The sequence below is a fragment of the Phyllobates terribilis genome, unplaced genomic scaffold (assembly GCF_046119375.1).
Source record: "Phyllobates terribilis strain yellow unplaced genomic scaffold, ASM4611937v1 Scaffold_7__3_contigs__length_470593459, whole genome shotgun sequence".
Classification (NCBI taxonomy): Eukaryota; Metazoa; Chordata; class Amphibia; order Anura; family Dendrobatidae; genus Phyllobates; species Phyllobates terribilis.
Window position 1 is genome coordinate 151,996,109 of NW_027362767.1, and position 72,089 is coordinate 152,068,197.

General features: G+C 47.5%; 1 protein-coding gene across 1 annotated transcript; it reads right to left on the reverse strand.

Annotated features, from left to right (window-relative positions):
• Positions 1 to 5,734: 5,734 nt before the first annotated feature.
• On the reverse strand, positions 5,735 to 27,569 carry LOC141152990 (SLAM family member 9-like). Its single transcript, XM_073637648.1, has 4 exons — positions 27,467 to 27,569; positions 26,600 to 26,923; positions 12,288 to 12,545; positions 5,735 to 8,204 (listed from the first exon to the last, which is right to left on the reverse strand). Exons 1-4 carry the CDS (start codon positions 27,504 to 27,506, stop codon positions 8,014 to 8,016), a joined length of 813 nt encoding a protein of 270 aa, XP_073493749.1. The 5' UTR covers positions 27,507 to 27,569; the 3' UTR covers positions 5,735 to 8,013.
• Positions 27,570 to 72,089: the final 44,520 nt, after the last annotated feature.

Sequence of the window (72,089 nt, forward strand, 5' to 3'; positions counted from 1 at the left end):
CTTGTTCCTGGAGCCTTCTCCGCTCCTCTTCCTTCCTTCTCCCTCTTCCAGGCCTGGGCCTCTGTTACTAGGCCCGCCTCTGGAGCAGAGCTCATGCAGAGCCCCTGCTCCCTGTCACTTCTGCTCAGACTTCTCTGCACTGAACTAAGATGGTGCCCACCTTTTATACTCCCTTCTCAATGCACCCAGGACCTGCTTCCTCCCTGCTCCTGCACTACAGGGTTCCCCTTCCTCAGTGTTCCCTCCCCCCACTCCAGCCAGGGACAGGGACTGTCATGCCCATCTCAGGGGCATATTGGTCGCCCTGCCCCAAGCCAATGTGGTGTAATGCATGCAGGTGTCGGGGTCCTGATCCACACTCCATCCTTACCTGAGAGTGAGATATCACACCTCTGGGTGAGGTGCAATACCTCTGCAGCAACCGAGCCCTCGGGGTGCTACAGTTCCATTTATCTTCAGCCTAGGTGACGCATTGCGATACAGGTCCGTGATTTTGGCTATAAAAGGGTCCCCTAGACCCCTACCCCAAGCTTTTAAGAGAATAATATATGGCGTGCCAGGAGACTCTATGGAATGCTTTCTCAGCATCCAACGAGAGTATCTAATTACAAATTTTTAACTGCATCTAGCCCAGGAAATACTTTGTGCCTAGTAGCAGTGTCTGCTAGTCAGCGGATTATCCCGGCTGTTAAGCAAGCTACACCACCTGTGGTTTTGACACTTAATTTTTTCAAAGGAAATGCTTCGGGACCACTGGATACTCAGTGAAGAGCATCAAGAGGCACCCCAAGGCATAGGGGCTGGGACTGGCGGTAGGACGCCTTGCGGTGGACAGCCGAGCTCGATCCTTATAAAAGCTTTTTAACTGCAGCAGCTTTAGTGGACGCTACTGGAGCTGGAATTACGCGGCTTCTGGCATGAGACTTGCCCTTCAATAGATCCTTGTAAAAGGATTTAAAGTGTATTCATTCAAATTAGAGAGACAATTTAAATTAAAAAGCTTAGACCTGCCTCCACCACAGGGGGGCTCGCTCGACCCACCAGCGGACAGGCACCAGTATTGGGAGAGGGGGGCTGGCCGTCAGGGTCCACCGCGGCTCTGGCACAAACGGAGGTGGCACGGGCAGGAACGGACTGGTCGAGTCGGCTTCTCACTTTTTGGATTTTAGAAGGGCATGACATGCCTATATCTGTGTCTCCCCCTCCTTTTACTCCTCTACCTCTTTTCTTTTCGCATGACTATATGTACTTGTCACTTTTCCATGTGTTAGTTATGTCTTCTGAGCAGTTTGTCAGCTTTTGGACACCTTTGAAGGTGTTTTCTATGTGTTTCTATGTGTTTTTGTTTGCCTGCCATTGGTTTTAACGGTGTTCGAAGGTGTTCGACGAACAGTTCGACGAACAGTTCGGCGAACACAAGGGTGTTCGATGAACCGAACCGAACTCGAACACTACGGGGGTGGCTCAACACTATTTATTACCCTTTTTCCATTGATAGTGCAAGTGTAAGCTATTTTACTTCATTTACAATGGGCAAGGCGCGTGGATAGGGACGTGGAAGTGGACGTTCTGGTGATGGTTCGTGCGGAGGACGGGGCCGTGGCCAAGGTGAAAATGTGCCACAACCAACAGCCACATCTTCTCGCTCCCACTTCTTGACCGAATTACTAGGGAAGCACAGAACAACACCAGTATTGAGAACTGATCAGTGTGAACAGGTTATTAATTGGATAGCAGATAATACTTCCAGTTACCTGGGCACCACCACCTCCGGTCTGTCTTCCACACGGTCAACTCTTAGTAGCCGTGAGTCTCGACCGCATACTCCTCCTCACCCTGATGCTCCTTCCTCCCACCATGCCGAGTGTCGTCAGACAGCAAGTGATCCCACACTTGGACACTCTGAAGAGCTGTTCACTGGTCCATTTCCATATTTGGGCCCCTCGCCTGATACGCTTGAAGTGGTGGAAGAGGAGATCCCATGTTGCGTTGCCCAAATATTTGAACAGCCACGGCGACAGGAAGTCGACGTTGGCAATCTGTCACAAGAGGTGGACGATGACGAGACACAATTGCCAGGAAGTGAGGAGGAGGATCGTGGTGCGCAAGTGGAAGAGGAGGAGGTGGTGGATGGTCTAGTAACTGACCCAACGTGGAAGGAGGACATGCAGAGTGAGTCCAGCAGCACACAGGGGGAGGGATGCAGAGTACCCCAACAGGCAGGAAGAAGCAGTGTGGTGGCCGCAGACAGAAGGCAGGCAACCGTTCCCCGTAACACCAACACGAGGGACGTTGCCAGTACAAGCGGTAGGTCTTCCAGAGTCTGGAATTTTTTTAAAGACTGTGCTGATAACCCCAAAAAGGCCATATGTTCCACCTGCCATGCCAGCATCAGCAGGGGTGACAAAACTACCAGCCTGACCACCACCAGCATGATCAGGCACATGGCAGCAAAGCACCCGACTTTGTGGGGCGAAACCCAGGGTCCACGACCAGTGTCAGCGGGTGTCACCACTGCTTCTTCCACTGTTGTGCGTGCAATAGAACTCCCTGTTGTGTGTGCCAGGCAATCCCCTGTCCATACTGCATGTAAAGATGCCCCCTCCTCTCAGTCTTCACTTGTTATGGCAGTTTCTCAAGAAACAGCATCAACGTCCACGTCCATGTCCCACCGCAGCGTTCAATTGTCCATATCCCAGACCTTTGAACGAAAGCGGAAATTCGTAGCTAACGCCCCACAGACCACAGTCCTAAATTTGCACATTTTACGACTGCTTGCGTTGGAAATGCTGCCTTTTAGGCTGGTGGAGACGGAATCCTTCCCCAATCTTATGGCGGTGGCCGTCCCTCGGTACTCGGTCCCCAGCCGACACTATTTTGCCCAGTGTGCCATCCCCGCACTACACAAGCACGTGTCCCAAAGCATCTGCCGTGCCCTCAACAACGCAGTTACTGGGAGAGTCCACCTGACAACGGACACGTGGACAAGTGCTTGCGGCCAGGGATGGTACATCTCTCTGATGGCACACTGGGTAAACATAGTGGAAGCCGGGACCCAGTCGGACCTTGGGACGGAACACATCCTCCCCACACCGAGGATTGCGGGCCCTATGTCAGTCAGAGTTGCCCCCACAGTGTACAGCTCCTGCGCATCCTCCTCCTCCTCCTCCTCATGTTCAGCCTCCATCTCAGATATCACCACATCAGTTACAAGCTGGAAGCATTGCAGTACTGCCTCCGCCAAGCGGCAACAGGCTGTGCTGAAACTCATAAGCTTTGGTGATAAACCTCACACTGCTTGTGAGTTGTGGACAGCTGTGAAAGAGCAGGCAGATCTGTGGCTGAGACCGCTGAACCTACATCCCGGCATGGTCGTGTGTGACAATGGCCGTAACCTGGTGGCGGCTCTGAGGCGAGGTGAGATCACACACGTACCATGCCTGGCTCATGTGCTTAACCTCGTGGTTCAGTGGTTTCTTAAATCGTACCCCGAGTTGCCAGATCTGCTCGTGAAAGTACGCCGCCTGTCAGCTCATTTTCGCAAGTCAGCTACAGCTTCCGCCGCCCTTGCTGTGTTGCAGCAGCGTTTGCAGCTTCCGGCACACCGACTGGTGTGTGATGTCCCCACACGTTGGAACTCTACCCTCCACATGTTGCAAAGGATTTGTGAGCAGAAGAGAGCAGTTGTGGAGTACCAGCTGCAACAAGGCAGTCGATATTCAGGTCAGACTCCACACATAAGACCTCAGGAGTGGACCTGGATGTCTGACATATGTACCATCCTGACAAACTTTGAAGAGGCCACCAAGATGGTGAGTGGCAATGACGCCATCATTAGTGTCAGCATCCCACTTGTCTGTCTTTTGCAACGCTCTCTGCAGAGAATTAAAGAGGAGGCATTGCAGCCAGAGTATGATGAGATGGATCAAGAAGCCGTAGCGGGCGATTACACACAGCCCAGCCTCATCTCATCCCAACGTGCATTGGGGGACAATGAGGGAGAGGAGGAGGAGGAAGAACAGGAGCTGCTATCATGCGTTGTAGACGGTAGTACCTGTACAAGTGTCATACCGTCGGTTCAGCGTGGGTGGCCTGAGGACAGGGGGGAGGAGGAAGAGGAGGAGGAGGAGAGCATGGTCAGTTGTCATCTTGGTGAGGACACGGAAATCTTGCCCATTACCAGTCTGGCACGCATGGCAGACTTTATGTTACGCTGCCTTAACCGTGACCCTCGCGTTGTCAAAATGTTTGGTGACAGTCATTACTGGTTGGTGACACTTGTAGACCCCCGCTACAAGGAGAACTTTCACTCTCTTATTCCTGAGGTGGAGAGGTCTACAAAAATGGGGCAGTACAAGAAGGCCCTTGCTGCCGCTGAACACGCTAGTGGCAGAGGTCACAGTTCGTTGCCCAACCAAGGCGTACAGGAGATGCAACTCCAATCCAGCAGAGGCAGGGGAACGCTGTCAACGTTCTGGGACAGTTTTCTGACACCCGCCCAGCTTACAGGCCCTGAGGCGCGGAGTACTCTCACAAGGAGTGGAAAATTTCAAAGGATGGTGAGGGAGTACCTTGCCGACCGTACCAGCGTCCTCCGTGATTCCTCTGTGCCTTTTAATTATTGGGTATCCAAGCTGGACACTTGGAATGAACTCGCTCTGTACGCCTTGGAGGTCCTGGCCTGCCCTGCCGCTAGCGTGTTATCGGAGCGTGTTTTTAGTGCCGCTGGGGGAATTATAACTGATAAGCGCACTCGCCTGTCAACTGACAATGCTGACAAGCTGACCCTTATCAAAATGAACAAGGGCTGGATTGGGCCAGACTTCTCATCACCACCAAATGACAGCAGAGTAACATAAAGTCATATCCACTGTGTTATTTCGGGAGGTGTGTTCACATGCACCGCTTCACACCCACACATGGGTATACGCTTCCTAGTTTGGCTGTTTTATCTTCTTCTCCTTATCCTCAGCCTCCACCACCACTATACCACCAGGGTGCCAGCATTGCAAGTTCCTCCGTCCTAATTTTTGGCAGCTTTTGCTTGCAAGGCATAAGCAAATACTATGGGAGACCCACTCCCCAATAATGGGACTTATGTTTGTAATATGCTGTACTGCATGGCTCTTGTAAGGGGCATTGCAAGTTGCTCCGTCCTAATTTTTGGCAGCTTTTGCTTGCAAGGCATAAGCAAATACTATGGGAGACCCACTCCCCAATAATGGGACTTATGTTTGTAATATGCTGTACTGCATGGCTCTTGTAAGGGGCATTGCAAGTTGCTCCGTCCTAATTTTTGGCAGCTTTTGCTTGGAAAGCATAAGCAAATACTATGGGAGACCCATTCCCCAATAATGGGACTTATGTTTGTAATATGCTGTACTGCATGTGACGCGCCCCCTGGGCCGTGTGTACACGTGTGTGGGATACCCGGTGCCGGGTCTCTGGGGTCTGTAGTCTCCGTGGCGGTGACCCGGTCCCGTGGCTCAGGCTGGTCAAACCAGTGGCAGTCTTTCTTAAGTTTTGAGGTTAATTGTCCGACTGCGCCACCCGTGGATTGCGGTCAGGGAGTACCACCGCTGCGAGGCAGACCGCTGAGGCTGGTGTTGTGTGCGCAGCAGAGAATGGGATAACTCCCCACGGGAGGAGTATAGCCTCAGTGCAGTGAGTGTGGATGATGGGGGTGATGGTGCACGAGCGCAACAGGAACGACTCAGAGTCTTTGCAGTGCAGTTCAGGGTCTTTACTGATGATTATAAGGTAGACCCTCCCGGGAGTACTGGCTAGCATAAGAGGCCTGGTCAGTCTGTGAGCAAGCAGGAGTTCCCCTGGCCAGGTGGAGTTGTAGGCCTCCCCGTCTGTCTGCACTCTTCCTGGCTACCTTGCTGTAAGCGGGTAGAAGTAGCCCACGTCCCTGAGTGTACCGTGTAGTGCTCACCCGTATGGCTGGTGACTTGGAGCCTTCTGTTAGCCTCCGCTCCACGACGGCGCTGCTGGTCCCTTGCTTGTGACTGAGCCTCCGTGCTTCTATGGCCAGAGGACCTTAAATCCCCTGCCGGCTGGTTTCTGCTGCTGGATATATAAGTCCTCACAGCCTCGGACTCCTGTGTCCGGTTCCTATTGTCTTCTGCCAGGGTGAGCTCTGCTCAGCTTCCAGCCCCTGGTCTTTAGCTCCTAGCTCCTACAGAGCTCCTTGCTGTTACTTTCCCTTGCTCTCACTCTGACTCTGACTGTTCTCTGTTCTCTGACTCACTCAACCCCGCCCCAGATCCAGTTTATAATGGCAGAATTCTCCCCTCCCAGGACTGGGGCAGGAGGATGTTGCATGTTTAAGGGATCCTGACCAGGAAACCTCCCACTTGCTCTCCGACGTAATATCTCTATTACTGTGGTGACTGGACCCCTGGGGTGCCACACATGGCTCTTGTAAGGGGCATTGCCGTTCCTCATAATTTTTGGAAAGCCTTCCATTCACTGCTTAGGCCAACAGTGCACAGGAGACCCAGTTGCTATAAATGGAAAAAAAGGTTTAGTTAACGCCCTCTGACCTCCATGTCATTTCCAAGGGGCATTGGAGTGCCTCGAAATTTTTGGTAGGCATTGCACTCACTGTATGCCCTATAACTGTGTAGCCGAACCGCTCCTTTTGTTACAGAAACATATCCTACAAGACATATCTGGTTGACTGGCCTGATATTGATGTGAATGGTCCCTGTTCCTCCTGCTCTTTCTCCTTTGCCACCACCTCATCCATCATTTATAACCTGAAGCTTTGTTTTAACGGGAGTCATAGAACTTGGATAGTAGCAGGAAAACATCCAGCAATCCTCGGAGGAGGCAGGATATGCGCCAAAACGCTGACCACCTCAGGCCTAGCCGCTACTACATACACGCGCTTGAATTACAACAAAACAAAGGAGATGCTAACTTCTATCATCCTCATCATGCTCCTCACCTTGGCACTCTCAACTCCCCTGATGGAGAAGCCAGGGCCCACCGGAGGAGTCTGATAGTCCGGTGGGCTCGGCCAATGCTGCCCTAAAGCAGGCAAGGCTAAGAAAAGTGTGGGAAAGGTTACCGGGACAAATAGGGGTGGCTGGGGACCGAGTATCGACACCCGGCCACCCCCTGGAGGCTGGGGAGCAAGTGGGGACACCCGGCCACCAGGCGGCTGGGGACTGAGTATGGATACCAGGCCGCCGACACAGCCATGGCGTGGTGGCCAGATTCCGCCTCCACATGCCTAAAAGGCCCAATTTAAAGTGCAAGCAAGCAAGCAGTATGGTATTGCAGCCTGGGGGTGGGTGGGTGGCAAGGAATGGGAGAGGTACAATTGAACACTGCCCTGGGACAAGGACTTGAATGGGGATAGTTGCAAGTCTGCAACGACAGGTGCAAGGTGGGAGGCATCTTCGCATGTACCATGAACAGGGGTTTGGCATGCACACACTACAGCGGAATAGGCTCTCCTTCCCACTAAATGCACTGGGGAGGGCACAGGTAATGTTTTGGTATACGCGCTTAATCTTATGTATAAGGCACACCAGGATAAATAGGGGCGGCTGGGGACTGAGTATGGATACCTCGCTGCCGAAGCAGCCATGAGGTAGTGGCCAGCTTCGGCCTCCTCCAAACTAAAAGGCCCCATTTCAAGTGCAAGCTAGCAGTATGGAATTGCAGTCTGGGGGTGGGTGGGTGGCAGGCTGCACACATACACTTGCATTAAAACAAAACATAGCAGATGCTAACTTCTGTCATCATCATCATGGATAAAACTAATATAATACAGATCTGTGTTGATCCAAATGATTTATGATCAGTGGACCACCACTTATACATCCTTTGGCCACCAAGGTAGATGGTCAACTGAAGACCAAACGGTGAGACAAGGACAAGGTAGACACCTCTGAAGATTTGAAATTAGCCGGATCAGTTTTGAAATGGTCCATAGTTATATAAAGATTGTGGTGTAAAGATGATTATATACTCCAACCAGTTCATAGAAACAAAATGTCACTCTGAGAGGAAAATGCCTTCACCACTTCTTCCTTGTAGTCCCCTTTCGTGATGAAGACTTCTTCGGTTTCGATGAGAAGATTGTATGACTTCACTCTTTATGTGATGAATGAAGATACCGCAGGTGATGAGTAACACAATCCCGGAAAAAATCAAACATAATGGGATGCTTCTCATCGTGAAAGAGTCTGAAAAATATGAAATTAGTAAGAAATGTTTTATTAATTGACAACTAAAACAGAACATTACCATAGTCCAAACTCATATCTGCAGCTTCATTGTTCCTAAGGCCGTAAGGTGATCATTCACTTTAGATGGACGATGCTAATTTTACCTGCACCAACCAATCATCTAATATGAATGAGGATGTCCCAACTAGAGATGAGCATTGTTCGACTAGAACTGTTCGCCAATCTCAAATTCAAGCTGTTTTGGGCGGTGTTCGAGTTGTTCGACGAACCCGAACGATTTGCAAAAAATTCGGCTGTTCGAGGTTATGTTCAATAACTGTTCGTGCACCAAAAGCGTGTCCTGCATGCCTGGCGCTATTTTGAGCACCAATCATGCAGGGATTGCCTGCCACTCACTGTAATGCCGCAGCCATGGTGGTTGTGGCATTACAGTGATTGTCCAAATCGATGGGAACAGTGCCAACAGTGAAACATGAAAAGCCGACAATTCAGCAGCAGCATACACCGGTACCCGACAATTTAGAACAGAAAGAATAGAGCATCACACATAGATTAGATAGATAGAAACAAGTCAGCCACATATATACGAAGTACAGTGACAGTGTTGCTTACTGTACTTGTCATTTAGTGTAAAGGATTTATCAAAAAAAATAATAGTGTTTTCATGCACTGTCTCTTTAAAAAAGCCGGCCGGCAATTCAGCAGCGGTACCCGACAATTTAGAATAGAAGGAATAGAGAATCACACATAGATTAGATAGATAGAAACATGTCAGTCACATATATAAGAAGTACAGTGATAGTGTTGCTTACTGTACTTGTCATTTAGTGTTAAAATAAAGGATTTATTTTAAAAAAAATTGGCGTGGGGTTCCCCATAATTTTAGTCTCTAGCGGAGGTTAAGCAGACGGCTGGGGCAGATGTTTGAAGCCTGGGAAGGGGGTAATACCCACGAAGCTTCCCAGGCTACTAATATCAGCCCCCAGCTGAATACCTAGCCTTTACTAGCTATTAAAATGGGGGACCCCCCCCCAAAAAAAATGACGTGGGGTCCCCCCTATTTTAATAGCTAGCAAAGGCTAGGCAGACAGCTGGGGGCTGATATTAATAGCCCAGGAAGGGTGCCATGAATATTGGCCCCCTCCTAGGATAGAAACACCAGCCGTCAGCCGCCCCAGAACTGGCGCATCCATAGGATGCGCTAATTCTGGCACTTAGCCTCGCTCTTCCCACTGCCCTGTAGCGGTGGCAGTGGGGTAATAGGGTTGGGGTTGATGTCAGCTTATAATGCCAGCTGACATCAAGCCCAGGTTAGTAATGGAGAGGCGTCTATAAGACACCCCCATTACTAACCCCATAGTCAAAGTTAAAGAAAAACACAAACACCCAGAATAAAGTCCTTTAATTGAAATAAAGACACATTCCTTTATTGTTCTAAATTAAACCATACTTACCATCACGCCCATTCCAGCTGAAGCCAACGATCTCCTGCAATAAAAGTAAAATAATAAAGCAACATCATCCTTACCTATCCATGGTTCCCACGACAGCTTCAGCTCTGCTACATCGAGATGACAGGCTGGACCGCAGGAGAACGCTGCCATCCAGCCTGTCATCCCGCAGACACTGAGAAGCGCAGGCATGCTTGCGCTCCTCAGTGTCTCGCTGTGACGGCATAAAGATGAGACGAGGTCATGTCCAATGAGCTCGGCTCACCTCATGCACGTCACTGACAGCGTGGGAGAATTCTCACGCTGAAGCGCTGAGTGCAGGAGAATTTTCCCACGCTGTCAGTGACGTGCATGAGGCTGATATTTAAATTTGGCGCACAAATCGGTGATTGGTCGCGGGCAGCGTCCGCGACCAATCAGCACAGTAGTGTTTAACTTTGGCGGCAAGATCAGTGATTGGTCGCGGTCAAGACGGCGACCAATCACCAATTTGTGCGGCACATTTAAATAGCGGCCGCGACCAATTGGATGTCCTCCCTTCACGCCCTAGCCGCATGGATGTCAGCAGCGCTGCCTGTGCGGATACTTCCGCTGCGAGAACCCGGGACATGAGCGGGCGCTCGGAGCAGAAGTATCCCGACCCGCAGCGCCGCTCCCCGGTCCTCCCTTCACACCCTAGCCGTTGATGTCCCCACAGTATCCGCATGGTGTTACAAAGGTCCCCAGCTGTCTGCCTAGCCTTTGCTAGCTATTAAAATAGGGGGGACCCCACGTCATTTTTTTTGGGTCCCCCATTTTAATAGCTAGTAAAGGCTAGGTATTCAGCTGGGGGCTGATATTAGTAGCCTGGGAAGCTCCGTGGGTATTACCCCCTTCCCAGGCTTCAAACATCTGCCCCAGCCATCTGCTTAACCTCCGCTAGAGACTAAAATTATGGGGAACCCCACGCCAATTTTTTTTTTAATAAATCCTTTATTTTAACACTAAATGACAAGTACAGTGATCAACACTATCACTGTACTTCAGATATATGTGACTGACATGTTTCTATCTATCTAATCTATGTGTGATGCTCTATCTTTCTATTCTAAATTGTCGGGTACAGATGCTGAATTGCCGGCCGGCTTTTTTAAAGAGACAGTGCATGAAAACACTATTATTTTTTTAAATAAATCCTTTACACTAAATGACAAGTACAGTAACCAACACTGTCACTGTACTTCATATATATGTGACTGACATGTTTCTATCTATCTAATCTATGTGTGATGCTCTATCTTTCTATTCTAAATTGTCGGGTACAGATGCTGAATTGCCGGCCGGCTTTTTTAAAGAGACAGTGCATGAAAACACTATTATTTTTTTAAATAAATCCTTTACACTAAATGACAAGTACAGTAACCAACACTGTCACTGTACTTCATATATATGTGACTGACATGTTTCTATCTAATCTATGTGTGAAGCTCTATTCTGTCTGTTATAAATTGTCGGGTACCGCTGCTGAATTGCCGGCCGGCTTTTTTAAAGAGACGGTGCATGAAAACACTATTATTTTTTTTAATAAATCCTTTACACTAAATGACAAGTACAGTAAGCAACACTGTCACTGTGCTTCTTATATGTGTGACTGACATGTTTCTATCTATCTAATCTATGTGTGAAGCTCTATTCTGTCTGTTATAAATTGTCGGGCACCGCTGCTGAATTGCCGGCCGGCTTTTTTAAAGAGACGGTGCATGAAAATGCTATTATTTTTTTAATAAATCCTTTACACTAAATGACAAGTACAGTAAGCAACACTGTCACTGTGCTTCTTATATGTGTGACTGACATGTTTCTATCTATCTAATCTATGTGTGAGGCTCTATTCCTTCTTGTCTAAATTGTCGGGTACCGGTGTATGCCGCTGCTGAATTGCCGGCCGGCTTTTTTAAAGAAAGCGTCTTCTGAGCAGTTTGTCAGCTTTTGGACACCTTTGAAGGTGTTTTCTATGTGTTTCTATGTGTTTTTGTTTGCCTGCCATTGGTTTTAACGGTGTTCGACGGTGTTCGACGAACAGTTCGACGAACAGTTCCTCGAACATCCCGGTGTTCGACTAACCGAACCGAACCCGAACACTACGGGGGTGGCTCAACACTAGTCCCAACCTACTCGAAAGGCAGATTTTTGGGAACAAAGGATCGGATATGCTGGATTTCAGCATAAACTATCCTTTGTTCTCACGAGAGATACATTTCCAGAGGTGTCTTATTCCCCCTCTCCCCATAAGAACACATGAATACTGAGCCAAGTAACGTGTACTTGTGTATGTCAGGGGTCAGGAGGAGAAGCTGAGAGTTATCTCGAGTGTATGGATATCTTAAGGATTCACCAGGAACACAAGGACGTGCTTGCTATCTTGAAGGATACAAGCTTCTGGATATCCCTAGGACAAAAACAAATGACAAACTTGACTCAATCCAATTTTTAAAAAAAACGTAACATCAAAAGTCAAAATTTACAAAAATCAAATTTTTCGCCTGAAGATATTATAGTTGACAAGATTGGTAATTGACAAGAAGCTTGGTAAGATCTGCCAATGGTAATCACATATACTTTATACAAGTATTACTCCAAATAGCATTACCTGTCTTACAGTAGTCCCCGGGGATCACAGTCTTGGAGACGTTACTGACAGGGTTACGTGCCGTGCAGATATAGGTGAAGTTCACATCACCGGGAGGTACATACAGGACACCTCGGGTCACATTGATATGACCGCCATGTAAATGACTCCATGTTACAGTCACATCTCGTTTGTCCACAGTGCACAACAGGCTCAGTGAGCAAGAGTCATTCCTGGTGAGGCTGCGGTTGATCTTGATGTCTGTATCTGATAATCTCTCTGTGCAAGAAATATTGAAACTAAGGTTTAAGAATATGTTGAGTTGACCAATTACTAGAATAGAGAAGGAAATAGTTGTAAAAATGAAACCAGTGGGAGGAAACATCAGATACAGATAGACAGTGAAATAGCTTTTGTTATCAATAATAGACAAAAATGTAGTAACCATGCACAAAGGGTTAAATTTCATAGATTAATTTAATTAAAGGCAAGAATAAAGCTTTTTACATCGCACCAAAAAGATCGGTGCTGGCCGTGACTGTGACGTAGAATCTAGCGAGCACATTGTCTTCATTTTGACCTCAAACAGAACTCGCAGCTCGTGGTCCTCAGGGGTTGGACATGTGCGGAGAGCTCATGGGATGGCAAATATTATTAAAGGTATGGAAGTCAGAAGATTGCAAGCAGAGATGGAAAGAAGTCAAGGTAAATGGTCATATGAAGATGGATAAAGTCATAGATAAAGTCATAGACAAAGTAGAAAAGAGCTGGGTTACACCAAAAATCTGTCGTAACCCCCGCTACCCGCTGTGTCCTAGAGACGCTGTGAGTGACAGCTCAGCCACTGTATGGATAGCAGGGGCGTGTCGGGCTGTCAGTGCTGTGAGTGACAGCTCAGACGCTGTATGGATAGCAGGAATGTGTCGGGCTGTCTGTGCTGTGAGTGACAGCTCAGATGCTGTATGGATAGCAGGGACGTGTCGGGCTGTCAGTGCTGTGAGTGACAGCTCAGATGCTGTATGGATAGCAGGGACGTGTCGGGCTGTCAGTGCTGTGAGTGACAGCTCAGATGCTGTATGGATAGCAGGGACGTGTCGGGCTGTCAGTGCTGTGAGTGACAGCTCAGATGCTGTATGGATAGCAGGGACTTGTCAGGGTGTCAGTGCAGTGAATAACAGCTCAGCCACCGTATGGATAGCAGGGACGTGTCGGGCTGTCAGTGCTGTGAGTGACAGCTCAGGCACCGTATGGATAGAAGGGACGTGTCGGGCTGTCAGTGCTGGGAGTGACAGCTCAGACGCTATATGGATAGCAGGGACGTGTCGGGCTGTCAGTGCTGTGAGTGACAGCTCAGACGCTGTATGGATAGCAGGGACCTGTCAGGCTGTCAGTGCTGTGAGTGACAGCTCAGCCACCGTATGGATAGCAGGGACGTGTCGGGCTGTCAGTGCTGTGAGTGACGGCTCAGCCACTGTATGGATAGCAGGGACGTGTCGGGCTGTCAGTGCTGTGAGTGACGGCTCAGCCACCGTATGGATAGCAGGGATGTGTCGGGCTGTCAGTGCTGTGAGTGACAGCTCAGATGCTGTATGGATAGCATGGGCGTGTCGGGCTGTCAGTGCTGTGAGTGACAGCTCAGCCACCGTATGGATAGCAGGGACGTGTCGGGCTGTCAGTGCTGTGAGTGACAGCTCAGATGCTGTATGGATAGCATGGGCGTGTCGGGCTGTCAGTGCTGTGAGTGACAGCTCAGACGCTGTATGGATAGCAGGGACGTGTCAGGCTGTCAGTGCTGTGAGTGACAGCTCAGCCGCCGTATGGATAGCAGGGACGTGTCGGGCTGTCAGTGCTGTGAGTGACAGCTCAGCCACTGTATGGATAGCAGGGACGTGTCGGGCTGTCAGTGCTGTGAGTGACAGCTCAGATGCTGTATGGATAGCAGGGACGTGTCGGGCTGTCAGTGCTGTGAGTGACAGCTCAGGCGCTGTATGGATAGCAGGGACGTGTCGGGCTGTCAGTGCTGTGAGTGACAGCTCAGATGCTGTATGGATAGCATGGGCGTGTCGGGCTGTCAGTGCTGTCAGTGACAGCTCATATGCTGTATGGATAGCAGGGACGTGTCGGGCTGTCAGTGCTGTGAGTGACAACTCAGCCACCGTATGGATAGCAGGGATGTGTTGGGCTGTCAGTGCTGTGAGTGACAGCTCAGCCACCGTATGTATACCAGGGGCGTGACGGGCTGTCAGTGCTGTGAGTGACAGCTCAGACGCTGTATGGATAGCAGGGACGTGTCGGGCTGTCAGTGCTGTGAGTGACAGCTCAGGCACTGTATGGATAGCAGGGACGTGTCGGGCTGTCAGTGCTGTGAGTGACAGCTAAGCCACCAAATGAATAGCAGGGGTATGCCAGGCTGTCAGGGCTGTGAATGACAGCTCAACCACCGTATGGATAGCAGAGGCGTGTAGGGCTGTCATTGCTGTGAGTGACAGCTCAGCCACCGTATGGATATCAGGGATGTGTCGGGCTGTCAGTGCTGTGAGTGACAGCTCAGCCACCATATGGATGGCAGGGACGTGTCGGGCTGTCAGTACTGTGAGTGACAGCTCAGCCACCATATGGGTAGCAGGGACATGTCAGGCTGTCAGTGCTGCGAGTGACAGCTCAGACGCTGTATGGATAGCAGGGACGTGTCGGGCTGTCAGTGCTGTGAGTGACAGCTCAGACGCTGTATGGATAGCAGGGATGTGTCGGGCTGTCGGTGCTGTGAGTGACAGCTCAGCCACCGCATGGATAGCAGGGATGTGTCGGGCTGTCAGTGCTGTGAGGGACAGCTCAGCCACCGTATGGATAGCAGGGACGTGTCGGGCTGTCAGTGCTGTGAGTGACAGCTCAGCCACCATATGGGTAGCAGGGACATGTCAGGCTGTCAGTGCTGCGAGTGACAGCTCAGACGCTGTATGGATAGCAGGGACGTGTCGGGCTGTCAGTGCTGTGAGTGACAGCTCAGACGCTGTATGGATAGCAGGGATGTGTCGGGCTGTCGGTGCTGTGAGTGACAGCTCAGCCACCGCATGGATAGCAGGGATGTGTCGGGCTGTCAGTGCTGTGAGGGACAGCTCAGCCACCGTATGGATAGCAGGGACGTGTCGGGCTGTCAGTGCTGTGAGTGACAGCTCAGATGCTGTATGGATAGCATGGGCGTGTCGGGCTGTCAGTGCTGTGAGTGACAGCTCAGACGCTGTATGGATAGCAGGGACGTGTCGGGCTGTCAGTGCTGTGAGTGACAGCTCAGATGCTGTATGGATAGCATGGGCGTGTTGGGCTGTCAGTGCTGTGAGTGACAGCTCAGACGCTGTATGGATAGCAGGGACGTGTCGGGCTGTCAGTGCTGTGAGTGACAGCTCAGCCACCGTATGGATAGCAGGGGCGTGTTGGGCTGTCAGTGCTGTGAGTGACAGCTCAGACGCTGTATGGATAGCAGGGACGTGTCGGGCTGTCAGTGCTGTGAGTGACAGCTCAGCCACCGTATGGATAGCAGGGGCGTGTCGGGCTGTCAGTGCTGTAAGTGACAGCTCAGCCATTGTATGGATAGCAGGGACGTGTCGGCTGTCAGTGCTGTGAGTGACAGCTCAGATGCTGTATGGATAGCAGGGACGTGTCGGGCTGTCAGTGCTGTGAGTGGCAGCTCAGCCACTGTATGGATAGCAGGGACGTGTCGGGCTGTCAGTGCTGTGAGTGACAGCTCAGCCACCAAATGGATAGCAGGGGCATGCCAGGCTGTCAGTGCTGTGAGTGACAGCTCAGCCACCGTATGGATAGCAGAGGCGTGTCGGGCTGTCATTGCTGTGAGTGACAGCTCAGCCACCGTATGGATAGCAGGGATGTGTCGGGCTGTCAGTGCTGGGAGTGACAGCTCAGCCACCATATGGATAGCAGGGACGTGTCGGGCTGTCAGTGCTGTGAGTGACAGCTCAGATGCTGTATGGATAGCATGGGCGTGTTGGGCTGTCAGTGCTGTGAGTGACAGCTCAGACGCTGTATGGATAGCAGGGACGTGTCGGGCTGTCAGTGCTGTGAGTGACAGCTCAGATGCTGTATGGATAGCATGGGCGTGTTGGGCTGTCAGTGCTGTGAGTGACAGCTCAGATGCTGTATGGATAGCAGGGACGTGTTGGGCTGTCAGTGCTGTGAGTGACAACTCAGCCACCGTATGGATAGCAGGGATGTGTTGGGCTGTCAGTGCTGTGAGTGACAGCTCAGCCACCGTATGTATAGCAGGGGCGTGTCGGGCTGTCAGTGCTGTGAGTGACAGCTCAGACGCTGTATGGATAGCAGGGACGTGTCAGGCTGTCAGTGCTGTGAGTGACAGCTCAGCCACCGTATGGATAGCAGGGACGTGTCGGGCTGTCAGTGCTGTGAGTGACAGCTCAGATGCTGTATGGATAGCATGGGCGTGTCAGGCTGTCAGTGCTGTGAGTGACAGCTTAGATGCTGTATGGATAGCAGGGACGTGTCGGGCTGTCAGTGCTGTGAGTGACAGCTCAGAAGCTTTATGGATAGCATGGGCGTGTCGGGCTGTCAGTGCTGTGAGTGACAGCTCAGAAGTTGTATGGATAGCAGGGACTTGTTGGGCTGTCAGTGCTGTGAGTGACAGCTCAGCCACCGTATGGATAGCAGGGACGTGTCGGGCTGTCAGTGCTGTGAGTGACAGCTCAGATGCTGTATGGATAGCAGGGACGTGTCGGGCAGTTAGTGCTGTGACAGCTCAGATGCTGTATGGATAGCAGGGACTTGTCAGGGTGTCAGTGTAGTGAATAACAGCTCAGCCACCGTACGGATAGCAGGGACGTGTCGGCCTGTCAGTGCTGTGAGTGACAGCTCAGGCACCGTATGGATAGAAGGGACGTGTCGGGCTGTCAGTGCTGGGAGTGACAGCTCAGACGCTATATGGATAGCAGGGACTTGTCGGGCTGTCAGTGCTGTGAGTGACAGCTCAGATGCTGTATGGATAGCAGGGACCTGTCAGGCTGTCAGTGCTGTGAGTGACAGCTCAGCCACCGTATGGATAGCAGGGACGTGTCGGGCTGTCAGTGCTGTGAGTGACGGCTCAGCCACCGTATGGATAGCAGGGATGTGTCGGGCTGTCAGTGCTGTGAGTGACAGCTCAGATGCTGTATGGATAGCATGGGCGTGTCGGGCTGTCAGTGCTGTGAGTGACAGCTCAGCCACCGTATGGATAGCAGGGACGTGTCGGGCTGTCAGTGCTGTGAGTGACAGCTCAGATGCTGTATGGATAGCATAGGCGTGTCGGGCTGTCAGTGCTGTGAGTGACAGCTCAGACGCTGTATGGATAGCAGGGACGTGTCAGGCTGTCAGTGCTGTGAGTGACAGCTCAGCCACCGTATGGATAGCAGGGACGTGTCGGGCTGTCAGTGCTGTGAGTGACAGCTCAGCCACCGCATGGATAGCAGGGGCGTGTTGGGCTGTCAGTGCTGTGAGTGACAGCTCAGATGCTGTATGGATAGCAGGGACGTGTCGGGCTGTCAGTGCTGTGAGTGACAGCTCAGGCGCTGTATGGATAGCAGGGACGTGTTGGGCTGTCAGTGCTGTGAGTGACAGCTCAGATGCTGTATGGATAGCATGGGCATGTCGGGCTGTCAGTGCTGTGAGTGACAGCTCAGATGCTGTATGGATAACAGGGACGTGTCGGGCTGTCAGTGCTGTGAGTGACAACTCAGCCTCCGTATGGATAGCAGGGATGTGTTGGGCTGTCAGTGCTGTGAGTGACAGCTCAGACGCTGTATGGATAGCAGGGACGTGTCAGGCTGTCAGTGCTGTGAGTGACAGCTCAGCCACCGTATGGATAGCAGGGACGTGTCGGGCTGTCAGTGCTGTGAGTGACAGCTCAGCCACCGTATGGATAGCAGGGACGTGTCGGGCTGTCAGTGCTGTGAGTGACAGCTCAGATGCTGTATGGATAGCATGGGCATGTCGGGCTGTCAGTGCTGTGAGTGACAGCTTAGACGCTGTATGGATAGCAGGGACGTGTCAGGCTGTCAGTGCTGTGAGTGACAGCTCAGATGCTATATGGATAGCATGGGCGTATCGGGCTGTCCGTGCTTTGAGTGACAGCTCAGACGCTGTATGGATAGCAGGGACGTGTCGGGCTGTCAGTGCTGTGAGTGACAGCTCAGCCACCGTATGGATAGCAGGGGCATGTCGGGCTCTTAGTGCTGTGACAGCTCAGCCACTGTATGGATAGCAGGGACGTGTCGGCTGTCAGTGCTGTGAGTGACAGCTCAGATGCTGTATGGATAGCAGGGACGTGTCGGGCTGTCAGTGCGGTGAGTGACAGCTCAGGCGCTTTATGGATAGCAGGGATGTGTCGGGCTGTCAGTGCTGTGAGTGACAGCTCAGCCACCAAATGAATAGCAGGGGCATGCCAGGCTGTCAGTGCTGTGAATGACAGCTCAGCCACCGTATGGATAGCAGAGGCGTGTAGGGCTGTCATTGCTGTGAGTGACAGCTCAGCCACCGTATGGATAGCAGGGATGTGTCGGGCTGTCAGTGCTGTGAGTGACAACTCAGCCACCATATGGATGGCAGGGACGTGTCGGGCTGTCAGTGCTGTGAGTGACAGCTCAGCCACCATATGGGTAGCAGGGACGTGTCAGGCTGTCAGTGCTGCGAGTGACAGCTCAGACGCTGTATGAATAGCAGGGACGTGTCGGGCTGTCAGTGCTGTGAGTGACAGCTCAGCCACCGCATGGATAGCAGGGATGTGTCGGGCTGTCAGTGCTGTGAGTGACAGCTCAGACACTGTATGGATAGCAGGGACGTGTCGCGCTGTCAGTGCTGTGAGTGACAGTTCAGCCACCGTATGGATAGCAGGGACGTGTCGGGCTGTCAGTGCTGTGAGTGACAGCTGAGACGCTGTATGGACAGCAGGGATGTGTCCGGCTGTCAGTGCTGCGAGTGACAGCTCAGCCACCGCATGGATAGCAGGGACGTGTTGGGCTGTCAGTGCTGTGAATGATAGCTCAGACACTGTTTGGATAGCAGGGACGTGTCGGGCTGTCAGTGCTGTGAGTGACAGCTCAGCCACCGTATGGATAGCAGGGACGTGTCGGGCTGTCAGTGCTGTGAGTGACAGCTCAGATGCTGTATGGATAGCATGGGCATGTCGGGCTGTCAGTGCTGTGAGTGACAGCTTAGACGCTGTATGGATAGCAGGGACGTGTCAGGCTGTCAGTGCTGTGAGTGACAGCTCAGATGCTATATGGATAGCATGGGCGTGTCGGGCTGTCCGTGCTGTGAGTGACAGCTCAGACGCTGTATGGATAGCAGGGACGTGTCGGGCTGTCAGTGCTGTGAGTGACAGCTCAGCCACCGTATGGATAGCAGGGGCATGTCGGGCTCTCAGTGCTGTGACAGCTCAGCCACTGTATGGATAGCAGGGACGTGTCGGCTGTCAGTGCTGTGAGTGACAGCTCAGATGCTGTATGGATAGCAGGGACGTGTCGGGCTGTCAGTGCGGTGAGTGACAGCTCAGGCGCTTTATGGATAGCAGGGACGTGTCGGGCTGTCAGTGCTGTGAGTGACAGCTCAGCCACCAAATGAATAGCAGGGGCATGCCAGGCTGTCAGTGCTGTGAATGACAGCTCAGCCACCGTATGGATAGCAGAGGCGTGTAGAGCTGTCATTGCTCTGAGTGACAGCTCAGCCACCGTATGGATAGCAGGGATGTGTCGGGCTGTCAGTGCTGTGAGTGACAACTCAGCCACCATATGGATGGCAGGGACGTGTCGGGCTGTCAGTGCTGTGAGTGACAGCTCAGCCACCATATGGGTAGCAGGGACGTGTCAGGCTGTCAGTGCTGCGAGTGACAGCTCAGACGCTGTATGAATAGCAGGGACGTGTCGGGCTGTCAGTGCTGTGAGTGACAGCTCAGCCACCATATGGGTAGCAGGGACGTGTCAGGCTGTCAGTGCTGTGAGTGACAGCTCAAACACTGTATGGATAGCAGGGACGTGTCGCGCTGTCAGTGCTGTGAGTGACAGTTCAGCCACCGTATGGATAGCAGGGACGTGTCGGGCTGTCAGTGCTGTGAGTGACAGCTCAGATGCTGTATGGATAGCATGGGCGTGTCGGGCTGTCAGTGCTGTGAGTGACAGCTCAGATGCTGTATGGATAGCATGGGCGTGTCGGGCTGTCAGTGCTGTGAGTGACAGCTCAGCCACCGTATGGATAGCAGGGGCGTGTTGGGCTGTCAGTGCTGTGAGTGACAGCTCAGACGCTGTATGGATAGCAGGGATGTGTCGGGCTGTCAGTGCTGTGAGTGACAGCTCAGCCACCGTATGGATAGCAGGGGCGTGTCGGGCTGTCAGTGCTGTGACAGCTCAGCCACTGTATGGATAGCAGGAACGTGTCGGCTTTCAGTGCTGTGAGTGACAGCTCAGATGCTGTATGGATAGCAGGGACGTGTCGGGCTGTCAGTGCTGTGAGTGACAGCTCAGCCACTGTATGGATAGCAGGGACGTGTCGGGCTGTCAGTGCTGTGAGTGACAGCTCAGCCACTAAATGGATAGCAGGGGCATGCCAGGCTGTCAGTGCTGTGAGTGACAGCTCAGCCACCGTATGGATAGCAGAGGCGTGTCGGGCTGTCATTGCTGTGAGTGACAGCTCAGCCACCGTATGGATAGCAGGGATGTGTCGGGCTGTCAGTGCTGTGAGTGACAGCTCAGCCACCATATGGATAGCAGGGACGTGTCGGGCTGTCAGTGCTGTGATTGACAGCTCAGCCACCATATGGGTAGCAGGGACGTGTCAGGCTGTCAGTGCTGCGAGTGACAGCTCAGACGCTGTACGGATAGCAGGGACGTGTCTGGCTGTCAGTGCTGTGAGTGACAGCTCAGACGCTGTATGGATAGCAGGGATGTGTCGGGCTGTCAGTGCTGTGAGTGACAGCTCTGCCACCGCATGGATAGCAGGGATGTGTCGGGCTGTCAGTGCTGTGAGTGACAGCTCAGCCACCGCATGCATAGCAGGGACGTGTCGGGCTGTCAGTGCTGTGAGTGACAGCTCAGACACTGTATGGATAGCAGGGACGTGTCAGGGTGTCCGTGCTGTGAGTGACAGCTCAGCCACCGCATGGATAGCAGGGACGTGTCGGGCAGTCAGTGCTGTGAGTGACAGCTCAGACGCTGTATGGATAGCAGGGACGTGTCGGGCTGTCAGTGCTGTGAGTGACAGCTCAGACGCTGTATGGATAGCAGGGACGTGTCGGGCTGTCAGTGCTGTGAGTGACAGCTGAGACGCTGTATGGACAGCAGGGATGTGTCCGGCTGTCAGTGCTGCGAGTGACAGCTCAGCCACCGCATGGATAGCAGGGACGTGTTGGGCTGTCAGTGCTGTGAATGATAGCTCAGACACTGTTTGGATAGCAGGGACATGTCGGGCTGTCTGTGCTGTGAGTGACAGCTCTCATGCTGTATGGATAGCAGGGACGTGTCGGGCTGTCAGTGCTGTGAGTGACAGCTCAGACACTGTATGGATAGCAGGGACGTGTCGGGCAGTCAGTGCTGTGAGTGACAGCTCAGACGCTGTATGGATAGCAGGGACGTGTCGGGCTGTCAGTGCTGTGAGTGACAGCTCAGACGCTGTATGGATAGCAGGGACGTGTCGGGCTGTCAGTGCTGTGAGTGACAGCTCTCATGCTGTATGGATAGCAGGGACGTGTCGGGCTGTCAGTGCTGTGAGTGACAGCTCAGACACTGTATGGATAGCAGGGACGTGTCGGGCAGTCAGTGCTGTGAGTGACAGCTCAGACGCTGTATGGATAGCAGGGACGTGTCGGGCTGTCAGTGCTGTGAGTGACAGCTCAGACGCTGTATGGATAGCAGGGACGTGTCAGGCTGTCAGTGCTGTGAGTGACAGCTCTCATGCTGTATGGATAGCAGGGACGTGTCGGGCTGTCAGTGCTGTGAGTGACAGCTCAGACACTGTATGGATAGCAGGGACGTGTCGGGCAGTCAGTGCTGTGAGTGACAGCTCAGACGCTGTATGGATAGCAGGGACGTGTCGGGCTGTCAGTGCTGTGAGTGACAGCTCAGACGCTGTATGGATAGCAGGGACGTGTCGGGCTGTCAGTGCTGTGAGTGACAGCTCTCATGCTGTATGGATAGCAGGACCATGTCAGGCTGTCAGTGCTGTGTTTGTGTTTCCTGCAGGTGTTTTCCTTTCCAGATAATTGCCAGACTATTTTCCTGGATGGAAAAACCTACAAAAGAATGGTGCCGCCACTACGAGTAAATATAAATATAAGTTTATTGAGGTAAATACATACAGTTAATAAATGACAAGTGTATTAAAACAGGGGGGAACACTAGAGGGCGACAAAGCACAGCAGAGGGGGGACATGGCAGATGATAATAGATATATAGAAAAGTACCTAACCTAACAACAGAAGGTGATAAATAAATGAAGAAGGAAAGAAAGAGGGGGATAGGTGGTCGATCAATCAATGTGATAAGGCTAAAATAAATAATTAGCACCAGATAAATCATATGCAGCCAATATATAAATGATGCAAGTGTTCAGCAAAGTAAAACCACATAGGGACGAGGTCAGTGAACAAATATTAAAGACCACCTTACCCAGAAATTCCACCTGTTGGAATGGTGTCAGCCCCAACATGCATTTTGACGCAAGCCTTCTTCAGGGGGTGGTGTCAAACTGACGGGGGGTGCCATTTACACTCCCCTGAGCCAATGAGAAGGGACCTGTCATAGTAATCCCCACCACTGATAGCGGAGCAGGCAGAGGACAATGTCATACGGGGGCGCATCAAGCTCCGCGTCATCGGTGGGTCATTATACACTTATAACTGGCAGCTAGTAGCACACTGCTGGGGGTTTAAATAGGGTACGGTCCCACCTAAGACTCACAGAGAGCTAATTACCACTGATGATCACTTCTCTTTATTGACCCACAGTCTTCCCGGTTGGGCGATAACTATCCTAATGCTTAAATGGACCAAGTTTACGTCGCTCTGCACTGTCTGCAGTGGAAAAGCGATGTCACCTAGTGATAGAGGCCGAAGCAGTAGAGGCGAGTTCAGACACAGATGTAACAGCAGACTGTTTGAATATAGTGCACGGATCTTGTTGAGCAGCAGATAAAAGCAGCTTCCACAGCGGCATTATCTGGGCACTGATACAGCACTGCAGCTTAGATTTTAGTAGAGCAAGAGGCAAAATGATGAAGTAACATATACAGGTGCATCTCACAAAATTAGAATATCATCAAAAAGTTAATCTATTTCAGTTCTTCAATACAAAAAGTGAACCTCATATATTATATAGAGTCATTACATACAGAGGGATCTATTATATAGAGTCATTACACACAGAGGGATCTATTATATAGAGTCATTACACACAGAGGGATCTATTATATAGAGTCATTACACACAGAGGGATCTATTATATAGAGTCATTACACACAGAGGGATCTATTATATAGAGTCATTACACACAGAGGGATCTATTATATAGAGTCATTACACACAGAGGGATCTATTATATAGAGTCATTACACACAGAGGGATCTATTATATAGAGTCATTACACACAGAGGGATCTATTATATAGAGTCATTACACACAGAGGGATCTATTATATAGAGTCATTACACACAGAGGGATCTATTATATAGAGTCATTACACACAGAGGGATCTATTTCACGTGTTTATTTCTGTTAATGTTGATGATTATGGCTTACAGCCAATGAAAACACAAAAGTCATTATCTCAGTAAATTAGAATACTTTATAACAACAGCTTGAAAAATGTTTTTAAAATCCGAAATGTTGTCCTACTGAAATGTCTGTTCAGTAAATGCCTCAATACTTGGTCGGCTCCTTTTGCATCAATTACTGCATCAATGCGGCAATGTGGCATGGAGGGATCAGCCTGTGGCTCTGCTGAGGTGTTATGGAAGCCCAGGTGGCTTTGATGGCAGCCTTCAGCTCGTCTGCATTGTTGGGTCTGGTGTCTCTCATCTTCCTCTTGACAATACCCCATAGATTCTCTATAATAGATCCTCTATGGGGTTAAGGTCAGGTGAGTTTGCTGCCAATCAAGCACAGTGATACTGTTGTGTGTAAACCAGGTATTGGTACTTTTGGCAGTGTGGACAGGGGCCAAGTCCTGCTGGAGAAGGACATTTCCATCTCCAAAAAGCTTGTCGGCAGAGGGAAGCATGAAGACTCAAAGTCACGTTAAATTCTTAGGAACTTGCCAAACATTGCAAATTTGAAAAATTTCCATTTCACGTGCGAATTTACTAATTTTACACATTGCAGAAGATTGCATCAGCTCAGGAAGGTTCAGATGACTTCAGGCATGCTTCCCCATAATACCTTGCAGCTATCACATCATTATAGCGCATTATATTATAGCACAACCAATCGTGGGGGACAATTATAGCCAGTATAAAAGCCATGGCAGGCAAAGCAGCGGCCATTTTGCGGTGAATCAGGAAAGTGAGAGAACTACACAGTGCAAAATTTAGGCATAGAAATAATGATAAAAGCCATAAAACACTGAAGAAATGGTACAGATAATGCGTGACAGCACAGCAGTGAAGAAAATGAGTGTGTGAGGATAGAAGAATAGTCACACGCATCTTTTCAGAGCAATTGGAGACTTGAGATTACTTTAGGTAAATAGAAAATTGATTTGCTGCAAGTCAATTGTAGCACCCTGAGGATTCGGCTGCTACAGGGGTATTGCACCTCAACCCAGAGGTGTGATATTCCACTCCCGGGTAAGGATGGAGTGTGGAACTGAGCTCAGTTAGCTGCATGCACTACACACATCCCATTTCCGGGGAACAGACCGATGGTACTCCCACTAGAGAAATGTGCAGGTACGACAGTGTCTGTTCCTGGCTGGAGTGGGAGGGGGGTGGAACATCCCAGTAGTGTAGGGGCAGATAGGGGGAGCAGCCTGGGTAAAGCTAGGAGCTCATTGGGTGCTGGTCACCTGAGCTCACACATAGAGGGAGTATATAAGGTGGGAACCATCTTAGATCAGGGTCAGTCTGTGAGACGTCAGTCGGTTGTCAGTCAGCCAGTCAGACAGTCTGTCTGAGAGCCTGAGAAGCAGAGCAGAGGAGAAGGAAGAGAGACCCAGAGGCGCAGAGGGGACCCCAAGATCCCAAAATAAGGACAAAAGGGTGAAGGGTCGGCAAAAGGGTACCGGATCCCAAGCTGGCAGAGGCTACAGCACACCTTAGCCAGGAACCGGAGGTCGTGGGCAGGATCTGCCACGACCACCCACTAAATCCACCCGGAAGGCAAACCAAGAATAGGGTCAGGGAACCCAGAGACAAGGGTTTACCAACAGGAGGCCCGAGGGAGCCGGACTTAGGTGGATCCCTGGTGGGGAAGGCCGGAGAGGAGGACAAGTCAGAAAGGGAGCTCAGGACCACACTCCGGAGTTGCCTGGGAGTTGACCGAGTCCAGGACCTGGTGGACGCAGCACGGCTCGGGTGGTCACTGCTGTACACAGTGACCCGAGCAACACCAGTAAGTAAAACCCTGGAACTGCATTTTATGCCTCTGAGTCTCTTTGCTGCACCTTCACAACCACCATCCTCCACGGCTGACCCCCTGAGGCTATACCCCTCCCGTTGGGGGTTATACTACCACAGCTGCACACACACCACCAGCCTCAGCGGACCATCCTGCAGCGGCGGCCTTTTGACCGCAAATCAACGGGTGGCGTAGTCGACACAAAGAACTCTAATAACATCTGTAGGACTGCCACACACTGAGCTTGACACCCTGGGCACGGACCGGGTCACAGCCACTCGGAGACTACAACCCCCATCTGATCCGGCTCCGGGTATTCCTAACAACATGGCCCAGGGGGCGCGTCACAATGGTTCCATGAAAATTAGAATTTCAAAAGATTCGCTCTTGTGTAATAGCGGGGGCAGGTCCCAGGCGACCTCGTGTCTGGCGGGAGTGATGCCACCAAGGCTATGGAGAGGAATCCTCTACCAGGGTGCGGCTACAAGTCACACACACAAATAGAAGGAGAACATGGAGGAAAGGGAAGAACACCGGACACAGGGCACTTACATTGGGGAGGAGGACACTTATCAGCACTGTAGATATACATTTAGCGATGCTGTAATATCATGGTGAGTCTTGTGTTTCAAAGAATAAGAGATGTTATGTTGGTGTAAAGATGAAGAAAGAAGCGCAAGGAAAGGATAAAAGTATTGGTTCAATGAAAGACAGAACAGAAGAAAATACGACCTACCGTATACAGTGAGATTGAATAGTTCACAGAAGGTCTCGTCGTCGTTTGTTCGTATTTCTGCTCTGTAGATTCTCTGATCTTGCAGTGATAAATTCTTGATCTGTAAGGATCCATCAGCGACACTTCTCACTCTTCCCCTATACTGAGGTAACACATCGTCATCATCATTGGATCTTCCAGGTTTAATTGTAACAATATTAGTTCCCTCTGGTAATAAAACCCAGTAGATGGCTCTGATCCCCGTCTGATGGACGCGTAGAACGACTTCTCCTCCCCCAGCACCAGATACGTTCTCCTGTGTACAGGGTTTATCACAGATGACACCTGATATAAAGTAATTGTGGTGGATTAATAAGGTGCAGGACAATATAAATAGAGGGATATTCCCATCTTAGACATAATGAAATATTCACAGCATATAGTATAAATGTCTATAAATATTGGTAACACCTCTGGGAAAATCACTCATCTGGACCCCAACTTCTACCCCTGAGATTGGAGAAGTGGCCGCACATGCGCAGATCTCTCCAGCCACTTCAGAGCGAGACTATGGAAGTAAATGCAGACCCTCAATCCGTCTGGTGAGGCAGCCGCTCCATTCAGGTGGAGAATGATGGAGAGATGGGCGTGCGCATGGACGCGGCTGTCTCCATACACGTGTATTGAAAAGAAGAAACGCAGAGCAAAAATGTATTGAGTCGTGGGAACCATCACCCAATGACATAAATGAGACCCTTGAGGGAAAGTTACTGGTCGCCATACTGGTTGTCATCAAGTTTTCTCCAAAATACTCATAACAGTTGCAAACTGTCGTGTTCATAAAAGAGAATTTATTTATATTAATAGCAATAAAAGTAGACGACTTACAGAACTGAAGAAGAAAGAAGAGCAGAAACCCAAGAAGCATCTTTGTGTCTTTGTATCCGATGAGAAATGAGAACTTCTGCAGCCCGAACAGTGTGACCACATTACATCCAGCAGGAAGTTACTAGAGAGCGCAGAATAATAATACTGCTCAGTGTTAGACGGAGAATATATAGTACAGATACACAAATGCTGAAAAAGCCGGTAAAGGATGGAGATAACAAGGGAGTGTGCACCAGGAGAAGCAGGTACAGGGGCTGCCATAGAGGTGCTCTGTGCCTTCATATAACCTTGATTTTATATGGAGGCATACTGAGGATTTTCCTCTCTGAATCTGACATGTTCCATCAGATGGGAGAACATATGTCCTTACATACACCGCATGCCAGAGGCTGCTTGCCAATGTGCAGAGGTCATGTACTCTGAGTACTGCCATATAGCATGCATACTATGCTGTACAGCCTGTTACGCTCGCGCCCGGACTGACTGGCGTGAGCGTGATTAGTGATCCCACTGTACCATGAACCGAGGAGTGCCTGGAGGGGCGTAACTAAGTATCAACCCGGTCCGACCAAGGTCGCACGGCGGCTAAGTCGACTCCATGAACCAGAGAGGAACCGAGCAGAGGGACCAGGTGCTACTCCAGGTCAGACCCCGGTCACAGCTGTTGACCCACACCGGGGAATGCAGGAACAGGCAGGTTAGCTGGTATGCAGACAGGTGGGTACTGGCAGGCACAGCTGGTATGACGGCAGGTGGGTACTTAGCAGGCACGGCTAGTATGTAGGCAGGTGGGTACTGGCAGGCACGGTTGGTATGCAGACAGGCGGGTGCTGACAGGCACGGCTGGAATGCAGACAGGCAGATACTGGCAGGTATGAACGCAGGCTGGATAGGGACCAGTACAGACTGGGATACAGGAACAGAGCCGCAGGTGCGGTGAACTAGCAGAGCAAAACCGCAGGAGCGGTGAGCAAGCAGAGCGGAGCAAAACCGCAGGTGCAGTGAACAAGCAGAGCGGAGCAAAACCGCAGGAGCGGTGAACAAGCAGAGCAGAGCAAAATCGCAGGTGCGGTGAGCAAGCAGAGCGTAGCAAAACCGCAGGTGCGGTGAACAAGCAGAGCGGAGCAAAACCGCAGGTGGGGAGAACAAGCAGAGCGGAGCAAAACCGCAGATGCGGAAAACAAGCAGAGTGGAGCAAAAAAGCAGGTGTGGTGAGCAAGCAGAGCGGAGCAAAACCGCAGGTGCGGTGAACAAGCAGAGCGGAGCAAAACCGCAGGTGCAGTGAACAAGCAGAGCGGAGCAAAACAGCAAGTGCAGTGAGCAAGCAGAGCGGAGAAAAACCGCAGGTGTGGTGAACAAGCAGAGCGGAGCAAAACCGCAGGTGCGGTGAGCAAGCAGAGCGGAGCAAAACCGCAGGTGCGGAGAGCAAGCAGAGCGGAGCAGAACCGCAGGTGCGGTAAACAAGCGAAGCAGAGCGGAACCGCCGGAGCGGTGATCAAGCAGAGCAGAACAGAACCGCAGGTGCGGTAAACAAGGGAAACGGAGTGGTGAACAAGCAGAGCAGAACAGAACTGCAGGTGCTGTAAACAAGCGGAGCAAAGCGGAACCGTCGGAGCGGTGAAAAAGCAGAGCAGAACAGAGCAGAAGGTGAAGGCAGACAGGACAGGGCTCTGTTCACATGGAACAGACTGGAAAATACAGGAAGATGGTTAGAACACAGGAGGTAGATACGGAGGCAGGAAAAGGGAACAAGCAGAACCAGATACACACAAGGTACTTACAATGAAGTAGCGAGTGGACACAAAACTCACAAACAGAAGTACAGAGAAAACGAGTTGGAGTTAGATGCAGGTTCAGACACTGCAGGCAAAGGGAAGGTACGGACATAGAGTGAAACAAGTAAGGGCTAGGACACTGTTCAGACAGGAACTGAACCGGAAACAAGATACAGGAACGAGCCTGGGAACTCAGCCCCCAGGGTGGCGGAAACAGACTAGAAGTCAGAGATACAGGTAGCGGCCCTGGGTACTCGGCCCCCAGGGTGGCGGAAACAGACTAGATGTCACAGGTACAGGAAAAGTCCCTGGGTACTCAGCCCCCAGGGTGGCGGACAGACTAGAGTCAGGACAGGACCTGGCACCTCAGTTGCAAAAGGCAAACTGAGTGAAAGTGTTGCTCAGGCTCCTCCTACTGGTTGGAGGGAGTTTAAGTATCCAGTGACTCACAGCAATAGGCTGGGGACGGATTAGGACTGTGCACACAGTAGCTATAAGAAACAAGCAGAAAGCCGCGCCGAAGCCCTAAGCAATCAGACAAGAGACATGGACACAGCAGGTACTGGAGCAAAGAGTGCAGCATGGACTGACAGGTAAGATTGCGGTCTTGCATGGTGGGAGGTGGTGCACTATGCAAGCACGCCACCAGGGATGTTACACAGCCTCTATATTCTGCCATACATACTTCATTCACTGCCAAACATCCTCCATGTATTACTCTACATCCGCCATATACTGCTATACATCCACCATGAGCTATCATACATTCTGCTGCCATACATCTCCACATACTGCCATACCTCATACATGTACTGCCATACATCCCCCATGCAATGCATATCTCCTTACATTTCCATACATCCTCCATGTATTGCTCTACATACTTTCTGTATTACTATACATCCACCATATACTGCTCTACATCCTCCATGTAATGCTATACATCCACCATGTGCTATCATACATTCTGCTACCATACATCTCCACATACTGCCATACCTCATACATGTACTGCCATACATCCCCCATGCACTGCATCTCTCCCTCCATTTCCATACATCCTCCCTGCACTTCCATGCACCTCATGCACTGCTATGCATCTGCTATGCACTGCCATGCATCCTCCATCTACTGCTATACACCCTCCCTACACTGCCACGCATCCTCCATGCCCTGCCATATATCCTCCTTCTACTGCTATACACCCTCCCTACACTGCCATGCATCTTCCATCTACTGCTATACACCCTCCCTACACTGCCATGCATCCTCCATCTACTGCTATACACCCTCCCTACACTGCCATGCATCTTCCATCTACGGCTATACACCCTCCCTACACTGCCATGCATCCTCCATCTACTGCTATACACCCTCCCTACACTGCCATGCATCTTCCATCTACGGCTATACACCCTCCCTACACTGCCATGCATCCTCCATGCCCTGCCATATATCCTCCTTCTACTGCTATACACCCTCCCTACACTGCCATGCATCCTCCATCTACTGCTATACACCCTCCCTACACTGCCATGCATCTTCCATCTACTGCTATACACCCTCCCTACACTGCCATGCATCTTCCATCTACGGCTATACACCCTCCCTACACTGCCATGCATCCTCCATGCCCTGCCATATATCCTCCATCTACTGGTATACACACTCATTTCTAGAAATATAAAAACAACAACAACGGCCGTCCAGAAGGGTGGCGCATAGCAATGTAGGTATTTTGCTCAGCATAGATTATGGGAATAGGTACTATAAATTATATCTAACTATACCCCATATATCAACATGTATCAAATAGACCCATTACATACCTCCCAGAGCGTTATATACACCAGACCATCGTGCTGAAGCCGTTCCCCAAAGCGCGTTTCGGCGCTTTTGCCTTTCTCAAGGGGTAATGATAATTGTCACATACCTGCTCTATATAGGGGCTAAATACTTCCTAATCAATGTGCATAGTTCGCCATAACCACGCCTCCTTACAAACATATGGTAGCGGCATCATCCTATACCGCTATGCGTACAGACAGATGACGTCAAACGTGTCACCCAATGGGGCGGAAATTATGTCAGACGCGTCACTGAGTAGGGCGGAAATGACGTCAATCGCGTCATCAGTTAGGGCAGAAGTATACTCAAACCAGTTATGCATGCCCAAAGATGACACAGAGGGTGTCACCATTACCAGGATACTCAGCGGCGGCGGCGTCCACGTCACAAAGACGCTAGGGATGTCGAGAGCCAGCGTATATACTAGGACCGTGGCAACACTGTGTACAGGCATCACATATAAAAAGGGTTAATGTCATAGTATCATACTGTGATCCACATATGAGAAAAGGGAATTCTTTATCTAGAATCTAGATACCCCTTGAAAAAAGCAAAAGCGTGGGAACGCGCGGGGGTGGTCTGGTGTATATAACGCTCTGGGAGGTATCGTTGTTTTTATATTTATGTATCCTATTTTTGTATCTTTCCCCGTTTCCATGATGCATGTGTAATAAAGCATTTTTAAATTTATAACATCACTAGTGATGAGCGAGCACTAAAATGCTCGGGTGCTCGAAGCTCGGGTCGAGCACATTGGAATACTCGGGTGCTCGACCGGAGCAACGAGCCCAATGTAAGTCTATGGGAAACTCGAGCATTTTTCTGGCGGTCCCCCCCGGCGGTCTGCAGAAGGTCAAAAATTGCCCAAATCGATGGGAATGGTGCTCAATTAAACGTCAGGCAGGCAGAATATATAGGCAGACAGGCAGGCTGGGTATATAGGAAGGTGCATGAAAAACATAGCAGGGCACTTGGAACGCACTAGTGCCCTCCGATTTTCATGCAGCCGTCTCTTTAAAAAAGCCGGCCGGCAATTCATCAGCGGCATACACCGGTACCCGACAATTTAGAACAGAAAGACTAGAGCATCACACATAGATTAGATAGATAGAAACATGTCAGTCACATATATAATAAGTACAGTGATAGTGTTGGTTACTGTACTTGTCATTTAGTGTTACAATAAAGGATTTATTAAAAAAAAATTGGCGTAGGGTTCCCCGTAATTTTAGTCTCTAGCGGAGGTTAAGCAGACGGCTGGGGCAGATGTTTGAAGCCTGGGAAGGGGTTAATACCCACGGAGCTTCCCAGGCTACTAATATCAGCCCCCAGCTATTAAAATGGGGGACCCAAAAAAAAATGACGTGGGGTCCCCCCTATTTTAATAGCTAGCAAAGGCTAGGCAGACAAAGGCTAGGCGGTCTCCTCCGCTCCGTCCGGTCTCCCCGGTGTCTCGTGGTGGTGTGAAGGACCTGCAATGATGTCATTGAGTCATGTGACAGGGCACGCGGCCGCCGATGCCAGCGGTCGCGTGCCCTGTCAGATGACTCAATTATGTCATGTCAGGTGCTCACACCACCGCGAGCCGCTCAACACACTGCACGCATCTCTGAGGAGGCCGGGGGACATCGGAAGGTAAGTATAATCTTTATTTTTTATTTTAAATTCTTCTTTTTTACAGTTTCTATGGTACCTGGGTCTGGAGGGGAGTCTCATTTTGTCCAGGCCTGGGTACCATCCGCACATTGAATCGCTTCATATGCACGTGTGCACATGTAGTGATGCGGATATGAAGCGTTTCAATGCATGTCAATGGCGGCGATTACGCTGAGTGTCCGCAAAATTAATGGACATGCTGCGTATTTTTCCGCAATGATAATCCACAGCATGTGCACATGCGGATTATCATTGGGGACCATGGGGCACATATTACCAAGCGTTTTTTAAGCGTTTTCGCTGCCGAAATTCCGCTGCAAAAACGCTTGAAAAACGCATAGTGGGCACACCGCCTCAGAGAACATAGTTGTGTTTGATGCACTAGAGAAAAGGAGAGACGTGTGTGTGTGGCGAATACTGGAGAATAGGAGCAAAGAGAACAAGCAGAGCAGACTTACCTGAAGAGGCCAATTTGGAGACTCCACAAATGTGCCGGGACTAGGACAGCCTTATCTGCAAGGTGGATCCAAGAAAGTCAAGTAGCGGGAACAGTAGGGTGGTAGCATGAGCTCCCTTACGTCTAGGATCCAGGAGAAATGGAGTTTCTCTTAGGGCTGAAGCATTCTGTGTTATTCTTCATTACAAGTTCTGTGTCTGTGTCCATCATCACTGGGAAAGTGCAGTTGTATGTGAAGAAACAGAAAGGAAACTGTGTCACATGCTATCCTCTGTATTTGACGGTTACTGTGAGTAAAGATGCTTTTTAGTTTTCAAGCTGGTGGGGTCTCCTCATTCTGAAGACCAAAAGAATTGGCGCCCAGGATGGTGGGTCAGTAGTGAGTATGGAGATCTCCTCAACACACACACCCAAGAACCCGAAGGTTCCCCTATTTCTGTAGTGGGCCGGGATGGAGAAGAGAACGTGACCCTCAGACATGACTGCCGCCCTGCCCCCCCGTTACAGGCTGTCAGTGCAGTAAGTGACAGCTCAGACACTGTATGGATAGCAGGACCATGTCGGGCTGTCAATGTTGTGTTTGAGTTTCCTCCAAGCGTTTTCCTTTCCAGATAATTGCCAGGCTATTTAACTGGCTAGAAAAACCTACAAAAGATTGGTGTAGCCACAACGAGTAAATATAGATATAAGTTTATTGAGGTAAATACATGCAGTTAATAAATGACAAGTGTATTAAATTAGGGGGAACACTAGAGGGCGACAAAGCACAGCAGGGGGGGGACATGGCAGAAGATAATAGATATTGTAGTCGGCAGACAGGGAAGATACTGGACGGAGTGTATATCTCTCCCAGAAAATTAAGCTGGGCGAGATATTAAAAGCTGGGTAGTACTGGCTGGTGCAGCAGCTTAGCTGCTGAGTCTTTTTATTTATGGTATTTTCGGGCCAGTATTTATTGGAGTGATGAGGAGGATTTGGCAGTGGGACTCATCACTCCTTCTCCAGCACAGATAGTACTGGAGGCTTAGCCAGCTCAGCTGAGAGAGGTTGTCTCATTACAGACACAAAAAGGCTGAAGGAAAAGCTTCATTAGAGTCAGAGCCTCCAGACTGAGATGGTGCCTGCACACATCCCTGGTAGCGTGAGTCAGAGGTATGGTATGTTACTTAGCGCCTGGTTTCTTTCCTATTTTTTACCTTTTGGCTGAAAATAAAGCCCCACTTTTTTATATGGACTGTGTCTGCCTGTGTCACTGCCACGATGCCCTACAACACGTTACAGTATGGTGGAGAATGCGGGCATCGGAGATTGCTGAGGGCAACGGTGTGACAAATAAAGGCTTTACCGGATAGTGAGAGTTGCCGTCTCCTGTTGATGTGAATCGGCAGGTTCACAAAGACTCCTGGAAGCGGGCGAAGCATTTGCGAGGAGTCGGCGGGATCCCGAAGGTCCGGCTGATGTCCTGAGTACAGTCTCTGAATACTATGTAGTCACAAGCCAGCACTATGGAGGAAGTCATTTAAACTCTGGCTCAGGCCCAGGAGCAAGCCTTGGAGCAGTAGCGCCAGGCCCAGGAGCTGACCACCCCCTGTTATTGGAGCAGATGGTATTACTGAAAGGTAGTTGTGGCTGCTCCGAGACAAGGCCAGCGAGGGGCCCGTGTTGTACCAACTCCCTGGCACCCCACAAAACTCCCTGTAAAAAATGAGTCCAGATGATGACGTGTAGACTTTGCTCACTATCTTTGAATGGGCGGCCCAAAGGGAGAAGCTCCCTACGGAAAAGTGGGTGGATATACTCGCCCCCTACTTGATAGGAGAGTTTCAAAAAGCCTATCATAACCTTAGTGAGCAAGACTATGCAAAACTGAAAGCTGAGATTCTTGCTCGCCTAAGGGTTACAGCTGCTGTGCGGGCTAGAAGGGCCTGGGCCTGGGAATACCGGTTAGATAGATCTCCCTGGTCCCAAATGTTTGATTTGTTTCATCTTGTAAAGAAATGGCTGGAACCCAATGTCTGTACGCCTGCAAAGATCGTGGAGCGGGTGGTCGTCGACCTTTTCCCCCGGGGTCTTCTCAGTAAACTGCAATGCTGGGTCGGGCATGGTGACCCTTAGAGTGTGTATCATTTAGTGGAGTTGGTGGAGAGATTTGTCGCTATGGAGGGAAACCTCCGTAGGGCAACGCCGACCAACTCACAGTCGGAAAAGTCCCATCATCCCAGGAAGGGAGAGGAGTTGAAGGAGCTATCAGGAAAAATGCTGGCCCTGGTGGGGACCCTATGTTTAACAAACCCATGATGGTCCAGTATTGGATGTTCCGTGAGTTCAGTCATGTCATGGCTCAGTGTCCATTAGGGTCAGAGCCTATGGAATGTGATGCCGGCCGGCGCTAGTCCCTGTTTGCTGCATCCTCCTGTGTGGCCACACCTGGACTAGAGACTGAGCCACAAGTATGTAAAATCTGGCTGCATGATTGTCTTGTCACCACCCTACTAGACTCAGGTAGTCTCGTGACACTAGTACATGACAGCCTCATACCCAGGAGTCATATATCCGACAGGTTCATGAGTGTGGTGTGTATCCATAGTTATACCCGAATGCATTCTGTCACCTTCGCAAAAATAGAGACATCACATATTATAATGGACTATGAAGTGGAGGTAGTAAAAGCTCTTATGCATAATGTAATCTTGGGCCATGATTTTCCCTTGTTTTGGAAGTTGTGGTGGAAAGGTACAGGTGCTGAGGGTACTCTCAGTACCAGCTCAGAGGAAGAGGGGGAAAATTTTCCCTTGCAGGTTTTCACTGGAAAAGGCAAAATTCTCCCTGATTCCCCAGTGATACTTGAGGTAGAGGAAACTGTTGCACAGCTTCTGGATCCCCACAGTTGCGGTAGAATCTTCACAGAGCAGATTACATGGGATAACAAGCTTTTACTTCTCAGAACATGAGGTGAAGGAAAAAAACGCACAGTCACACAGTACTGCACCGGGAAGTAAGAACAAAATAGAAAATACAAGAGAGATTTTTTTTTCTTTTACAAAGCAGTAAACAAGGAAACTTTATACAACATCGCCATCTACTGTCAGATCAGCATAAAGTCCTCCTTCACACAAAGAAGTCCACAACGGTTGCATATACTAACACCCTTTCTCAACAGTAAGGACTTATTCAGTCAAACCCAATTTCTTCATTAGTCTCTGATGTTTTTCAGTAATCAATGCCTTTGTGAAAATGTCTGCTGTCATATCTTCAGTTGAACAATATTCTAATTTCAGGATTCCTTTTTCCTGATGGTCCCTCAAGAAATGATACTTCACATCAATGTGCTTGGTTCTTGGGTTAACTCTTTCCATCTGCGCAAGAACAAGACATCACTGATTGTCCTCATTTATTTTTGTTGGTTCCAACTGTGCTTGTCCTAGGTCTGTTAGCAATTGTCTTAACCATAGAACTTCTTGACTCGCATGTGCTGCTGCAACATATTCTGCTTCTGTTGACGACAGCATTACTATTGATTGTTTTTTACTAGTCCAACTAATTGGTCCACCTGAGAGAAAGAAAAGATAGCCACTGGTAGATTTTCTGTCAGTTGGATCTCCAGCCCAATCTGCATCAACGTATCCAGTTAAAATGCATTTATCACTTGTAGGCAGTTTCAGTTTAACATTGCTGGTTCCTTTCAAATAACGTATTACTCTCTTCACAGCATTCCAATGTGCTTTATTTGGCTTGGACACTTTTCTACTCAGAATTCCTACTGCTGCTGCAATATCTGGCCTTGTAACAGTCGCTAGATACAGTAATTTTCCTATCGCCATTCTGTACTCTTCATTATTTGGTAACACATTTTTCTCGCTACTCATCTCTTTAAGATAATTAGTTTCCATTGGAGACTTTGCTGGTTTTGCATCCTTCAATCCAAATGTTTTGGTTATGTGATTTTGATTAAGTAGGAACTTCCATCTTCTTCTCTTTCTATCTGTATTCCTAAGTACTGTTTCACATTTCCCAAGACTTTGATCTTGAAATGTTGATTCAGAATTTTTAGTATGTCCTCTTTATCCCTTTCTTTTTCAAAACAAACTAAAATGTCATCAACATATATGAGTACATAGATCCATCTGTCCATTAGTCTTTTTGTGTACAGCCAAGGATCAGCTTTGCTTCTTTTAAATTTTTCATTTGTGAGCACCTCCGTGATTTTATCATTCCACGCTTTAGCAGCTTGTTTTAAACCGTATATACTTTTCTGCAATTTGCAAACCATGTTTGGGTTACTTTCGTCTTTGAATCCTGGAGGTTGTTCCATGTAAATATCTTCTGTTAAACTTCCATTCAAAAATGCTGTCTTTACATCCAGATGTCTCAGTTCCATTTGTTTCATTGCTGCAACTGCAAACAAAGTTCTTATTGTAGTATGTTTGACAACTGGAGCAAATGTTTCATCATAGTCTTCTCCATATTTTTGAGAATAACCTTTAGCTACGAGTCTTGCTTGGTATCGTTCAGCTGTGCCATCTGTTCGGTACTTTACTTTAAAAACCCATTTACATCCTATAGCTTTTCTTCCTTCTGGTAATTCTGTTAGTGTCCATGTTTTTGAGTCATGCATGGATTTTAATTCTATTTCTGTTGCCTCTATCCATTTATTGGCTTCTTCTTCAGGAAGTCGAGATATGTCTTCCCAAGAGGTAGGCTCATAAATTTTACTTGTACTTGCCTTGTATGAAAGGCGTATGCGTGGTTTTCCTTTGTTTTCTCTTTTTGAATGTCTTGGTTCTGTGTCTGTTTGCAGTTGTTTCTCTTCACTTTCAGTATTCTGTTTTTTATTAATTTCAACTTCTTTTTCATCAGATATTCCTTCAGCTATATCATTGCTGTTTTTCTCATTTTTTGTTTGCAGTGAAATCATAATGTCTCCATTTAGATCCTCAATGAATGTCACACTGTTACTCACCATAACTCTGTCTGTTTTGGGATCTAGGATTCTATATCCTTTGCAATTTTCACTTTATCCAACAAATATTCCTTCCATGGACCTATTATGAAGTTTGGAACGTTTTTCTCTTGGAATGAATACAAAAACTTTACAACCAAAAACTCTTAAATGATTTACACTTGGTTTCATACCTTGCCACAATTCATATGTTTTTTTTTTCAGTTTTCTAGAAAAAAGTCGGCTCTGTAGATATGTATGATGCTTCACCCCAATATTTCTCTGATAGTTTGGAATCTGTCAGCATACACCTTATCATTTCAGTCAGAGTTCTGTTTTTCCTTTCTGTTACTCCATTTTGTTCAGGTGTGTAAGGAACAGTCTTTACCATTTTTTCTTAAGTAGTTTTCTATTTGGTGTCCTGTGAATTCACCTCCATTATCACTGCTAATGACAATTGGCTTCCTCTGAAATTTGTTATTCGACTTTGTCACGTAGTCTACTAGTTTATTGAAAACTTTGATTTTGTTCTTGATCAAGTATGTGACTGTGTATCTAGATTAGTCATCTATAAAAGTCACCATATATCTATTGCCTCCTGATGTAGTCACTTTCATGGGTCCACATACGTCAGTATGAACCAAATCAAGTGGTCTTGTGCTTTTCGTTTCACTTTCTTTAGGAATAGATATCCTTGTGGCTTTTGATTTTATACAACATTCACATCTTACGGTAATTGAGCAATCAGATATCAATAGATCCTTTGTCAATTCTTTCCTTTGTAGCTCCATTACACTTTCAGGATGACTGTGTCCTAGACGTCTATACCACATGTGAATACAATTCTTGTGATCATGTGTACACAACTTCATCTGTTCCTTTAATGTGTCTAGATGATATAATTGTTCATCTGCTTTGACATTGGTTATTACTAGTGTTGAGCGAGCTTGCTCGACACTGCTCGGTACTCGCCCGAGCATCTCACTACTCGGGATGTTCGGCGAGCACCGAGCATTTCCAGGTTACTCGGGCGGGAGCTCGGGTCTCCACCCTGCATGTTTGGCATGAACATGCAGGGATTGCCAGCCAGTCACTGTAATGCCACAGCCATGTTGTTTGTGGGCATTACAGTGATTGGCTGGCTGCACAGCATCACCTCGAGTATTTAAAACCGGGCGCCGCCATCTTGAACACAGTTGCTCCGGATCAGACAGTGTAGAGAGGGTGCTGCTGAGTTAGGGAGAGATATATAGTGCGAAATAGGTAGTGTATGGTCTCTAAAGCCTGCAAAATCAAACAAACAGTCCTTCTCAGGACTAATATCCATCTCAGATATCAGGCAGGCAGGCAGGCTGTATAGGAGATGCAGTGGTTATACCAGCAAACGCTGCATTACAGTCCTGTGTGCTCTTGTTGGTCAAAGTGCTAGACTTATCACCCCGGTCTCAGGGGCCAGGAAAAATCCTTTTTTTTTTATCTAAATCCTGTATTTTTTTTCCTCAGTCAGACTGTACAAATACGCGTCTTATTAACCTTTTGGTATCCCCACCCCCCCCAAAAAAAAATTGAGTGTGTCTGTGACTGTTCAGACACCAATATATCTGTTTAAAAGAGTCTGGTGTAGGCCAGAAAAATAGAACTGTGGTTTTGCAGTTCCACAGGTCAAATCTCTGTATTATCCTGCTTTTGGCATTTTTTGCCGTAAAAAAAACCTGTAATAGTGTCTCCCTGACTGGTCAGACACCAATATATCTGTTTAAAAGAGTCTGGTGTACACCACATAACTATAACTGTGGTTTTGCAGTTCCATGGGTCAAATCTCTGTATTATCCAGCTTTTTGCATTTTTTGCCGTAAAATAAAACTGTAATAGTGTCTCCCTGACTGGTCAGACACCAATATATCTGTTTAAAAGAGTCTGGTGTAGGCCAGAGAAATAGAACTGTGGTTTTGCAGTTCCACGGGTCAAATCTCTGTATTATCCTGTTTTGGGCATTTTTTGCTGTAAAAAAAACTGTAATAGTGTCTCCCTGACTGGTCAGACACCAATATATCTGTCTAAAAGATTCTAGTGTACGCCACATAACTATAACTGTGGTTTTGCAGTTCCACGGGTCAAATCTCTGTATTATCCTGCTTTTGGCATTTTTTGCCGTTAAAAAAAAACAGTAATAGTGTCTCCCTGACTGTTCAATATGTAAAGAGAGGAGAGAACAAGGCGCTCTGTTATTGGCGCTCTGGTACCGCTATTCATATTCACTGATTGTCCCTGACTGTTCAGACACAAATATATCTGTTTGAAAGATTCTGGTGTAGGCCAGAGAAATAGAACTGTGGTTTTCCTCTTCCACGGTTCAAATCTCCTTTTTGTTACCCTTTTTCCATTGATAGTGCGAGTGTAAGCTATTTTACTTCATTTACAATGGGCAAGGCGCGTGGCAAGGGACGTGGAACTGGACGTTCTGGTGATGGTGCGTGTAGAGGACGGGGCCGTGGCCAAGGTGAAAATGTGCCACAACCAACAGCCACATCTTCTCACTCCCACTCCTTGACCGAATTACAAGGGAAGCACACTACAGCACCAGTATTGCGAACTGATCAGTGTGAACAGGTTATTAATTGGATAGCAGATAACACTTCCAGTTACCTGGGCACCACCACCTCCGGTCTGTCTTCCACACGGTCAAGTTTTACTAGCCGTGAGTCTCGACCGCATACTCCTCCTCACCCTGATGCTCCTTCCTCCCACCATGCCGAGTGTTGTCAGACAGCAACTGATCCCACACTTGGACACTCTGAAGAGCTGTTCACTGGTCCATTTCCATATTTGTGCCCCTCGCCTGCTCCGCTTGAAGTGGTGGAAGAGGAGATCACATGTAGTGATGCCCAAATATTTGAACAGCCACGGCGAGAGGAAGTCGACTCTGGCAATTTGTCACAAGAGGTGGACGATGACGAGACACAATTGCCACGAAGTGAGGAGGAGGATCGTGGTGCGCAAGTGGAAGAGGAGGAGGTGGTGGATGATCTAGTAACTGACCCAACGTGGCAGGAGGACACGCAGAGCAAGGCCAGCAGTACACTGGGGCAGGGAGGCAGAGTACCCCAACAGGCAGGAAGAAGCAGTGTGGTGGCCGCACACAGAAGGCGGGCAACAGTTCCCCGTAACACCAACACGAGGGACGTTGCCAGTACAACTGGTAGGTCTTCCAGAGTTTGGAGTTTATTTATAGACTCTGCTGATAACCCCAAAAAGGCCATTTGTACCACCTGCCATGCCAGCATCAGCAGGGGTGACAAAACTACCAGCCTGACCACCACCAGCATGATCAGGCACATGGCAGCATAGCACCCGACTTTGTGGGGCGAACCCCAGGGTCCACGACCAGTGTCAGCGGGTGTCACCACTGCTTCTTCCGCTGTTGTGCGTGTAATAGAACCCCCTGTTGTGCGTGCAAGGCAATCCCCTGTCCATACTGCATGCAAAGATGCCCCCTCCTCTCAGTCTTCACTTGTTATGGCAGTTTCTCAAGAAACAGCATCAACATCCACGTCCACGTCCCACCGCAGCGTTCAATTGTCCATATCCCAGAGCTTTGAACGAAAGCGCAAATTCGCAGCCAAAGCCCCACAGGCCACGGTCCTAAATTCGCACATTTCTCGACTGCTTGCATTGGAAATTCTGCCTTTTAGGCTGGTGGAGATGGAATCCTTCCGCAACCTTATGGCGGTGGCCGTCCCTCGGTACTCGATCCCCAGCCGACACTATTTTGCCTGGTGTGCCATCCCCGCACTACACAAGCACGTGTCCCAAAACTTCTGCCGTGCCCTCATCAACGCAGTTACTGGGAGAGTCCACCTGACAACGGACACATGGACAAGTGCTTGTGGCCAGGGATGGTATATCTCCCTGACGGCACCCTGGGTAAACATAGTGGAAGCCGGGACCCAGTCGGACCTTGGGACAGAACACATCCTCCCCACACCGAGGATTGCGGGCCCTATGTAAGTCAGAGTTGCCCCCACAGTGTACAGCTCCTGCGCATCATCCTCCTCCTCCTCCTCATGTTCAGCCTCCATCTCAGATATCACCACATCAGTTACAAGCTGGAAGCACTGCAGTACTGCCTCAGCCAAGCGGCAACAGGCTGTGCTGAAACTCATAAGCTTAGGTGATAAACCTCACACTGCTTGTGAGTTGTGGACAGCTGTGTAAGAGCAGGAAGATCTGTGGCTGAGACAGCTGAACCTACATCCAGGCATGGTCGTGTGTGACAATGGCCGTAACCTGGTGGCGGCTCTGAGGCGAGGCGAGATCACACACGTACCATGCCTGGCTCATGTGCTTAACCTCGTTGTTCAGCAGTTTCTTAAATCGTACCCCAAGTTGCCAGATCTGCTCGTCAAAGTACGCCGCCTGTCAGCTCATTTTTGCAAGTCGGCTACAGCTTCCGCTGCCCTTGCTGTGTTGCAGCAGCGTTTCCAGCCTCCGGCACACTGACTGGTGTGTGATGTCCCCACACGTTGGAACTCTACCCTCCACATGTTGCAAAGGATTTGTGAGCAGAAGAGAGCAGTTGTGGAGTACCAGCTGCAACAAGGCCGTCAATATTCAGGTCAGACTCCACACATAAGACCTCAGGAGTGGACCTGGATGTCTGACATATGTACCATCCTGACAAACTTTGATGGTGAGTGGCGATGACGCCATCATTAGCATCAGCATCCCACTTGTCTGCCTTTTGCAACGCTCTCTGCAGAGAATTAAAGAGGAGGCATTGCAGCCAGAGTATGATGAGATAGATCAAGAACCCATAATGGGCTATTACACACAGCCCAGCCTCATCTCATCCCAACGTGCGTTGAGGGACAATGAGGGAGAGGAGGAGGAGGAGGAAGAACAGGAGCTGGTATCATGCGCTGCAGACGGTAGTACCTGTACAACTGTCATACAGTCCGTTCAGAGAGGGTGACCTGAGGACAGGGGGAGGAGGAGGAGGAGGAGAGCATGGTCAGTCGTCATCTTGGTGAGGACACGGAAGTCTTGCCCGTTACCAGTCTGGCACGCATGGCTGACTTTATGTTACGCTGCCTTAACTGTGACCCTCACGTTGTCAAAATGTTGCTTGACAGTCATTACTGGTTTGTGACACTTTTAGACCCCCGCTACACGGAGAACTTTCACTCTCTTGTTCCTGAGGTGGAGAGGTCTACAAAAATGGGGCAGTACCAGAAGGCCCTTGCTGCAGAACTGTTAAAAAAATTCCCATCTGAACACGCTAGCGGCAGAGGTCACAGTTCGTTGACCAACCAAGGCGTACAGGCGAGAGAGACGCAACTCCAATCCAGCAAAGGCAGGGGAACACTGTCAACATTCTGGGACAGTTTTCTGACACCCGCCCAGCTTACAGGCCCTGAGGCGCGGGGTACTCTCAGAAACAGTGGAAAGTTTCAAAAGATGGTGAGGAAGTACCTTGCCGACCGTATCAGTGTCCTCCGTGATTCCTCTGTGCCTTTTAATTATTGGGTATCCAAGCTGGACACTTGGAATGAACTCGCTCTGTATGCCTTGGAGGTCCTGGCCTGCCCTGCCGCTAGCGTGTTATCGGAGAGTGTTTTTAGTGCCGCTGGGGGAATTATAACTGATAAATGCACTCGCCTGTCAACTGAAAATGCTGACAAGCTGACCCTTATCAAAATGAACAAGGGCTGGATTGGGCCAGACTTCTCATCACCACCAAATGACAGCAGAGGAACATAAAGTCAAATCCACTGTGTTATTTCGGGAGGTGTATTCCCATGCACCACTTCACACCCACACATGGGTATACGCTTCCTCATTTCGGCTGTATTTTGCTCTTCTCCTTATCCTCAGCCTCCACCACCACTATACCAGGGTGACCGTTGTCCGTGGTGCCTGCATTGCAAGTTCCTCCGTCCTAATTTTTGGCAGCTTTTGCTTGCAAGGCATAGGCAAAGACTATGAGAGACTCACTCCCCAATAATGGGAATAATGTTTTTAATATGCTGTACTGCATGGCTCTTGTAAGGGGCATGAAAACTGTCTTGTTAAGCTACTGCAACCTCCACCACTTTTCCCAGGGGCATTGATATTGTCTTTTTATTCCACTGCGACCTCCACCATTCTTCCAAGGGGCATTAAAACCGGCTTGTTAAGCTACTGCAACCTCCACCACTTTTCCCAGGGGCATTAAAACCGTCTTGTTAAGCTATTGTGACCTCCACCACGTTACCCAGGGGCATTAAAACTGGCTTGTTAACCTACTGCGACCTCCACAACTTTTCCCAGGGGCAATAAAACCGTCTTGTTAAGCTTCTGCGACCTCCACCACTTTTTCAAGGGGCATTGATATTGTCTTTTTATTCCACTGCGAACTCCACCATTCTTCCAACGGGCATTGCATTTCCTCCTAATTTTAGTCAGCTTTTCCTTTTCAATGCATAGGCGAACACTAAGGGAGACCCACTCCCCAATAATGGGTAGAAGGTTTTTAGTATGCTGTCATCCACATCTGTTTCAAGGGGCATTGCAGTTCCTCATAATTTTTGGAAAGCCTTCCATTCACTGCTTAGGCCAACAGTGCACAGGAGACCCAGTTGCTATAAATGGAAAAAACAGTTTAGCTAAGGCCCTCTGACCTCCATGTCACTTCCAAGGGGCATTGGAGTGCCTCGAAATTTTTGGTAGGCATTGCACTCACTGCATGCCCTATAACTGTGTAGCGAACCACTCCTTTTGGTACAGAAACACATCCTACAAGAGATGTGTGGTTGACTGGCCTGATATTGATGTGAATGGTCCCTGTTCCTCCTGCTCTTACTCCTTTGCCACCACCTCATCCATCATTCATCACCTGAAGCTTTGTTTTAATGGGAGTCATAGAACTGGAATAGTAGCAGGAAAACATCCAGCAATCCTCAGAGGAGGTAGGATATGCGCCAAAACGCTGACCACCTCAGGCCTAGCCGCTACTACATATACATAATACCAACGCAACGGGTGAATAACTCACATGTTATCCCATTCATGGGAAAAAAGGGATTTTACCACATCATAATATATGTAAACCTATAAAGAGAATGGCGTATCCCAAAAATGCAACTCAGTACTAGAGAATCGATTAAAAGATATACATTTTTATTTAGTTATAATTAAAACCAGAGTCACTACAAAAATGTGTAAAAATAGATCAATAGGTATGAGGTGAAAGATACATGAAAAAGATCACAGGGGGGCACATGGGCAATGCATAAGGGTCCTTAGTGCTAATAAATGCCAACAAGGCAGTATTCATAGTTTAAACCACATATATGCATAGACTCATAGAGCAAAACCAGTGCCATGCGCACAATTCAAATAACGACCTAGTGCATAATGTATATATGTATGTGCGCTCGCCATTTAGCATAAGTCAGGCTTACCCATGTGTATCCCGCTGTAAACACACCCCGACGTGCGTTTCGCGTGGTGGGCTTCCTCGGGGCGAAACGCGCGTCGGGGCGTGCTCACAGCACTTTTGGGATATGCCATTCTCTTTATAGGTTTACATACATACATGCGCTTGCATTCCAAGAAAACAAAGCAGATGCTAACTTCTATCATCATCATCATGCTCCTCACCTTGGCACTCTCAACTCTCCTGATGGAGAAGCCAGGGTTCACCGGAGGAGTCTGGTTCTCTGGTGGGCTTGTCCAATGCTGCCCTAAAGCAGGCCGGCCTAAGAAAAGTGTGGGGGGAAGTTCCAAGGAGAAATAGGGGCGGCTGGGGACCGTTTATGGACACCCGGCCGCCCCCAGGCGGCTGGGGACCGTGTGTGGACACCCGGCCGCGGGGTGGCTCGGGACAGAGTATGGACACCCGGCCGCCCCCTGGCGGCTGGGGACCGAGCGTTGACACCCGGCCGCCGGGCAGCTGGGGACTGAGTATGAATACCTCGCTGCCAAAGCAGCGATGAGGTAGTGGCCAGCATCGGCCTCCTCCAAACTAAAAGGCCCCATTTCAAGTGTAAGCAAGCAGTATGGTATTGCAGCCTGGGGGTGGGTGGGTGGCAGGCTGCATACTTGCGCTTGCATTGCAAGGAATGGGGGAGGTACAATTGAACACTGCCCTGGGAGAAGGACTTGCACGGGGATAGTTGCAAGTCTGCATCTTCTGATGCGGCAAGGATCACTTCTGACGGGCACACTTTTAGGCAGTGACCTGGGTGTCAGAGATGCTTCTGTGGCACCCCAGGGGTCTGGTTACCACAGTAATAGAAATATCTGAGAGCAAGTGGCAGGTTTCTCTGGTCAGGAGCCCTTAAGCATGCAACACTTCCTGCCCAGACCTGGGAGGGGAGGAATCTGCCCTTATAAACTGGGTCTGGGGCGGGATTAGTGGAGTCAGAGCCTGGAGAGGGAAAGTTACAGCAGGAGCTCTGTAGGAGCTAGGAGCAGAAGACTAGGGGCTGGAAGCTAAGCAGAGATATAGCTCGCCCTGGCAGAAGAATCTGATAACCGGACACCGGAGTCCGAGGCTGTGGGGACTGATATCCACCCAGCAGCAGAAACCAGCCAGCAGGGGATTCCAGGTCCTCTGGCCATAGAAGCCCGGAGGCTCAGTCACAAGGAAGGGACCAGCACCGCCATCCAGGAGCGGAGGCTAACAGAAGGCCCCAAGTCACCAGCCATATGGGTGAGCACCACACGGTATACTCAGGGACGTGGGCTACTTCTACCCGCTTACAGCAAGGTAGCCAGAAAGAGTGCAGATAGACGGGGAGGCCTACAACTCCACCTGGCCAGGGAAACTCCTGTTTGCTCGCAGACTGACCAGGCCCCTTATGCTAGCCAGTACTCCCGGGAGGATCTGCCTTCATATCACCAGTAAAGACCCTGAACTGCACTGCAAAGACTCTGAGTTGTTCCTGCTCATCGCCGCACCAGCACTACTAGTGCTGGGACTCCCGTGCACTATCACCCCCACCATCAACTACACTGCCCTGGGGCTGCACTCGTCCCGTGGGGAGTCACACTACCTCAGCTGCATACACCATTAGCCCCAGCGGTCGGCCTTGCAGCGGCGGTCCACACTGACCGCAATCCACGGGTGGCGTAGTCGGACAATTAACCTAAAACCCCCCATAAAAGACTGCCATCGGCCTGACCACCCTGAGCCACGGGACCGGGTCACCGCCACGGAGACTACAACCCCCCAGAGACCCGGCTCCGGGTAACCCACACATGTCCACACTAGGCCCAGGGGGCGCGTCACTTCCAGGGGTCTTCCCAATGCTCTTCCCATGTCTTTTCAGCACTGTATGCATGTGTTACACAGCACATGGCCAGATAAGATTGTAAAATGTTAAAATGACATTTCCCGGTGAATGCATTTGTCACGGTTGAAAGCAATACAAAAGTTCAAAAACGCATAAAAAATGCTACTTGTGAACATAGCCCAAGGTGTGGAGGAGTATTTTTGTTTTTGGTTATTTATTTTACGTTATACACAAGTCTTTACCCTGGAAAGGAAGTTCCTTAACATATTTCACAGGAAAACCGTTTCAGTTTAGTTTTTGAACGTTTTATTGTGAGCCCGTAAAAGTGGCTTAATATCTCTGACCACGTTGTTGACAGCAGTGACCTGGGGGTCAGAAATGCTTCCTGGGGCGATGCCCATGCTGTCCCCATGTCTTTTGAGCACTGTCACTATCGTTTTGGGCACTTTTTAGGCTTTCTACAGACTGCCGGGGGTGCAGCCGCAAAAATGCTCCGGTCTCCCATAGACTAACATTGGGCTCGTTGCTCGGGTCGAGCACCCGAGTATCACGGTGAGATCGGCCCGAGCTTCGAGCACCCGAGCATTTTAGTGCTCGCTCAACACTAGTTATTACCTTGTTTCCTGCTAGGATTGTACAATCATCATCTTTGAATTTTACAGTAAGTCCTTTAGCTGTTAGATGTTTTACAGGTAACAATCCTCCTTTTAATCCTGGAACATATAACACATCCTGTACAAGTATTTTTGAATCATGCACAAACTTGTTAGAACAGTTTAGCATTCCTTGTCCAATACCTTCTGCAGTTATTTTGCTTCCATCTGAGAGATAAATGGCTTCCTTCTTATTTAAATTAAGTTCAGTAAAGAAATTTTTATTACTTGTCATGTGACTTGTTGCTCCTGAGTCAATAAACCAACCCAACGATGATTTCTTATCAGTCACTTTAAATGTGCCATTACAATTATTTTCACATGAATCAGAAATTGTGTTTTTCACCTTCTGTGTATTCTCTTTATGATGTAATTTCTGTTGTTCTGCTTTCCATATAGTACAGTCTTTCTTTAAATGTCCTTTTTTCTTACATCTGAAACATTCTCTTGTCTCTTTATTATAGGGTCTTTTCTGATTCTGTAGCTTTAAGAGCATTTCCATTATCTTTTTCAGTAGAAGAATCATTTGTTTGTTCTTTCCTTCTTTGATATTCATCTAGGAGTCTGGTCTTTACAAACTCTAATGTAATGTCTGTTTCAGGTCTTGTCTCTAGTGCATTTATCAAAGCTGTATATGAATCCGGTAAACTGCACAATAATATTGCTGCTACATGGCTTTCCTTAATATCTTCACCAATTGATCTCAGCTGTGATATCACTTCCATAATAGATAATATATGCTTCTGCATGTCATTGTCTGCACTTAGTCTCATACTGTAAAGCTTTCTTAGCAGAAATAACTTGTGATTTAAGCTGGGTCTTTCATGTAGCTTTCTTAGTGCTTCCAATATTCCCTTTGCTGTATCCTCATTCCTTATGTGGATTAATTGAGCATCATCCACTAATAGGCTGATGGTAGCTCTTGCTTGTCTATTTTTCTTATCCCATGTCTGATTATCCTCATCAGGTCTATCTGTAGTGATTACTTCCCATAAATCATCTTTAGACAATAACATTTCTACTTTGAACTTCCATAACTGATAATTCTCATTACTCAGCTTAGCTACTGTGGGTTTTAGCTCTGTGCTACTTGTCATCTTTAACTTGTCTTACTTGTTTGGAGAGAATTGTACTGAAGAATTCTTCTGCATTCACCAGGGTCTTGCTGAGAGTTACGGTGTCCTGGGTGTCTGGGATCCTTGGTGCCTGGGCCCATAACCTGTTGCACAGCTTCTGGATCCCCACAGTTGCGGTAGAAACTTCACAGAGCAGATTAAATGGGATAACAAGCTTTTATTTCTCAGAACATGAGGTAAAGGAAAAAACGCTCAGTCACACAGTACTGCACCAGGAAGTAAGAACAAAACAGAAAAAACAAGAGAGACTTTTTTTTCTTTTACAATACAGTAAACAAGGAAACTTTATACAACATCGCCATCTACTGTCAGATCAGCATAAAGTCCTCCTTCACACAAACAAAGAAGTCCACAACTGTTGCATATACCAACAAAAACACGGGATAAGTTTGGTACGGCTCATTTGAAGGATAACTCCCTTAGATATACAAGGGAGAATGTCGTCGTCATTAATGGAGTTTCCCAATATCCTGGAGCTGGTCAACGGTTTCCCCACTTTGCTATGAATAACGAGCTATTGTATAGAGTGATCAAGAAATATCTGAAAATTGTTGAGCAATTGCAGGTCCCTAAGGCTTATCGGTGCAGGGGCTTGATATGGCTCATAGTCATGTTCTAGGGCAGGGGTCTCAAACTCAGCTAAGTATATGGGCCGCACATAGAAAAAATGTGACTTTGAAGGGTCGCATTCTTTGCAGGATGATATGAAATTTTTTATGATACCATATTATTGTTTCTATACACCTTTTTGATCATTTTTTGAATATTTTTGGCTTTTTTATTTTATTCTTTTACATTGCATTCATTTTGTGGGCTATGGTACAGTTTTATAGTGTTTACAATTTTTATTTCCTTTTTGTGTCCCCTTAATTGGCCACATACAGTGAATTTTTCTTGCAATTTGCACCATATAGTAATTCTGACCAACTTCTTATAGTAATGTCCCCATCTTGTAGTAGTTTCCCCATCTCGTGGTAATGTCCCCATCCTTGTCCTCATCTTGTAGTAATGTCCCCCATCTTGTAGTAATGTCACCATCCTGGTCCTCATCTTGTAGTAATGTCCCTCATCTTGGTCCCCATCTTGTAGTAATGTGCCCATCCTGGTCCCCATCTTGTAGTAATGTGCCCATCCTGGTCCCCATCTTGTAGTAATGTGCACATCCTGGTCCCCATCTTGTAGTAATGTGCCCCATCTTGGTCCTCATCTTGTAGCAATGTGCCCATCCTGGTCCCCATCTTGTAGTAATGTGGCCATCCTGGGCCCCATCTTGTAGTAATGTGCCCCATCTTGGTCCTCATCTTGTAGTAATGTGCCCATCCTGGTCCCCATCTTGCAGTAATGTGCCCATCCTGGTCCCCATCTTGTAGTAATATGCCCATCCTGGTCCCCATCTTGAAGTATTGTGACCATCCTGTTCCCCATCTTGTAGTAATGTGCCCCATCTTGGTCCTCAACTTGTAGTAATGTTCCCATCTTGATCCCCATCTTGTAGTAATGTGCCCATCCTGGTCCTCATCTTGTAGTAATGTCCCCATCCTTGTCCGCATCTTGTAGTAATGTCCTCCATATTGGTCCCAATCTTGTAGTAATGTGCCCATCCTGGTCCCCATCTTGTAATAATGTGCCCATTCTAGTTCCCATCTTGTAGTAATGTGCCCATCCTGGTCCCCATCTTGTAGTAATGTGCCCATCCTGGTCCCCATCTTGTAGTAATGTGCACATCCCGGTCCCCATCTTGTAGTAATGTGCCCATCCTGGTCCCCATCTTGTAGTAATGTGCCCTTCCTGGTCCCCATCTTGTAGTAATGTGCCCCATCTTGGTCATCATCTTGTAGCAATGTGCCCATCCTGGTCCCCATCTTATAGTAATGTGCCCATCCTGGTCCCCATCTTGTAGTAATGTGCTCATCCCGGTCCCCATCTTGTAGTAATGTCTCATTCTGGTCCCTAACTTGTAGAACATTAAACTGAAAAGAATCACTGACTTTGGCGGCCCTCAGGACCAGGCAGCAACCATTACGGGGGCTTTGGTGCCTGCGGGCCACATTAAGCAGCCTCAGGGACCGCATGTGGCCCAAGGGCCGTGTGTTTGAGACCACTGTTCTAGGGGGGCACTTGGGGACCAAAAAGACCCATCGGAGGATTCTCCGGATATTCTTCTGGATAGGGATGTACTTGAGGATTATTGTTATTTGTCCTACCCCATATGCCAAATAACTGCGCCGTTACCCATTTTCGCAGCCCACTGTTACCGCTCCCCATCATTGAAATACCCTTTGAGAAAATTGGGATGGATTTTGTGGGGCCAAGTGTAAAATCAGCTCGGGGCACCAGTAAATCCTTGTCGTAGTAGATTATGCCACTCACTATCCTGAAGTGGTTCCCCTAGGAAATACTGAATTCAAAAGTATCGCCCGTGAGTTATTTTTTATGTTTTCTCAGATGGGGATTCCGAAGGAAATCCTTACTGACCAAGGCATACCCTTCATGTCAAAGGTAGTGAAGGAGCTCTGCCGAATGCTGAAAATAGCGCACATACGTACTTCGGTATATCATCCTCAAACGGATAGACTAGTTGAAAGGTTCAATAAGACGCTGAAGCACATGCTAAAAAGCTAGTGGATTGGGATTATCTTATACCATATTTAATGTTCTCTGTGAGAGAAGTACCGCAGGCCTCTACTGGTTTCTCGCCCTTCGAGTTTGTGTATGGGAGGCATCCAAGAGGTTTACTGGACATAGCGAAGGAAACATGGGAAGCTGAGGCTACCCCTCATAGAAGTGTTATTGAACACGATTGCAGATGCAGGACCGAATCGAAAAAGTGTTACCTATTGTCAGAGAGCACATGCAGAAGACCCAAGAGGCCCAAAGTTGAGTCTACAATAGGGCGGGTAAAATCAGAAGCTTTAACCCAGGAGATAGGGTCTTGGTCTTAGTGCCGACAGTTGAAAGCAAGTTTTTGTCGAAGTGGCAGGGTCCTTATAAGGTAGTAGAAAATGGTTGAAGAAGTAGATTATAAGGTACATCAACCAGGACAACGTAAACCGTACAAGCTGTATCATGTGAATCTACTTAAACCTTGGAAAGACAGGGAATCATTGGGCCCTGCCGGTCTGAAACGTAGTATGTCACCACAACCGATTCCAGCAGTGAAATTAAGGGATGTCTGTTCGACTGTCCAACGACAGGAAGCGCAACAATTCCTCCAGAGGAGCAAAACAAAGTTTTCTGACTTGCCTTGAAATGTCCATCTAATAAAACATGATATAGCTATTGAACCGGGTAAGAATATAAACCTTAAGCCCTATAGAATACCAGAGGCATGCCGAGAACCAATCTCGATTGAAGTCAAATGCATGTTGGAGCTGGAAGTGATCGAAGAGTCCCGAAGTGAATGGTCTAGCCCGGTTGTGTTGATTCCCAAACCAAACGGGAACTGAAGGTTTTGCAATGATTTTTTGAAAGTTAAACAAAATCTCTAAATTGTATCCCATGCCCAGGGTAGATGAATTAATTGACAAACTAGGTAATGCCAGATACATAATGACTCTGAATCCTACCAAGGGTTATTGGCAAATTCCGTTAACCAAGAGGGCCAAAGTAAAAACAGCATTTTCCCCCAAAGAGAGTTTGTAACAGTACAAGAACATGCCGTTTGGTCTACACGGAGCGCCTCCAACCTTTCAGAGATTGATGGATCTAATTTTGAGGCCACATAATAGTTACGCAGCATCAGCTTACCTAGATGATGTGGTTATCTTAAGTGCAGACTGGGGAAGTCATCTGTGTAAAGTGCAAGCCGTGCTAGATGCGATCAGTGGGGCAGGTCTCACAGTAAATCCAGAAAAATGCACTTTAAGGCTAGAGGAGGCAAAGTACCTGGGGTTTGTTATTGGCAGGGGCTTAATTAAACCTCAAATTAATAAAGATGAGGCCATACAGAGTGGCCTAGGTTGGTAACTAAGAAACAAGTGCAGGCCTTTTTCAGGATCACCTGCTATCATCAGAGGTTCGTAGCAAATTTTGCCTCAAAGACATCGCCATTGACGGCCCTGACAGGAGGAGGGAAATCTGTAATGGTGTCATGGTCGCCGGAAGCAGAACAAGCCTTTCAGTGTCTCAAGTCAGCGCTGTGTGAACAACTAGTGCTAATTACACCAGATTTTAAAAACTAATTATTGGTTCAGACAGACATCTTGGACACGGGATTGGGAGCAGTCCTGTCTCAAACTGTAAATGGAGAAGAACACCCAGTACTATATTTGGGCAGAAAGTTGACTCCGGCGGAAAAAAACCTATGCGATCATACAGCGAGAAATGCTTAGCTGTAAAGTGGGCACTAGAATTTTTGAAATATTACCTCTTGGGTAGGAGATTTAAGCTTGTGTCAGATCATACCTCGCTGACGTGGATGAAACATAATAAGGAAAAAAACGCTAGGGTTGCAAGGTGGTTTCCCTCTCTGCAGAATTTTAATTTCTCTATAGAACATAGACCAGGGAAATCACAGGGAAATGCAGACGCATTATCAAGAATTCATTGTATGATAGCTCAAAATACCCAGACCTCTGGTCTGGACTAGAAGGGGGGGATATGTAAGTGGCTGACAGTGAGGATACTGGACAGAGTGTATATATCTCCCAGAAAGTTAAGCTGGGGGCGGAATATTAAAAGCCAGGTAGTACTGGTTGGTGCAACAGCTTAGCTGCTGAGCCATTTTATTTATGGCAGTTTCAGGCCAGTTTTTATTGGAGTGATGAGTAGGATCTGGTAGTGGGACTCATCACTCCCACTCTTGCTCCAGTACGAGTAGTACTGAAGGCTTAACCAGCTCAGTGGAGAGAGGTTGTCTCATTACAGACACAGAAAAGGCTGATGAAGGAAAAGCTTCATTAGAGTCACAACCTCCAGACTGAGATGGTGTGTTCCTGTGGAGGATATGTACAGCGATTAATTAATGTGCTAAATGCTAAGTGACTGGAGTTCCAAGCCTGCACACATCCCTGGTAGTGTGAGTCAGAGGTATGGTATGTTAGCGCCTAGCTGGGCAAGTTTTTCTTGTTTTTGGTTTCTTTCCTATTTGTTACCTTTTGGCTGAAAATAAAGCCCCATGTTTTCTTTATATTGACTGAGTCTGCCTATGTCACTGCCACTATGCCCTACACCCGAGTGTGTTACAATATATATAAAAGTACCTAACAGTAGGTGATAAATGAAGAAAGAAAGAGGGGCATAGGTGGTAGATCAATCAATGTGATATGACTAAAAAAAAATAATTATTACCAGATAAATCACAAGCAGGAAATACATAAATGGAACAAGTGTTCAGCAAAGTAAAACCACATAGGTAGGTCAGTGAACAAATATAAAAGACCACCTTAACCATAAATTCCTTCTGCTGGAACATCGCCAACCCCAACATGCGTTTCAGTGCAAGCCTTCGTCGGAGGTGGTGTCAGACCAGCGGGGGAAGCTATTTAAAGTCCCCTGAGCTAATGAGAAGGGACCTGTCATATTTATCCCCACCGCTGATAGTGGCGCAGACAGTGGACGACATCACGCGCCATGTAATTGATGGCAGGACGAGTCACGTGAGTTGAACTCCAATCGCGTCACAGAGTTTTGGGGAGAGCAAGAGGCAAAATAACAAAGTAATGGAAATTACAAAGATAACTATATATATAACTCTACTCATTCTTTAAGGGGTCTTTATGCATCAAAGAGGGAGACTTTGTGGTCTAGAAACCACGTATGAAGAAGCGGTCGCCCGTTTACTTCAGACAAGAGAACATCAGGTCTCTTGGAAGAAAGAGTCTCATAAAAAGGTCTAATAGGATCCTTCAACCAGCGAGACGGTTATCACAGGTCACCATCCAGGACCTATTAGACATGTCTGAGGAAGCAAGAAATGCCAACTGTGGAGACTCCTCCTGCATCACTGCACTGCTAACATGCAACTGGACTGCTTAGAGAGCAACTAGAAATGAGTGAATCAATTTGACATGAATCAAATTCACGTAAATTGTTTAGAAACTTGCTAAACCTTGCAAATTTGAACAATTTCCATTTCACGTTGAGTGAATTGATTAATTTTACACATTGCAGAAGATTATATCAGCCCAGGAAGGTTCAGATTATTTCAGGCATGCTTCCCCATAATACCTTGCAACCATCACATATTATAGCACAGCCAATAGTGGGGGACTATTATAGCCAGTATAAAAGCCATGGCAGGGAGAGCAGCAGTCCCCAACCAAAAGGGTGTCACTATCACTACCAGGCCCATCAGCATTGTCACTCTCTAGGCAACACAGAACATTACACAGGCCCTAACCGGGGTTGACAATACTACCGTCTAGGCCGCAAGTTCCAGATTGGTGGGTTACTCTGCACACTGGTCGCCTTCATTCCCTGAAGTGTGACCCCAGTCCCCACTTTGTACCATATGTATACACTGGAAGTGACGACTCACACGAACATCTGTCCGCTGCGGCCTAGTTGTCTGTCTTGGCCCTGACTCTACTCAACTCTCCTGTCTCTGGTCTCTCTCAGGTAGGGCCAGCGTTAGGGGCAGTCAGACTAGGAATTTGCCTAGGGCCCCCACACTCCCAGAGGCACTCAGCCAGTGGCACACCACAAAGGCCACTATGGCCCGTGAGTCAGGGGGGCCCGGTGCTAGTGCCCTCCCCCTTTTTCCCCCGCATTGTGCATTCAATTGTATCGGCATCATAGATTAAAGCAATGATGGAGGAGGGTGAGTCATGTGATACTCCCTCTCCCATCATTTCCCCTCTGCCTCTGACACAGCAGGCGCGATGACGTCACTTCATCGTGCTCCACGCTGTGCAGAGCAGTGGAGCTGCTGAGAAATGCTGCAGAGACCGGAGCAGTGGGGGAACAGGGAGAGGTAAGTATTGTATTTATTTATTTTTTAAATCAGTGAGTACGTGGTGGCCATAATACTGGAGAATTGTGGGGCTGCATTATTTTATATGGGAGATACATTATGTTATATGGGGGCTGCATTATATTATATGGGGCTACGTTACACTCTATGAGCGCTGCCCTATACTCTATGGGGGCTGCATTATACTATATGGGGCTACATTATACTCTTATGGGGCTACATTATACTTTATGGGGCTACATTATACTCTATGGGCTGCATTATACTCTATGGGGGCTGCATTATACTCTATGGAGGGGTCTGCATTAAACTCTGTGGGGGTTCTGCATTTACTCTATGGGGGGGTCTGCATTATACTCTATAGGGGGCTGCATTATACTCTATGGGGGCTGCATAGTACTCTATGGGGGCTGCATAGTACTCTATGGGGGCTGCATTATATGTCACTACATTATACTCTATGGAGACTGCATTACACTTTATTGGGGCTGCATTATACTTTATGGGGCTGAATTATACTTTATGTGGGCTGCATTATACTCTATGGGGCTGCATTATACTTTATGGGGGCTGCATTATACTTTATGGGGGCTGCATTATACTCTATGGAGGCCGCATTATTCTCTGTGGGTATCCAGGGACCATGGGCTCCTTCTCTGTCCCTAATGATAGGGGATGCCCTAGCTATCCTTGTTCCACGGATTACTTCTGAAGTTGAAGACGCCAGGGTCACGTACCTTGCTGAGCTCCTGAATCTGTCCTCAGTCTGTTCCCTCCCGCCACTCAGGGAAAAGGGGAGTAGTAGTGTATCGCAATACACCAACCAGACTAACAAGGTAATACTAACAAGGATAAAGGAAAATACCGATCATATAAATATGCACACATAAACAATAGTGGAAAACATTGGGGAGTGGAGGATGGGGTAAAAACCAAAGTAGGAGAAGGAGAGGATTTGCACTCAACCAAAACCACACAACAGTCTCAGATAAATCCACCACGCCTTCTCAAACAACAACTCTCCACCAACTTCTGAAACCATGCAGCAATGAAGCTAGCTCTGGCAACGACTGCTAGTCAGAGTCCAGTATATATAAGAGCAGTGAGTGGCTAACTGTAAACAGCTTAGAGCAAAGGCAGGTAAGCTTCCAGGAGCTCTCAATTGAGCAGATTAACCCCTGCACTGCTATAAGAAACCTGTAACATTTAATATGAAGATGAAGTGCTTCTAGTCAGTGCAGGAGTAGGAGAAATCAGACAGCGCGGTCTTCTGGCTCCTCTCTATTGTGGTAAACCACTGACAGAAATCTTATATACAGATATAGATAGAATATATAAATGTCCTTTAGATATATAATGTACAAACCACCTACATATCATAAACTTGCACCCTTTAGTGTCTTTCATGCGGCACTAAAGGGTGTTTCGCCTTATTTAAAGCGCTTCTGTCAAGAGGATTGTGCTCAGTAAACCACATACACTGTCAGGTGGGCGACATTACACAGATTAAAATGATACCTGGGTTGATGAAATCCGTCCTGTGGTTCTTTTTTAATCTTTATTTTCATTCCGGAGATAATGATATGCTCGTGCTTCGGGGCAGCCTGTGGGCGGCGCTCTATCTGGTTCTCTGATTATGTATTCTTATGTCTGCCTTCTGACAGGTCACTGTGCCTTCAGTGACCTGCCTACTATTTTAAATACTGCCTGTGTAATTGTGGTACAAATCCAGAAATTTACATGCAGCAAAATGGTCCCTCTGCTCGCGCATGCGAAGTAGCATCACTCATTTGGCAAGAATTTTTTTTTTCCTCCAGCAAAATGACGCTCGTGCGTTCGCAGTAGCATCTATCGCTTGCAGATAGCGGCGCCGAGTATGACAACGCTCATCAGAACCACCGGGTCTAAAGGGTGCAAGTTTATTACACACGTGGTCAAAATTGTTGGTACCCCTCGTTTAATGAAAGAAAAACCTACAATGGTCACAGAAATAACTTGAGTCTGACAAAAGTAATAATAAATTAAAAATCTATGAAAATGAACATATGAAAGTCAGACATTGCTTTTCTGCTTCCTCAGAATTAAAAAAAAAATTAAACTCATGAAATCGGCCTGGACAGAAATGATGGTTCTTCTTAACTTAATATTTTGTTGAACAACCTTTTGAGGCAATCACTGCAATCAAACGATTCCTGTAACTATCAGTGAGACTTCGGCACCTCTCGACAGGTATTTTGGCCCACTCCTCATGAGCAAACTGCTCCAGCTGTCTCGTGTTCGAAGGTTGCCTTTTCCAGACGGCATGTTTCAGCTCTTTCCAAAGATGCTCAATAGGATTTAGGTCGCGGCTCATAGAAGGCCACTTCAGAATAGTCCAATGTTTTCCTCTTAGTCATTCTTGGGTGTTTTTAGCTGTGTGTTTTGGGTCATTATCCTGTTGCAAGACCCATGAGCTGCAACTGAGACCAAGCTTTCTGACACTGGGCAGCTCATTTCTCTCTAGAATCCCTTGATAGCCTTGAGATTTCATTGTACCCTGCACAGATACAAGACACCCTGTGCCAGATGCAGAAGAGCAGCCCCAGAACATCACAGAGCCTCCTCCATGTTTCACAGTAGGGACAGTGTTCTTTTCTTGATATGTTTCATTTTTCCGTCTGTGAACATAGAGCTGATGTGCCTTGCCAAAAACTTCCATTTTTGTCTCATCTGTCCATAGGACATTCTCCCAAAAGCTTTGAGGCTTGTCAACATTTAGTTTGACAAATTCCAGTCTGGCTTTTTTATGATTTTGTTTCAACAATGGTGTTCTCCTTGTCGTCTCCCATGAAGTCCACTTTGGATCAAACAGCGACGGATGGTGCAATCTGACACTAATGTTACTTGAGCTTGAAGTTCACCTTTAATCTCTTTAGAAGTTATCCTGGGCTCTTTTGTTACAATTCATATTATCTGTCTCTTGGATTTGTCATCAATTTTCCTCCTGCGGGGTTGGCTACAGTCCCATGGATCTTAAATTTCTGAATAATATGTGCAACTGTAGTCACAGGAACATCAAGCTGCTTGGAGATGGTCTTGTAACCTTTACATTTAACATGCTTGTCTATAATTTTCTCTCTAATCTCCTGAGACAACTCTTTCCTTTGCTTCCCCTGGTCCATGTTGAGTGTGGTGCACACCATGTCACCAAACAACACAGTGAGTATCTGTAGCCCTATATACAGGCCCACTGACTGATTACAAGATTGTAGACACCTGTGATGCTAATTAGTGGACACAACTTGATTTAACATGTCCCTTTTGTCACATTATTTTCAGGGGTACCATCATTTCTGTCCAGGCCTGTTTCATGAGTTTAATTTTTTTTAAAATGCTGTGGAAGCAGAAAAGCAATGTCTGACTTTCAGTTGTTCATTTTCATAGATTTTTAATTTATTATTACTTTTGTCAGATACAAGTTATTTTTGTGACCATTGTGGGTTTTTCTTTCATTAAACGAGGGGTACCAACAATTTTGACCACATGTGTATATGTAGGGAGCTTTTGAAATTATATATATACAGGACATCTGTTCTATCTTGCATTGGCGAGTCTCGTCCGATATATGCAGCCATGCGCAGCATGCTGAGATTTCTTCCTCAGTCCGATTGGAGCTGAGTAAAAACTGGCAGATCAGCACTGACTGATTTAATAACATTGGTCAGAGTGCAATGCGATTTCTACGCTCTTGTGAGTGAGGCCTAAGGGTGAGTATACAGTACACTGGCCGATTATCGTGAACGAGCTCCTAGGAACGCTCATCTCCTGATAGTCATGCAGGCTGCTGATCACACGAAGAAGGGGCAAAACTCTCGTTCATTTGAAGAAGTTATTTTAAGATTACTTAGATATCATCTTTCTAATAGTCCATGTCGCCAGTCAACATCACTATCCAAATGGTGGAGGGATAGACCAGAACTCACTACTTACAGAGATTGATCATGTAATAATTATAATGGATACCACAGGAGTCTTTTTGCGTGGAACAAAGATACAACAGAACACAACTTATAGGTGTCAAAGTGTATATTATAAACACACGGTGTTTCAAACAAGTGCAGACGAAAACACAAAGTCCATAAACACTCAGGGGAAAATGCAAATAGCAGAGCAGTTTGTAAAGCACTGTTCACACTAGAGGATGCTAGAAAACAAGGAAGTCTTTATCAAGTCCAAACAATATATATTATATAATCCAGGGAGGCCTGGGTAGGAAGTCCCAGATAATGCAGCACAGTCTCTTGCTCTAAATGTAATCAGCAAAGCAATCTGTAAAGGACAATTCACACTAGAGGATGCTAGAAAACAAGGAAGTCCTTATCAAGTTCATGCAAGGAAGTCCATACAATATTTAGATAATCCAGGGAGGCCTGGGTAGGAAGTCCCTGATAGCTGCAGAGCATGGGACTATGCTGCACTATCTAATGCAGGTGAGTCAGAGGAGAAACCAGCTTACTTGTTAGCAGAATGCAGGTGAAGACTGAGGCTCAGAGGTAACAGCAGGAGCAGCCAGGAGAAGGAGGAATACTGGTAACAACTGAATGCAGCAGAGTCTCTGAGAGCAGGTAACAGAAGATCCAAACAAGTCTGCAGGGCAGAGCAGGAAACTAGGAAATCACCTGGAACAGATCACAGGCAGAATACTCTAGCACTGATTACAGGCTGGGGTGGAGTTATAAAGCAGGAAGACAAGGGGCACATGAGACAAAAGACACCATCTTGAAAGAGGGCTAAAAGGGCCAAAATGTAATTAAAAATATTTGCAGTCCTGACTAGAGATGAGCGTTGTTCTACTCGAACTGTTCGCCAATCTCAAATTCGAGCTGTTTTGGGCGGTGTTCGAGCCGGTCGGCGAACACGAACAATTTGAGAAAAATTCGGCTGTTCGAGGTTATGTTCGATAACTGTTCGTGCACCAAAATCATAACTGGATTTTTTCTCAGTAATGATGAAAATTAATGTTAATACGCAGTTTGAGTGTACAGCGGGGTGGGGGGAGGGGCAGGGGATGGATCTCTGCAGGAACAATGAAGATCTCCATTTTTTTTTTCTCTTTCCCGCATTTACAGTGGGGAGGTGCAGTCTGTCAGCCTATCAGCAGCGCACACATGGAGCGAAGTGCTTTTTTTCACACAAGCAAGGGCATGTGTCATTGGCAGTGTATGTCACATGTCCTTGCCCTATAAGACCAAGCCATTTTCCCCGTCGCCACCATTTTCTCACTGCTGCAGCTGCGTGTTAGACGGCACCGCTGTTGCTGTGTGCGCTATACCTTGTTAATTTCAAGCCAATTTTCGCACAAATCTACAGATAGCTTGGGAGTAGGGAATAGTTGTGATTGCAGTCCTTTTAAGGACTAGGTTACAGCATTTCCTACGACTTTTATCAGGCAGGTCTGTGCTCTTAAATAGATAGATTGTGGGAGTAAAGACTAATTGTAATTGGAGTCCTTTTCAGGACTAGGTTACATCAGTTCCTATCAGTTTTTGCCAGGCAGGTCTGTGCCAGTGCTGTGCAAGTTTATTTCACAGCATTTGGCTGAATCTAGCAAAGCTAATCCTTTTTGCCCTATTGCAGAGTGTGCTAGTCAGTGGAGTAGCCTATCTGTGTTGCAAGATATACCACCTGTGTATAGAATACCAATTTTTTTACTGCACCTAGTGAAGTAAAATCTTTTGGGCATAGCATCATTCTATTAGTCCATCTATACTGACCTCCATCAGGTTGCAAATTGAATATAATTTTTTTCTGCATCTAGCTCTGAAAAAATATTGGGCTTCTAGCTGTGTGTGGGACTTGTTGTATTAGTCCATCTATACTGACCTCCATCAGGTTGCAAACTGAATATATTTTTTCTGCATCTACCTCTGAAAAAATATTGGGCTTCTAGCTGTGTGTGGGACTTGTTCTATTAATCCATCTATACTGACCTCCATCAGGTTGCAAACTGAATATATTTTTTTCTGCATCTACCTCTGAAAAAATATTGGGCTTCTAGCTGTGTGTGGGACTTGTTGTATTAGTCCATCTATACTGACCTCCATCAGGTTGCAAACTGAATATATTTTTTTCTGCATCTACCTCTGAAAAAATATTGGGCTTCTAGCTGTGTGTGGGACTTGTTCTATTAATCCATCTATACAGACCTCCATCAGGTTGCAAACTGAATATATTTTTTTCTGCATCTACCTCTGAAAAAATATTGGGCTTCTAGCTGTGTGTGGGACTTGTTCTATTAATCCATCTATACAGACCTCCATCAGGTTGCAAACTGAATATATTTTTTTCTGCATCTACCTCTGAAAAAATATGTGGCCTTCTAGCAGTGTGTGGGACTTTCTCTATTAGTCCATCTATACTGACCTCCATCAGGTTGCAAACTGAATATAATTTTTTTCTGCATCTAGCTCTGAAAAAATATTTGGCCTTCTATCAGTGTGTGGGACTTTCTCTATTAGTCCATCTATACTGACCTCCATCAGGTTGCAAATTAAAAATAATTTTTATCTGCATCTACAGTACCTCTGAAAAAATATTTGGGCTTCTAGCTGTGTGTGGGACTTGTTCTATTAGTCCATCTATACTGACCTCCATCAGGTTGCAAATTGAATATAATTTTTATCTGCATCTAGCTCTGAAAAAATATTTGACCTTCTAGCAGTGTGTGGGACTTTCTCTATTAGTCCATCTATACTGACCTCCATCAGGTTGCAAATTGAATATAATTTTTATCTGCATCTAGCTCTGAAAAAATATTTGGCCTTCTAGCAGTGTGTGGGACTTTCTCTATTAGTCCATCTATACTGACCTCCATCAGGTTGCAAATTAAAAATAATTTTTATCTGCATCTACCTCTGAAAAAATATTTGGGCTTCTAGCTGTGTGTGGGACTTGTTCTATTACTCCATCTATACTGACCTCCATCAGGTTGCAAACTGAATATATTTTTTTCTGCATCTACCTCTGAAAAAATATTGGGCTTCTAGCTGTGTGTGGGACTTGTTGTATTAGTCCATCTATACTGACCTCCATCAGGTTGCAAATTAAAAATAATTTTTATCTGCATCTACAGTACCTCTGAAAAAATATTTGGGCTTCTAGCTGTGTGTGGGAATGGTTCTATTAGTCCATCTATACTGACCTCCATCAGGTTGCAAATTGAATATAATTTTTATCTGCATCTAGCTCTGAAAAAATATTTGGCCTTCTAGCAGTGTGTGGGACTTTCTCTATTAGTCCATCTATACTGACCTCCATCAGGTTGCAAATTAAAAATAATTTTTATCTGCATCTATCTCTGAAAAAATATTTGGGCTTCTAGCTGTGTGTGGGACTTGTTCTATTACTCCATCTATACTGACCTCCATCAGGTTGCAAACTGAATATATTTTTTTCTGCATCTACCTCTGAAAAAATATTGGGCTTCTAGCTGTGTGTGGGACTTGTTGTATTAGTCCATCTATACTGACCTCCATCAGGTTGCAAATTAAAAATAATTTTTATCTGCATCTACAGTACCTCTGAAAAAATATTTGGGCTTCTAGCTGTGTGTGGAAATGGTTCTATTAGTCCATCTATACTGACCTCCATCAGGTTGCAAATTGAATATAATTTTTATCTGCATCTAGCTCTGAAAAAATATTTGGCCTTCTAGCAGTGTGTGGGACTTTCTCTATTAGTCCATCTATACTGACCTCCATCAGGTTGCAAATTAAAAATAATTTTTATCTGCATCTAGCTCTGAAAAAATATTTGGCCTTCTAGCAGTGTGTGGGACTTTCTCTATTAGTCCATCTATACTGACCTCCATCAGGTTGCAAATTAAAAATAATTTTTGTCTGCATCTACCTCTGAAAAAATATTTGGGCTTCTAGCTGTGTGTGGGACTTGTTCTATTAATCCATCTATACAGACCTCCATCAGGTTGCAAACTGAATATAATTTTTTTCTGCATCTAGCTCTGAAAAAATATTTGGCCTTCTAGCAGTGTGTGGGACTTGTTCTATTAGTCCACCTATACTGACCTCCATCAGGTTGCAAATTCAAAATAATTTTTTGTCTGCATCTAGCTCTGAAAAAATATTTGGCCTTCTAGCAGTGTGTGGGACTTTCTCTATTAATCCATCTATACTGACCTCCATCAGGTTGCAAACTGAATATATATTTTTTCTGCATCTACCTCTGAAAAAATATTGGGCTTGTAGCTGTGTGTGGGACTTGTTCTATTAATCCATCTATACAGACCTCCATCAGGTTGCAAACTGAATAAAAAATTTTTCTGCATCTAGCTCTGAAAAAATATTTGGCCTTCTAGCAGTGTGTGGGACTTTCTCTATTAGTCCATCTATACTGACCTCCATCAGGTTGCAAATTAAAAATAATTTTTATCTGCATCTACAGTACCTCTGAAAAAATATTTGGGCTTCTAGCTGTGTGTGGGACTTGTTCTATTAGTCCATCTATACTGACCTCCATCAGGTTGCAAATTGAATATAATTTTTATCTGCATCTAGCTCTGAAAAAATATTTGACCTTCTAGCAGTGTGTGGGACTTTCTCTATTAGTCCATCTATACTGACCTCCATCAGGTTGCAAATTGAATATAATTTTTATCTGCATCTAGCTCTGAAAAAATATTTGGCCTTCTAGCAGCGTGTGGGACTTTCTCTATTAGTCCATCTATACTGACCTCCATCAGGTTGCAAATTAAAAATAATTTTTATCTGCATCTACAGTACCTCTGAAAAAATATTTGGGCTTCTAGCTGTGTGTGGGACTTGTTGTATTAGTCCATCTATACTGACCTCCATCAGGTTGCAAATTGAATATAATTTTTATCTGCATCTAGCTCTGAAAAAATATTTGACCTTCTAGCAGTGTGTGGGACTTTCTCTATTAGTCCATCTATACTGACCTCCATCAGGTTGCAAATTGAATATAATTTTTATCTGCATCTAGCTCTGAAAAAAATATTTGGCCTTCTAGCAGTGTGTGGGACTTTCTCTATTAGTCCATCTATACTGACCTCCATCAGGTTGCAAATTAAAAATAATTTTTATCTGCATCTACCTCTGAAAAAATATTTGGGCTTCTAGCTGTGTGTGGGACTTGTTCTATTACTCCATCTATACTGACCTCCATCAGGTTGCAAACTTAATATATTTTTTTCTGCATCTACCTCTGAAAAAATATTGGGCTTCTAGCTGTGTGTGGGACTTGTTGTATTAATCCATCTATACTGACCTCCATCAGGTTGCAAATTAAAAATAATTTTTATCTGCATCTACAGTACCTCTGAAAAAATATTTGGGCTTCTAGCTGTGTGTGGGAATGGTTCTATTAGTCCATCTATACTGACCTCCATCAGGTTGCAAATTGAATATAATTTTTATCTGCATCTAGCTCTGAAAAAATATTTGGCCTTCTAGCAGTGTGTGGGACTTTCTCTATTAGTCCATCTATACTGACCTCCATCAGGTTGCAAATTAAAAATAATTTTTATCTGCATCTACCTCTTAAAAAATATTTGGGCTTCTAGCTGTGTGTGGGACTTGTTCTATTACTCCATCTATACTGACCTCCATCAGGTTGCAAACTGAATATATTTTTTTCTGCATCTACCTCTGAAAAAATATTGGGCTTCTAGCTGTGTGTGGGACTTGTTGTATTAGTCCATCTATACTGACCTCCATCAGGTTGCAAATTAAAAATAATTTTTATCTGCATCTACAATACCTCTGAAAAAATATTTGGGCTTCTAGCTGTGTGTGGGAATGGTTCTATTAGTCCATCTATACTGACCTCCATCAGGTTGCAAATTGAATATAATTTTTATCTGCATCTAGCTCTGAAAAAATATTTGGCCTTATAGCAGTGTGTGGGACTTTCTCTATTAATCCATCTATACTGACCTCCATCAGGTTGCAAACTGAATATATATTTTTTCTGCATCTACCTCTGAAAAAATATTGGGCTTGTAGCTGTGTGTGGGACTTGTTCTATTAATCCATCTATACAGACCTCCATCAGGTTGCAAACTGAATAAAAAATTTTTCTGCATCTAGCTCTGAAAAAATATTTGGCCTTCTAGCAGTGTGTGGGACTTTCTCTATTAGTCCATCTATACTGACCTCCATCAGGTTGCAAATTAAAAATAATTTTTATCTACATCTACAGTACCTCTGAAAAAATATTTGGGCTTCTAGCTGTGTGTGGGACTTGTTCTATTAGTCCATCTATACTGACCTCCATCAGGTTGCAAATTGAATATAATTTTTATCTGCATCTAGCTCTGAAAAAATATTTGACCTTCTAGCAGTGTGTGGGACTTTCTCTATTAGTCCATCTATACTGACCTCCATCAGGTTGCAAATTGAATATAATTCTTATCTGCATCTAGCTCTGAAAAAATATTTGGCCTTCTAGCAGTGTGTGGGACTTTCTCTATTAGTCCATCTATACTGACCTCCATCAGGTTGCAAATTAAAAATAATTTTTATCTGCATCTACCTCTGAAAAAATATTTGGGCTTCTAGCTGTGTGTGGGACTTGTTCTATTACTCCATCTATACTGACCTCCATCAGGTTGCAAACTGAATATATTTTTTTCTGCATCTACCTCTGAAAAAATATTGGGCTTCTAGCTGTGTGTGGGACTTGTTGTATTAGTCCATCTATACTGACCTCCATCAGGTTGCAAATTAAAAATAATTTTTATCTGCATCTACAGTACCTCTGAAAAAATATTTGGGCTTCTAGCTGTGTGTGGGAATGGTTCTATTAGTCCATCTATACTGACCTCCATCAGGTTGCAAATTGAATATAATTTTTATCTGCATCTAGCTCTGAAAAAATATTTGGCCTTCTAGCAGTGTGTGGGACTTTCTCTATTAGTCCATCTATACTGACCTCCATCAGGTTGCAAATTAAAAATAATTTTTATCTGCATCTACCACTGAAAAAATATTTGGGCTTCTAGCTGTGTGTGGGACTTGTTCTATTACTCCATCTATACTGACCTCCATCAGGTTGCAAACTGAATATATTTTTTTCTGCATCTACCTCTGAAAAAATATTGGGCTTCTAGCTGTGTGTGGGACTTGCTGTATTAGTCCATCTATACTGACCTCCATCAGGTTGCAAATTAAAAATAATTTTTATCTGCATCTACAATACCTCTGAAAAAATATTTGGGCTTCTAGCTGTGTGTGGGAATGGTTCTATTAGTCCATCTATACTGACCTCCATCAGGTTGCAAATTGAATATAATTTTTATCTGCATCTATCTCTGAAAAAATATTTGGCCTTCTAGCAGTGTGTGGGACTTTCTCTATTAGTCCATCTATACTGACCTCCATCAGGTTGCAAATTAAAAATAATTTTTATCTGCATCTAGCTCTGAAAAAATATTTGGCCTTCTAGCAGTGTGTGGGACTTTCTCTATTAGTCCATCTATACTGACCTCCATCAGGTTGCAAATTAAAAATAATTTTTATCTGCATCTACAGTACCTCTGAAAAAATATTTGGGCTTCTAGCTGTGTGTGGGACTTGTTCTATTAGTCCATCTATACTGACCTCCATCAGGTTGCAAATTGAATATAATTTTTATCTGCATCTAGCTCTGAAAAAATAATTGGCCTTCTAGCAGTGTGTGGGACTTTCTCTATTAGTCCATCTATACTGACCTCCATCAGGTTGCAAATTGAATATAATTTTTATCTGCATCTAGCTCTGAAAAAATATTTGGCCTTCTAGCAGTGTGTGGGACTTTCTCTATTAGTCCATCTATACTGACCTCCATCAGGTTGCAAATTAAAAATAATTTTTATCTGCATCTACCTCTGAAAAAATATTTGGGCTTCTAGCTGTGTGTGGGACTTGTTCTATTACTCCATCTATACTGACCTCCATCAGGTTGCAAACTGAATATATTTTTTTCTGCATCTACCTCTGAAAAAATATTGGGCTTCTAGCTGTGTGTGGGACTTGTTGTATTAGTCCATCTATACTGACCTCCATCAGGTTGCAAATTAAAAATAATTTTTATCTGCATCTACAGTACCTCTGAAAAAATATTTGGGTTTCTAGCTGTGTGTGGGACTTGTTCTATTAGTCCATCTATACTGACCTCCATCAGGTTGCAAATTGAATATAATTTTTATCTGCATCTAGCTCTGAAAAAATATTTGGCCTTCTAGCAGTGTGTGGGACTTTCTCTATTAGTCCATCTATACTGACCTCCATCAGGTTGCAAATTAAAAATAATTTTTATCTGCATCTAGCTCTGAATAATATTTGGCCTTCTAGCAGTGTGTGGGACTTTCTCTATTAGTCCATCTATACTGACCTCCATCAGGTTGCAAATTAAAAATAATTTTTGTCTGCATCTACCTCTGAAAAAATATTTGGGCTTCTAGCTGTGTGTGGTGACGCGCCCCCTGGGACATATTCCTTTTTGAGGGGAATACCCGGCACCGGATCAGATGGGGGGTTGTAGTCTCCGAGCGGCTGTGACCCGGCCCCGTGCCCAGGGCGTCAAGCTCAGTGTTATGTGGCAGTCCTACAGATGTTATTAAGAGTTCTTTTGTGTCGACTACGCCACCCGTTGTGATGCGGTCACTGTGGCCGCCGCTGCAGCAGGGTCCGCTGAGGCTGATGGTGGGTGCGCAGCTTGGTGGTATAACCCCCAACGGGTGGGGTATAGCCTCAGAGGGGACAGGTGCAGAGGATGGGGGTTGTGGTGGTGCAGTGCAGACGGCAGTGAAGACAGAGTCGGGTTGTGCAGTTAAGGGTGTTTACTTACTGCAGATGTTGTACTGGTCACTCCAGCTCCGAGTGACCACCCGAGCCGTGCTGCGTCCACCAGGTCCTGGATCCAGCCAACCCCAAAACAAGTCCGGAGCGTGGCCCTGAGCTCTCCTTCTGTCCCGTTCTCTGGCCGTCCCCACCAGTGATCCACCTAGGTCCAGCTCCCTCGGGCCTTCTGTTGGGACACCCTTGGCCTTGGGCTCCCTGACCCTTCATGTGGTGTGCCTTCGGGGTGGATGTGGTGGGTGACCGTGGCAAACGCTGCCCACGGTCTCCGGTCTCTGGCTGGGGAATGTTTTTACCCCCACCAGCTTGGGTTCCGGTACCCTGTGCCGACTCTTCACCCGGGGTTTTAATTTGGGATCTTAGAGTCCTATTCTTCTGTGCCTCTGGGTCTCTCTCTCTCCTCTCTCACTCTGGGTCTTTCCTTCTCCTCTGCTCCTGACTTGTTCTCTGCATCTCACTTGTTCTCTGCATCTGACCCTGTTCTTAGTTGGTGCCCACCTTATATACACCCTCTATGTGTGAGCTCAGGTGACCAGCACCCAATGAGCTCCTAACTTTACCCAGGCTGCTCCCCCTATCTGCCCCTACACTACTTGGGATGTACCACCCCCCTCCCACTCCAGCCAGGAACAGACTCGGTCGTACCTGCACATTTCTAAGTGGGAGTACCGTCGGTCTGCTCCTCGGAAATGGGATGTGTGTAGTGCATGCAGCCTACCGAGCTCAGTTCCACACTCCATCCTTACCCGGGAGTGGAATATCACACCTCTGGGTTGAGGTGCAATACCCCTGTAGCAGCCGAATCCTCAGGGTGCTACATTCCCCCCTGGTAAATCACAGCACGTCCTCGGGCTGTAAGACATAAAACATCACCAAAACATACAAATTTTTCATATGAACATATAAAACATATAAAACATTATATAAATAACATATCTTAGCAGATAAAACTTTCTCGTCGTCTCTTGTTTCTGGTTCCTCCTCCTCCGGACACTGTGCAACGTGTGTCCGGGAAAAGTGCGACAGTCTCTTAGAAAAACTGGTTTTCTATAAAACCGGTAGGGGGCGCTTTAGGAAGCGCAACTATATACAGGGGAAGTTGGCCGCTCTCAGTCCTCGGCCAGGCAAGGAGGGAAAGGGAATGGCTTCTCACAGTCCTCAGCCTGTGGGATTAAGGGGTTAACGGGTAAACAGTTCACTCAGCTGGTCCCAACGGGGACTATATATATGTAGCAACAGTTTCAGTTTCTTTATACCCCGATCGGGTAACTATTTACAGCACCTGCTCTGCCGCACTCAACGGCGTCTTCCTCCTGCTCGTTGCTTGTAGCTGTTGGTAACTTCAGACCCGTCCGGGTCCTCTTGCTCCTCCTCCTCGCACCGCAACTCCTCCTCCGTCAGGCGGTGTACGTGGAGGGCGTAAGGTCCTTTGGCACACTTGTGCCGGGTGAAGGTGACCTCGTCTCCGATGTAGAGGTCACGACCTCTGTGCCCCTCCGGCAGATGGGACTCAACGTCTCTGCGCGTTACAAAAACGTCGCCGGGGGTGTTGTGGTCTCTGATGAAGCCCCACCCATGCTGCTGGTTGAACTTGATCACTGTCCCGATGGTGCGGGGACAATGCGCTGCACGGGGGTCCCTCCTGGTCCGGCTCTTCTGCTCGGCGCTCCGTACTTGGGCCTGTTGCTCCCGGACCCGCCTCTCTCTCCGCTCCCTCGCAAACTCTTCGAGCTGCTGTCGGCAACACTCAGCACGCTCCGCTGCAGCTGCCCTGGTTTCCTGAGTGAACCCCATTAGGTCTTCTCCGGTGGGGTCCCACTCAAATTGGGCTTCTTCCAGAGGAGGCGAGATCCTAATCACGGGCTTCGGAGCCGGAATCAGGGGTGCACACATGGCCCCAACCCTCCTCTGGTGCTCCAGTTCGTAATACTTCTGGGGCCAGATGAAAGGCTGCCCGTCCGGCCACGTGTGCTGGGCAAACAAGTCCTCTCCCAGACGCGGCACCCTTGGTTTTACGGGTGCGGGCGCGGTGGTGGTGGCGCCCGGGTTGCCCAGGCTTTGCGGCCAGGCCTGGGGCACCTGGAAGGTGAAGGGCACCGTTAGGACGGCGGCACCCTGGGCTACCTGACCTTGCGGCCAGGCCGGAGGCTCCGCGGAGGTAGGGGGCGCTGTTGGTGATGCGGCGCCCGGGGGTACTAGGCCTTGCGACCAGGCTGGTGGTACTTCCTGCTTGGTCACGCTCGGGGTCGAGGCATGTGACGTCACAGGGGTCGCGGCGGCGGCTTCCGGTTGGGGCCTAGTCTGCGTCGGTGACATGGCGTTTTCGGGCACAGCAGGGGGACTTTCGGGCTCTGCGACGGGGAGCTGGGGCAGGTGGGCGGTGTCCCGGCTTGGGGTATAGACGTCCCCTTTACCTGCCTCCATGCGTTCGGCTCCCTTCTCGGCGCCGTCTCCGGCCTTCGGTCCTCCCGCGCCATCCTCAGAGGCGGTCTGTCTCCTCATCTTGGCTGGCGTGCTCCGGGTCTTGGTTTCAGCTTGCTGGGCCATCTCCCGGCTCCATTCCGCCAATATCTCGCGCTGTACCCGGGCCATCCTCCGTGCGAGGCCCTCCAGGGCAGTCTGTGCACACTCCCGGTCTCGGGGGAGCTGTGCAAGGACCTCCACTAGGCCTAGTGGGGTCGTGGTGTCTAGCAGGCTCCTGACCAACGGGTCGGTGCTGCTCTGCTCTTCTTCCAGCAGGCTCCTGGCCAGCGGGCCGGTGCTGCTCTGCTCTCTGGACATCTCCGGGTGAGCTTTTCTGCTGCTCCTCTCCAGGCTTCCTGCCTCCGGGTGCGCTCGCTCCAGACTGCTCCAGGCAGCACCCATCTTCGTTCTTTTCTTTCGTCTCCTCCCACTTCGAGGGCGGTCCCGGGGCAACTCGGTGACTGTCGGCTCCAGGGGTAGTTCTTTCACGCTGACAGACACCTCTAGCATCACAGTCTCCGTTGGTGGGGGCGGTTTCCACTTTTGGCGCCATTTTCTGTCCCGGCCCACGATGGGAGGCGGCCTCTCGCCCTCCTTTGGCACGCCCATAATGGCGTCCGCTGCTCTTCCAAGGCGGGAAATCTTCGGATT

Bases quoted from the DNA above. Each gene is read 5' to 3' on its own strand.
- LOC141152990 (XM_073637648.1), bottom strand. From the start codon at position 27,506: ATGCTTCTTGGGTTTCTGCTCTTCTTTCTTCTTCAGTTCT. The intron at 12,546-26,599 runs GTAGGTCGTATT...TTTCTTGCACAG, and splicing joins ATTCAATCTCACTGTATACG to AGAGATTATCAGATACAGAC. The intron at 8,205-12,287 runs GTAATGCTATTT...CATATTTTTCAG, and splicing joins CGGGGACTACTGTAAGACAG to ACTCTTTCACGATGAGAAGC.